This window comes from Ostrinia nubilalis, chromosome 18, assembly GCF_963855985.1.
Source record: "Ostrinia nubilalis chromosome 18, ilOstNubi1.1, whole genome shotgun sequence".
NCBI classification, from domain to species: Eukaryota; Metazoa; Arthropoda; class Insecta; order Lepidoptera; family Crambidae; genus Ostrinia; species Ostrinia nubilalis.
The window spans coordinates 2,759,705-2,831,793 of NC_087105.1; the positions used below are offsets into that span (position 1 = coordinate 2,759,705).

Genomic DNA, 72,089 nt, shown 5'->3' on the forward strand with positions numbered 1-72,089 from the left:
TAAACAACAAATCTAAAAACTCAGTAACTTTAACTAAACCCAGTTAAGAGACAACAAACGCTACGGACTACGGCGTAGCTCGTAGCAACCACCCCCGGAAGTTGGAAACAAACAGAAAGCCTACGGGTTGTTTTGCATAATATTCGCGTTTGTATGCCCATTGCATGCACACCTACTTGTGTGCTCATATTTATTCAGAGAGCGCTCACGATACAGGTCGAAACAGTTTTTTTACGGGGAATTTTTAAAAGATTTGCAAAAAAACTTATCTTAATAAGGTACTAAACTACCTGCTGATAGTTTTTGGTATCCCTTAGTGTACTCAAACTTACACACTTCACACTTGCATTAGATTGCAATAGATTATATCTTTACAGAGTATAGGTAAAGTTAAAATTCAGGATTATTATGAACTTTACAATCGATATTGCCTTAAAAATAATTTGCATTTCGACCATCGTCGATTTATTAACAGAATGTGATTTATTTATTTATTTATTTATTTATTTATTTTTGGGAAACATACAGTTACAATATAATTGTTATGTTAATAATCTGTATTTTTAATGTATTCTATTTATTAAATAATGAGTAAAGTTAAACTTTTAACGAACAATAAATACAAATTAAAAATTATAACAGAGTAACTTTTTAAATTGTCTCGACAACCCAAAAATTTCGCCCTAAAAATGTTTCACTCCTTTTGTACCTACCCAAAAAAACTCTACCAAAATGTTTCTACCGTCAAAAATACTTGCAACACCCGCTCTGCCGCAAAGTGACGCTATGACCAATTTGCGTAAACAAGCGCATATTGCAGCAAACATTGTTGTTAACTTTGTTTACGAACAACAAATAAACTTTGTTATCGTTTGAATCGTCGGTGCGGAACTTGCTGGCTCGGTTGTCGAATATGAAATAAAATAATAAGGTGCAGTAGGATCCTAATTGCTTTAAAATGACCTTTTAAGGTATGCTTTATTATTGTTTTTTAATAACGGGTTTTGTAATTTACACCTTTTTTGGATGTGATTCATATTACGCCATAGTCACGGATCATCTTGTAAATAAAAATAATAACTTTTAAATTAACTAACACTATTCCATCATCTGGACAATCAATTCGACGTTGGATTTTTTTATTATTAAAAGATTCTTCCGAAAATGACTTGTGAGGTGCACAATAAAAATATATTTTCTAACTATATAGCCTTAGTTTAACTTTCCCCCGGGACAAATTTGACCTTCATTGGTTGGGTTTTTGTGGTGGTCAAGCTGTAGATCCTAGCTACACAGGAGTTGCAGTGGTAGGAACGAGAGGTGGGAATAGTCCCGTAACTATAGCCTAAATTAACCTGTATAGGTACTGTGTGCTTACCTTGAGTTTACATTAGGTATGCTCGCTAGTAACTATGTTGAAAATGTTATGAAATGTATGACAGATTGTACAGCGCCGCTATTTTTTCATTTCAGAACTACTTAACATTTTTTTAAAGGGCCAATTTATTTTTAACGGACTCGTTAGCGATGTCATTCACATCACATTTATTGAAAGCTGATGGAAAAGCCACTGATAATGTAAGTGGAGCAATCCTACTACATAACATCTTCATTGTGCTAAAACGAAGTTTGACTGAACATCATTGTTTATGGTACGCATGTATTGATATATGTGGCAGTTTGTACTGTTTTGAATATTACAGTTTAGAAAAATATGTACATTTTTAAATTGTATGTTCAGCTGTATCTCAAAATAGTTATAAAAGACTACTTAAATGCTTAGTAGTAATAGTAATTTCAGCTTCATTACGATGCTAAAAATCAATTAGGTAACTCCATTTTTTAACGTTTAACTTAAAGCGTATGAAAAACTGATTCACCTGTTTCGTGAGTGCAGGTCATAAGATAACAAAAGGGCTTTGACCTCAGCGAGTTTCGATTTTGAAATTATAGATCTTGATCCTTCCAGTATTTAACAGCTTTCTGGAATTTACTTACAGGTTTTTATATTATTTCTTAGAAAAAATAAGTGTGGTGGCCTTAATTTGACGTTTCACGTGTTTGCGTATAATTTTCATAGAACTCGGTAATGGTAAAACCACAAACATTAATGTTTCACTTGAAATTGAATACACAGTTATTATTTGAAACAAGCATTTTAATGTTTCAGTACTGAATCAAATCAAATACCTATATTTTATTTATTCGGTACATAGGCGCTTTCCAGGGCGGTTATACACATCCCAAATATAGCTTGCCCTACAACATGGTCTGGTGCTGAGAAGAAGTGGCTGAAGAAACTCAGTCAATGAATGAAACAAAAAAAATATACACATTGCTATACACATGAACTGACATTAGTTTTCGATCCATATAAGATCCCCAAAAGTAGATTTTATGATCTCCTTACAGAGGTGTTCATAGTTTAAATATTATAGGAAAACGTTTTCGTAGCTTTAGGGTCAGCTACGGATCTGTTACGACGTAGCATCACTAGTTCGTAGTAATCACTAACTTCTAGCTAATTGGATGCTACAATGAATGAAACCTCAGTTTTTGTACGGCAATTGTATCTCTAATTCAAACTTCTGAATATAAATGTACTAGTTTTCCGCCCGCGGCTTCGCCCGCGTGGAATTTTTTCTGTCACAGAAAAACTTTATCGCGCGCGTCCCTGTTTCAAAAACCGGGATAAAATCTATCATAATATGTCCTTTCCCGGGACTCAAACTATCTCTATGCCAAATTTCATCAAAATCGGTTCATTGGTTTAGGCCTGAAAGCAAGACAGACAGACAGACAGACAGAGTTACTTTCGCATGTAAAATATTAGTATACAGTACCTATAAGATTAGTATAGACAATTTCATAAAAGCATAGTTTCAAAGCCATTTTATGTTTGCAAGATTTTTACAATAAGTTTCCCGGGTATGGTTCCCGAAAAAATGAACTTATTTACATGTCTATCTATCTATATAAATAAAAATGAATGGATGTTCGTTAGTCTGATTAAAACTCGAGAACGGCGGGGCCGATTGAGCTGATTTTGGTTTTAAAATGTTTGTCGTAGTCCAGGGTAGGTCTAAACGGTGAGCAAATACGCGCGCGATATTGTTTTTCTGTGACAGACAAAATTCCACGCGGGCGAAGCCGCGGGCGGAAAGCTAGTTTTAAATAAAAAAGTACAGCTTAAATGTTCAGCCTAGGCTATTATCAAGTTAACAAAGAACTATTTTAAAGGATTTATTTAAACTTAACGTAAAATTAGATTGTCAAACCCATCTGACATTTAACTAGCGCAGGTCACACGAACTTTGACTTCAAATTAATAAATCTGTCGCGAATCTGATAGCTCAAATAATTACTACACGAGACAAAGTAACTTAATTTATTTAGACATTTATATTAGATTTTCTGAAACTCGCAGACTCGCAAGTCTGGAACTTCTTAAATCGCATTTTATTGTTAGTGAAATCGTTTTAATAATTTTCACAATTTCAGTTTAAAATTGTTATTTCATAACAGTTTTCATTAAAATGTTTATGTTTTCATAGATATAAAAAGATTTTCTTGAGTGTCAGTTAGAAAACCGTTCGCCGTTCGCCTGTTGTACCGCTATTTTTTGTGTGTGCAATAAAGATTTTAAATAAATAAATAAAATAAATAAAACCTCCTTAAATTTTTAGTTGTAAAACATAAATAAATATGTATAACTCTAGCTCATAATAAATATAACAACCTGTACAACTTGGTTGTTTTTAGTAAGAACAGCTAGGGACTGGAATTCACTGCGTGCCGAATTCGATTTCCCTGAGCAATGTGTCTTTCATTTATCTACTGTGCAGGTATAAGAACTGTATCTCCACTTAGCACCAAGTATAATTGCGGTCAAATACCTGTCTTATGTTATAAAGGTACTAAAAATCTTACCTTAGGTCATTCGTCCGTCTTGACGATGTCAGACGCTTAAGGTAGCCCATGAAGTCTGCCACCATCCTTGTGACCTGAAACACAAAGTAATATTTCAATTTCCAACACAAACATGAAATATAACACACCATAATTCCAACTCTGCCTCCACAAAGGCACTCTTCAAATCTACAATTCAAAAGGCAAATAACTTACTCCTGTACGAGAACAATTTGCGCCCTTTCTCGTATACAGAGAGTATTTGCTCTTAACTTTTCCTTTAGCAGTATGTGTTTAGTCTTGGAAGATAATCGCGTATTTAGATTTGGGATGAATTAGCACTCAATTAGATTCATATTGACTCAACTCTAACACCCTTATTAATAAAAAGTCACACCTAGGATGAACCATGGATTAAAATGACATTTCCATACTAAATGACAATTTAATCCAGAGTTCAACTAGGGTTTAACTTTTATTAGTAAGGAGGTAATAGAAGTAAGGTGACAAACGCCCAACGGTGACAGTGTCAGACTTTTGGTAGTACGAACTCTGTCATTAGCAGGACTATTGTGGACCCATTCCCACCATAAGCGTAATTATTTAGCTTAGCTTGAGAGCTTTAACAATTATTTAAGATTCTTTAAAAAAATATGTAATAGATCTATCTAGAAGAGAACTAAAGTGATGGGTGAGGCACATAGCTTAAAGAACGGATGGCCATTGGGCCAGAAACTTTCTCGATTGGCAACCACGCATCAGAACGTGACGCAGGCAGGCCTCCACTTGGATGACTGACGACTTGGTCAGGAAGTTTCTGAATGCAGACAGAGCAAGTTCGATCGCTTGTCTAGAAATGAATTAGAATAGATTAACAAAATTATTTATAGGTGAAAAAAAAAACAATGTCAAAAAAGTTGACGACATTTTAGCCTGGAAGTAAAAAAATCGTTCAGAAAATTTCCGACTGATTCTGTTTGTCTTACAGTAAATTGTTTATCTATGTGTCTTTAATATTACCTGCGAGTATACAACACTACTTGTTCAATCTTCATCTTGCTATACATTCAATAATTTAGTAAGTAGGTACATAGTTTCTTTAAAATTTTACAATTCTCTTGAGAATTTCAAACAGCAAGCCCGAGGTAAGAAGCTTACGCTCTATTATTTTCGGATTTATACATTTCATTTCAAAAAGCTATTTTGAAGTTCCCTTTACTGAAAATTTTCAATATCGTTAAAGGTGACAAGTATAAATTGACACATTGTAACTTTAAGCCTTTGCTTTTGTGTTGAAAATTTTATATTCCGTCGAAAACATTCACTTCACATTGTTAAAAAAGGCGTTCCGGCGAAGTGAACATTAAAATCATTTTTAGTATATTTTAAATATTGCAACGAATACTGGAAAACAAAAAATCATGGATAAATTCGAACATAAGCATCATCGTTTTGGAATATTTTTCATATTGTATCTTTACTACAGTACCTATATTTATTATTTTAGGTCTAAAAGTACTACATTATTATAATCTAGGTAGACATGCAGTAGCGTGTCAAGCCAAATCCAAGTAACAGAACTGGCGAGCAGCACCATGTGTAATTACACGAACCATTTAGAGCCACTTTTTCTATCTACAATATTAAGAGTACTTTCCCTCCAGGTGGCATTACAAAATTCCACCCTGTATATTGAGACTTGCGAGATACATTTACAACACATACATAAGTGTTCGTTATAAGTAACGTTATTATCTACTTAAGTAGATACCAAAAACACCAATAGTACTAACGCCCGTATTCACAAGCGATGCTTGCTTAAGTGAAGCAGCAAATCGAACGAACAGCGTTGAATAGACCTCTGTGATTGGTTCATGTGTCACTGTGCGTCCACGCGCACTGTGAGACCTCATAGTAATGTTTGTGAATACGGGCGTAAGCTCTTAAGTAAAAGCTACTTAATTATGTCTGTCATACAGTACGGCACTTATTAAAACTGAAGACAAACACTTTGCACTTAAAAACTTGATTTTGGTAAAGGGTGTGCGCAAGGAGCCAAAAAATTTAAAATGGAGGTGATATTTTTGCGAAATCTTCAAGATTTGTATCAAAAATCCATGCCAAAATAATGTTAAAACAATACTAGCTATCTTTTAGTATGTTTCAGCCCGTTACTTAACTTTTGTAAAATTGATCGTAAGATTAAGATAACTAATTTGTATGAATGAGGGTTTTCGCGTATGAAAAATCCACCAGATGCTGCATGATTGGTTATTTTTGACATGACATTGACAGATATGTCAAAATCCACCAATCACGCAGCAGTCAGACCCCACATCCACGTCCCGCCATCTAGCGGATCTTTCATACGTGAAAACCGATTAAAAAGGCATTAAGTCCGCCTTATGTACCTACAATGTTTTATGTGCATTTAAGTTCAAAATAAATAAATAAATAAAACCCTCATTGACTTATTTCAGTTATTCATAAAATTTTCGTATCGTATTTAACTAAGTAAAAGTTTTATTGGTTCTGGAATGTGATGTCCACTAATAAAGGTAGATAGATGACCTTTTTAAAGTTGCAGAAAGCCGCTTTGGTGCAAGTCGCTCCCAAGCGGCCATTTTGTGAATCATTGGAGGAAGTCTAAAAGCGCTGGATGCAGGCCGCCACCAATCGGCCATTGTGAAAATCATTGGGGAGGGCTATGTTCAGCAGTGGACGTCCTATGGCTGAAATTATGATGATGATTGCAGGTAGTGTTTTTGAAAGATTTTTATGACAAACCGAAACTCACGCTCAGTTTTAAGCAGAAGCTGTTTTATTAAAGATCCAAATATTATACTCAGCTATCCTTCACAACCGTGTATCCCAAGTTTCATACATCCTCGTCATCTGTCCCAAAGTATCCAATGGCGCGAATTGACGAAGGCTTTTACTGAAAATTGTGACGGCACCCATCTTGAGGCTTTAACTTCCAAGTTGAAGGGTGGAGAAAGGCTTGGGCACGTTGAAATATAATAGCGATTAACTATAATATGTCAGGAGTGACTGGAAGTATGCAGAGTATGTTACGAGGCAGACTTTATTGCGTTTAAAATTTCAAGACTTATAAATTGTCTTCGTAGATTGAAAATACAAGTTGAACCAAGATGTTGTATTTGGAGCAGTTTGACAATGAGAATTCTATAATAATTATAAGTTTGCCTTTTAAATCACATAAAATAAACTGCCCAAACCACTGCACGTTGGAAGATTATAATGAATGCTATTGACAACGCCACTCTTATAGCAGAGTTTTGGGAGCTTTGTAGTCGATACGACAAGAAAAAGAACTATAATATTTAGTCTAAAAGTAATATTTACTTAATATAACCTAAAATAGTTAAACTTCTGCTCTAGATACCTTCATTTATTCTAGTATAGATTGAGGCTCAGTCATTCAAAATGAGTGAATTTCAATATTTAGACCAATTTTAGTACAAATTCCATACAATGGACTTAAAATTAATCGTAAATAAATACATTTTCGCAGCATGTTCGCCCCCAAACTCTAAAATAACACTTAAAAACTTCTTAAAAGTTACTATAACTTGGAATTTATAAATATTATATTAAACTCTGGTGCAGGTGGTATCTCTGAAACTAAAAGTTTCTAATTTAATTAAATATCGATGGTTGGTTCGAACCACAACATAATTTTAAGAAGAAGACTTATTCGATATATTAGGCGAAAAGCTAGGCATGGTGTAAAACATTAATCAATGGGAGTTTTACAAAAAAAATCTTGAAAAACTCCCATTGATTAATGTTGTAGCTACAGTTCTATCAAAGTCTATAGAGTTGACATTAACAAAATTAGTGCAAAGGTTTTAGGTAATTTTTTACTATGTACCTTCCACCATCACCACATTTTCCATTATCTGGATAACTTACTAATATACAGCTTAGTAAAATGCAGGTCTCCTTTGGATTTCAGACCTTGACATAATAATGCATATTATGGACTTACTGACTCCCCCATTATTTGTGTTTTAACTTTGTTATAAACTATGCATCGCGTTCAGATTAAAAGGCAAGTTATTTTAAAGCGAAAGTTCAACAATTTTAAAGTGTAACGATGTTAGCTTGTCTAGTTATGGACTAATTTTAGTATTAAATATCAAAAACTATATTGAACTACTTATACATGTACCGATTTGTAGTCTTTACGTTATATACAGATTTTATTTTACATTAAAGGTTTCATAAATACGTGAAAGAAAATCAGCTTACGTTTATTCCACATCGATCGGCCCTGCGATGCCCGCATCTAGGTACTTCCCGTGACCTATACTTTAATATCTTCGGAATTTCTACACATTTGCCTTACAGTGTTTTATTCATTAACTTCGGAAAATCTACAAAACCTCCAGTTACAATAAGAAGCCCGGTAAACGAAAGATAGTTGTTCTTCATGTAAAGTACGAAATCCATTTTCAGTTGCATTTCCTTATTCTTCTTTTCGTGTCGACAACAAACCTACACAGTGTCAGCCCAAAACTTCGCCGCAGAGTGGCAATTGGTGAATTTCAGTATCGTATTACCAAGTTATCTGCCAACACACAAAACAAAATTATACGGAAAAATTAAAACTAACAATTTTCTTCGAGTTTAAAAATGAAAAATAATGAAAAACCAACTACTTTGCGGTCTTCGCCGAGCTTAACGAAGTCAAACCAAGAACAAAGACTAATTACGTAGTAAAGCTTTAAAAAGTAGGGCAAGTTAATTCCTATCTCTTTGGGCTCGAAACGTATTATCTAGAATGAAAAAGCAGTTTTTTTTTTGCAAAGAAACCGATAAAGTTTTGTATTTTTACCATAGCGGGGAAAGCTTATGCAACTCATCTGATGGAAAGCGACGATCAGGCCGAAAGCGGAAACGAGCTTTACCTGGAATCCTCAACCACAGAGGAACTGGCTATCTTACCTTTAACTGAAAAAAAAAAACAGTTTTGTTTCGGCAGTTGCACAGTAAGCACGGCTTATCGTTGATGTAACAGACTTAGAAGATGGTGGTAGCTAGCCAGACAGACTTAGAACTAGCAGTCCCACCAACTAAACCGGGTATCAAAACACTGAGACTCAAAAACGGGACTTATTTTCAGCTGTCGACTGAGCTGGTGGATTTTCTTTTCTTTAGAAAATAGACAGTATTTATAAGAAATAAAGAAAGAAAGAAACATTTATTGCCATTGACATCACAAAAGACAAAAGAGGTAAATAAAAAAAGCAAACAAGACAGAGGTGACACATAAAATATAAAATGGAAGAGAAATGGGACCCCACTCAGTATATGCCGTGGCCCCCGGTGAGGAATGCCAGCCATGACGCTGGTTTTCAGTGTGCCCCATGCCGAGTGGGAGTCACGGACACTAACCTATTCGATTACCTGTAATAAATACTTATTAAGTTTTAATTCTGTGAAAGAGTATCCACGAGGCAGTTCCCACCTCGTTAGGCGCGGCAAAGGATGATGGGCACTTTTCTATGGAATCTGGGCGTAAAACCAACAGAAATGTAACTACTATTATTTGTTAGGACTTAATATCAGAAATATATTTTCATAGAAATAACTACCAAAAACTCCCGGGTTTGCTTGGAAATTGACATAATGTGTAATAGTAATAGGTGCTTTATTACGCAAACAAAAAATATTATTAATTAATAGGTATACTTATCTACTTACATTTTAAATACATTAAGTTATTTATCCATTATTATGTCCAACAGTTCAGGAGTGGGGCCAACAAATGGTTTATTTAAACCATGTTCTACATTATAAGCGTAGGACCATATCTAGGTACCATTTAGAGAAATGACATTAACACAGTCATGTTTCAATGGGATTTCTACCAGTTAAGTTGTTGTGTTGTCGCATAATCGATCACGGATCGATTATTAATCGAATTGCCAAAAAACGATTTATCGATTAACAATTCGATTAATCGATTTTATTGATTACCATCATTACTATTATTATTATTATTATAAAACTTTATTGCACAATAAAATAGTACAAAAGGTGGACTTAATGCTATTTAAGCATTCTCAGCCAGTCGACCCCTGGGTTATGCAGAAAGCTGTGTGTGCGAAGGTAGAGGTAGAAGGGTAGAAGTTAAAATTGAAGTTAAATTTTTAATTGATATAATATTTAAGATACATATACCTACATACATACATACATATACATACATATATACAGATACATACAAACATATAATATAAATAAATATAATTAACATATAATACCATATAATATGTGATAAATAAATAAACAATATTACGCAATCATGTGGAAAGGTGTTTACGTACTCTCATTTTAAATGATGTCCTCGTTTCCGACTCTCTGACATCTTGTGGCAACGAGTTCCAAAGGCGAGTAGCCTGCACTGTAAAGGACTTCGAGAAGAAGGCAGAGTGGTGGACAGGTGTCACAAGCCGAAGGTTTCCGGAAGAACGGAGAGTTCGGTCATGCGATTGGTGCAGATATGTAAACTTTTCTTTAAGGTAGGAAGGAGAGGTGGGATTAGAGAGAACGGCGAAAAGAATGCCAAGAAGTCTAGAGTTCTTACGCTGACGAATGGGAAGCCAATTGAGTTGGGATCTATAACTCGAGATATGATCAAATTTCCGGAGGCCGAAAATGAATCTAATGCAACCATTGAGAAGACGATCAAGTTTGTCAGTGAGAGCCTCGGAAAGATCACAATAACATGCATCAGCGTAGTCAATGATGGGTATTATGAGAGTCTGCATAAGAGTGAGCTTGGTCTTGAAAGGAAGAAAGAATTTTAGACGATAGAGATTCCTCAGGCACGTTGTTACCTTACGGCTGACCTCAGCAACGTGGGCGCTCCAACTAAGTGTCGAGTCGATCATAAGGCCGAGATTTTTCACTACAGAGCAGTATGGAATCACTGTCCCCTCATATGCAACTGGTCTCAGATGTGCATGAGGAATCCTCGACAGAAGTCGGGGACTTCCCACAATTATGGCCTGACACTTTGATGGGTTAACAGAAACGCCAAAATCGCGAGACCACTCAGAGATGTAATTCAAACTGTCATTCATCAGGTCAACGGCATCTGCCAATCCACTGACATCAGAGTGCACGTACAACTGCAGATCGTCAGCGTACAGATGATACGAGCAGCGAAGGTTTATTGTGATGAGGTTTATGAAAATAGAAAAAAGCAAAGGAGAAAGAATACCTCCCTGTGGTACGCCAGAGAGCACTTTGTTCCAATCAGAAGTTGAAGTCTCAGTCCTTACACACTGCTGGCGGCCATGGAGGTATGAGTGAAACCATTCTAAAGCTGGGGTAGAAACTTTTAGTTGAGAAAGTACGGCTAAGAGAAGGTCATGATCCACGGTGTTAAAAGCATTGGAGAAATCAATTAAGACTAGAAGAGTAACTTTAGAATTTTCCATACCCTCTCTAATATCTTCTGTAACCTTAAGCAAAGCGGTAGTAGTGCTATGAGACGGACGAAAGCCCGACTGAAATGCATTAAGGAGGTTATTTTGAGAGAAATGTGATGATAACTGTTTTAAGACACACGATTCAGTAATTTTGGAGAGATAAGGTAATATAGAGATGGGTCGGAAGTGATTTGGTGCAGTCGGAGTGGGAACCTTGGGAAGAGGACGGACGATAGCCTTGCGCCATGAATCAGGAAATTGACCCGAGTCCAAGGAGAAATTAACAATGTGCATGATAACTGGCGAAAGTACCTTTGCTAATGGAGAGATCATTTGTCGACTGATCCCATCCACCCCAGTCGCCTTGGACGTAATAGAGGAAATAATTTTTAAGATATCATCCTCGGAAACCGGGGCAAAAGAGAAGGGCTCGATATCATGAGAAGGAAGGGAGTCTATGTACGCTAACGTGCTCGCCTTCTTATGAGAATTGAGCGCAGGGAGATCTGTAAAATGGTGGTTAATATCGTTGAGGTTCAGAGAGATGGGAAGGATGTTAGCTTTTGACCGACCGATTCCCAGTGTTCCCAGAAACTTCCAAACATTTGGGGCTGAAGAGTTCTGAATTTGATGGTGAATGTGTCGTCGTTTAGCATTTCGTATCATCTGGTTACACCGGTTACGCGCAGTCTTATACAGATCCCAGTTGTTCTCACATTTGTTCCTTTTAAACCTTCGGAATGCCTTGTCTCGCCTAGACATAGCACCACGTATGGATTGGCTTATCCAAGGTGCTGGCGGCCGCTTAATGCGGACTGTGTGAATGGGCGCATGTTTGTCGAAAAGCTTAAGGATATTCCCAGTAAACAGCTCGACCTTCAGGTTAATACATGTAGTCAACGTCAGTGGCTCCCAGTCAATTTCCAGAGCGTCTCGCAGCAGGTTTTCATTGTTAATACGCCCGTAACTACGCAATTGAACCGTCTGGGGCTTGCATTTTGGAGGCCGCAATCTGTATGACACATAAAGCAAGTCGTGCCTTGAGAAACCTGGTGCCAGCAGCTGACCGAAACCAGTAACAGACTGAGAGGAAGATATAATAACATGATCAATCCATGTATCACAAGAGTCAATGTTATGATGAGTGGGGTTAAAAGGGAGATGGAGAAGACCAGTAGACTTGAGAAGAGTTAAGAATTTTTGTGCTCTGGGGGAATCTCTAGACAAGTCGGTATTAAAGTCACCCATAATAATATGGTGAGAGTACTCAGTGCCAATGAATTCCAAAGCAGGTTCCAGTTGAGGGAAATAATCGACAGCTGGAGGGCAATAAACGACTCCGAGGACCGCTACCGCTCCACCCAAGCTGACCTCCACGAACAAATACTCAGCTGAAGCTGAATAAGTAGATGGGGAAGAAGAGATTATTTTATAAGGAATATTTGATCTGAGATAAATAGCCACACCACCGCCACCCTTTCCAGTACGATCATTCCGTAAGAGAATGAAACCAGGCAGACTATACGTAGAAGATGGCATGGACGGCTTAAGCCAGGATTCGGAAACAAAAACAGCGTGAATGAGATTAGATGAAAAGCTATCAAGTAAGTCGTTATAATGCCCAGGAATGCTTTGTGCATTTATGTGACAAATGTTAAAGTTATATTTGTTAACCACTAGGCACTTCTCGAGTTGAGCGTTGAGTGTTTCGATATCAGAAAGATCGGAGTCGAAGGAGTTATTGCACGTGTGAAAAGAAAGAGAAGAATTGACCGAGTTAAAGGATTCATTATTTGTAGACATAATTGCTTAGTAATATTATGCAAATAAATATAATATAAATAACTATTAAATATTTTAATATAAAATATATACGACATAAAAAAAAACTAAAACGCGATAATTAATATTATTGACTAAAGCCACACTGCAACACCCACCAGCAGAACTGTTGAGAACATGAATTAATAAAATACCTATAACATGTTTACAAACAAAACAAAGAAAGAAAAAACGAAACGTATAAGAAAGCGAGAAAAGAGTTTAACAAAACAAACAAAAAAAAAATAGTTTGATAGAAACACTGACTGGCTGTATGGCGTAACGCCTTTGCCCCAACGCGAACGTGCAAAATCCACTGCGAAGGAATCGAACAAGTTAGAGAGAAAAAAAAAAAAGAAATCTGACATTGACAATTAGAGTGTCATCGTGAAATTGAGGTTAAACCAGCACTATTATATTCAAAACAATAAAAAAAAGTTATTTCAACGTTACCTTCGTGGATTTCAACTAATTGTAACAAAAATAAGGACGTGACATGGGACACGAATAAGTAAAACTAGCACTACGTCACTTCCTTGCGGCCTGCCTACGAGTTCCAATGATTTTAGTGGAAGAGCTCGAAGTTGATGTCGAGGATGCGGATCTAGCTGCCGGCGCCGACGAACCTTCCTTAGCTGCAGGCACAGGATGCTTAACGTTGGCTGTCGGGTCCAGATCGCCTAGGGATGTAATAAGGCAGCGCTTCCCGTCGGCCAACTTTGCATAAATGTTGCCGTCCAGTGTCCAGACGTTCGTCATGCCGTATCTTCTGCGTGCCTCCAAGAATAGAGTCTGTCGACTGCGCGTGAGGAACTCCGAGATGACAGTGGGAGTACCTTTTAGCGCAGTCTTCTTCTTCCAAACTGCGGATTTTGTAGTGTGATCAGCGAACCGCACCAGAATTGGACGTGGCCTGCCTTCTCTGTTGGATCCTAGTCGATGGCATGCCTTCAATACTGATTTGGTCACATCAGGCATGTTAAAGCGGGACCTCAGTATATCACAAATGACCGCAGGGGCATCCTCCTTCGTGTCCTCGGGGATTCCACCAAATAGAAGATTTTTCCTGCGATGGCGCATCTCCAGAGCATCCGTGGCACGCGAAAGCTCCGCAATCTGTGAGCGCAGGAGCTGCACAATTCCGACAACACTCTCCTTGAAAGCCCTGAACTCGGAATATAGCTGTCCGAGTGTAGTCGGCTCCGATGCCGATTGCTTAAACTGTGCTTCAAACTCACTCATGCGCTTGTGTAAAGATTCTTCCAGTGATGTCTGCAACTGGTGTACATCAGCCAAGGTGGACATGTTGGTGTAGTTGATAAGAAGTGATGAGAGCCGGTGACAGGTGCAGTGTAGTGGTAATCACAGCATATAAAGTGATGCAAACGATAGGGGGTTTAAATTAGTGCCCTTTGAGTTAGATCACACTATATAAAGGTAACTATTCAACTTTTAACTATTTTTAAACAATTGTAATCTGAGAGAGAACTGTTAACCACTTTTACGCCTACCGCCGAAAAAAAAAAAAAGCAAAAAAAAAAAAAAAAAAAAGCTTTCTACTACTATCATTTGATTGTTAATTCAATTCCTTATTTTCAGCAATATAATCGATTATTGCAATCGAATAATCGATTATGATTTATTCGGTATACATACTTACTAAATCGATAGAATCTATAGTAAGATATGATACAATACTCTCAATATGATCGATAAAAGCAATGTAATTGACCTAATACTATTTTTATTACCCTAATGTGATGTGAAATACTATGGAAACTTTGCATATTCAACGACCTCTATCTCCGTATCCCCGCGTATTTCAGGGTTGTTGTCATACTATGAAATGAAGTACTAGTATTAAGCTTTAATTTAGTATACTTTTTGTTTCTGTTGGTTTAACGCCCAATATGCCCATCATCCTTTGAGGGTCGAACGAGAGTGTTCAGTCTACTCTACCCTTAATTTTTTAGAAAAAAATAATACAAAAGTAAAGACTAATTCCGTGTTAAAGCGGTAAAAGAGTATCCACGAGGCAGTTCCCATCTCGTTAGGCACGGCGATATCTTAGCGTCGAGCGAGAGTATTCAGTCCACTCTAGCCTTCATTTTTGGCAGAAAATAAATAATAATACATACATACTATATCTAAGAATAAAGACTAATTCCTTGTTAAAGCGGTAAAAGAGTACCCACGAGGCAGTTCCCACCTCGTTAGGCGCGGCGATATCTTAGCGTCGAGCGAGAGTATTGAGTCCGCAATTAATTTGAGTTTAGTTGCGGTCGCCTCCAGACGCGGTTGGGTGGTGGGTGCCACTTGCGACTGTTTATTTCAACTCCTAGCTCCTTTTGAACTTTGTTTTGTCACCATATCTTAGGGCGGTCTTACCAAGCGAGTTGTAAAAAAAGATGAAAGTAACATTAGCCTCTAGCTGTTGAAATTTATCTTTTTATCATTTTTACGCTATTTTTTTTTGTAACAGCAAGAGTCAGCAAACAACATGACAGTCATGCCAACGAAACCTTTACAATCCGTTTATTAATATTTCTTCATCTTCTTCTTCTTTTCGTTGTTTTCTATTCTATTCTATAAATTCCTTCTATTTCATAAATGTTTTGAGCATTGTTGTGTTTGGCAGTTGTAGCTAATGTAGCCAGTTCGTTTATAGTTCTGAATTCCAGCGAAAACTCTGTTCCACATTTGACCTGATCATATTGACTCTCCATCAAGTAAAATGCAGGCCAATTTCTGCCCCGTTGTGTTAAAAAAAAGTAATTTTCCGTTCGGTAACATTCACTTGGCTCCTGTGCCATGATTTTGCAGGATTAGAAAAAACCATCATCATTTCGTCCACTGCTAAACATAGGCATCCCCCTATGATTTCCACATCACCCGGTTGGTAGCGGCCTGTACCTATCCAGCGCATCCTGATACCTGTATGAGGTTGAGGTCGTCACATTTGAAAAGATACCAAATAATAATAATCCATTAATTTGGTAATTTCACTTGGCTCATAGCGGAGCATATTCCACTCAGAGACACAAATGTGCAGGTCCAATACAAATGGCGAGTCGGCCGCAGCGATCAATTATAAAACGAATTGCTTCGACGTACCTCCTACTCGTACGCAGCCGCTTCGTTTAACGTATTGCGTCATTTTAATCACAACTTTGGGAGAAATGGCATAGCTTTGGACTTAGTTTTAGCTAATAAATCCTTAATCACATTCTACCAATTAATGAGGATAGAAACACAGAAAAGTTATGGTTGTTTTAAAATTTGAGTTAGCTAAGCATTTTTATCTCAAACTAGCGGACCCAACAGACTTCCTTCTGTCAAAAATATTTGGAATGTGTTCATTGCATGGAATAGCAATAAAGTTCAAATAGACTTTACATTTTAGTTATAAAACTTTTGTATGGGAAAAAAGGGCTGTTTTTAGGGTTTTCCCGGAAATTATTCGATTTTTTCTTGCCGTAAAAACCATCCTTGGACTTCAAGGAACATTTTAAAAAAATAATTGGTAAAATAGGCATCCGCTACGAAATGATATTACGAAACTCCACCCGCTAGTGTTTTACATAAAATAAATAAGAGTGTGCTGTGCATCACTTAATACCCGATCGTCAAAGACTAGATATCTTCTCAGAAGCGCTCCTACTTTGCCCAACCGCGAGTCCCCAGGCGCTCCGTAATCAGCTTAAACTTGCGGCAATTAGTAGAGGAATAATTAAATTTAAATAATAATTACACCGCGAGCAGGTGCAGCCGCGGCGCTCTCAGGGATCTTAAACTTGAGAAGTTTGCGGAAAAATGCAGGGAACTGACAGGTGGTGAGTTGAGGGTGGCGAAAATAAAGACAAAAATTTTAATACCCGGAATTTGAACAAAAAATAGCAGTAACAGTAGCAGTCTAATGTTATGAAGACATTAATTTGCACTATTTCTTTAAAAAGAAAAGAAAAGTAAAGTTAGGTACTTCCTAAGAATAACAACTGCGATCGAACTTAGCTTCAATCGAGTAGCTCGAACCGAACTTGACAGAAAACGGTAGCCTAAAATATGAACAAAGTTGCAGTCATCTAGTTATGGCATACTATTAAAAACCATGGATAATGTGCTACCCTAGAGTCTAGACTGTCAAGTATTTGATATTTCAGAAATATTCCAAACATATCAGAAAATTTTAATACAAAAGAAAAAATTAAGACGCTAGAAAAGAAAGAAATTCATTTTGTGTTCAAGTTTCCCAAACTTCGATCCATATCATGATAAAAAGCGTTTAAATTCAAAACTCACTATGCATATCTCCCCTTATATTGCCTATGCCTGCCAAAAACCGTAATGCAATATGGTTCGGGGCATTTATTTTATTTTTATTGCCCCAAATCCTTCTTAAAGCCCCGGCTTGTCGCCTCCCAGTTTGTTCAGGGGTTCAGATATTTTGTTTTCTCTACATTTCGGTGGTGTTGTGGTTGGTACTCAGACGTAAGTAAACGTATATTTTAAAGGCTTTGTTTATCGATTTTTGGGGAACATTGAACGGATTTTCCCATCTTATTGGGTAAAAGTGATATCACCCTTAATTTAGGGATAAAAATTTGTCTGATAATATGGCTGAAATGTTTCGGATTTGGATCGGAAACTTAGAAATATTTCTTATTAGAGACAAGTTGATTGAGGCAAGTAAATAACTAAATGAGGTATTTCTATGTCCTGCTTGAGAATTAAGCCCTGTCCTTTCGAATCGAAGGAAATCATAAAATGTCACTGCTGTGGATAGTTACCATCTACAATCGTTGTGGGTTCAAATATCTGCAGCACTCTGATTGACTTGAACTCAATTCACCATCTACCAGGAAAGTGTGCATCGATTCTTCAAAATGAAGCTGCCGTATTTCGTTAGAAAAAAGCTAAGAAAATTACTTCAGCAGCTCTCCAAAACCCACGCGCGCTACAGACAGTAAACTTTATAACTAGAATATACCGTCGCATGCTCAAGCCCAATATTGTTATTAATTAAGCAAGCACTATCGAGTAATATATTTAGCGTTGTAATAAAATCATTGTAGCAACTGTTCCTCTAACACACCTTTGTTCGTACTTTCCAGACGCTGTCGTTTGAGCCATCGGGCGATGGTGTGTGGGTCAAGTGAATGGGTTAGCTACAGCTTTTCCATCGTTTATTTTCCAATGCAGGAACTATCATCATCATCATCATCATCATCATCATCATCATCATCATCATCATCATCAAAATCATCATCATCAACATCATCATCATCAACATCATCATCATCATCATCAGGCAGACTCAGTAAGTCTTCACTGCATTTTTTTTATGTTACAGGAGGCAAACGAGCAAACGGATCACCTAATGGTAAGTGACGCAGTCTCTGGGGCGTTACAGGTGAATGAACTATAGCCCTTACCATTATTTTTGGGTTTGGGAGGACTGAAGCTCCCACGGTATGTATAATCACCTTTTACTATCACGGGTAGGGTACTTCTTGTACTGCGGGAAAAGAGGGATTGCATCATTTCTATGTTCGTTTGACCACAATCGCACCTGGTGTTAAGTTACATCTCAAAGATGAATATTGAAATCTTTTGCTGTTTTTTCTGAGCGGAGTTTTTCTACCAGTTAAGAATAAGGCTTTTCTCGCTATCTCTTATAGCTCAAAGACGCCAAAACAGCAAAGTTCATCAGTCTCTGCCGGTAACGTTGTTACTGACTCAATCAGCGTCCATTGACGACACGCCGTAAGCCCAATCTGATTACGTCACATTACTCGCGCCTTCCCGTCTGTTGTCGACTCCCAATGACGTCATAGTGACGTCATAAATTACGGAGAGCCTTTTAGGGGAAAGCAATTTTGAAGTTTTAAAGTTGGGTGTTTTCTGGCAAACTAAGCGGAATTTGGAACCACGGTGATCGGATAACTTATGTACGAGGATAATGTACAATATAAAATATCGCGTTTTTTCACCGCAGCATCTTGCAATTGAAACGCATATTACGAGTATAGCAATCCATGTAACTATCAAACCAACATAGCTGAATAGAAAAAACGAGTTAGCAATGTCTGAAAAATAGTGTCATGAGCTGTAACCATTTTTCCATGAGTAGTTGGAATAGATGTTTGATAAATCAGTAGCCGCAGCCTTTGGTGGACCACCAAAAATGAGCAAGCTACGATTGGCATAAGCCCTGTGCTCTGATGTAAGAAGTTTCTAATACTTTGCAGTCTTCGTCTGCTTAGCCAAGTCACTATATTGTGGTACATGATCCTTTATCATTACGTATTCTTGGCCGTGTTTGGCAACAACCACTGTAGCAACATTTGCGAGCAAACTAATTATGTTGCCCCAATATTACACATGCAACAATATCGTTGAAGGGACCCCAGATTTGTCAACAGCTTCCGAGTTCATTACACATCGACCAGGCCTTGTGACCTCTTGTGGGATGGAAACATAGGGGTTAATTTTTGTTGCAGTACCGCACTACCGCTTCAATAAACTTACTTATTGTATTGTACCAGAAAAAGTAAGCACATGAACGGACTTGACTGCCAATAAAAACTCAACCAGACCATATAAGGTCAGCAGGTTTGTCCCGGGAAAAAGTTTACTGTCACTGGACTCACAACGGAATTAATTGTCGACTGAACAACTTCTACATGGTTAGTTAGTTGTGATTGGGCACAATTACGATTTTGAATGTTCCACCATTTTGTTTCTTATTCTGGAATCCTAAGACTGCTTGTGGTTGACGAAGTGTTTTTTGCTCTTCCACGATATTTTCATCTTACATCAAGTCATCTACTTTTTCAGCCACACTATTATTAACATACTCCATTCCCTTGACATCATCCAGATTTATTTTATAATCAAAAATATCAGCGGTATCGCTCACAGTTTCCATCCTTATGTTTTCGCCTAACAACCTCCTACCATCAAACATGGCAAACTTTAACGCGGGTGGGAGGCCAGCGTAAATTGGTTCCTAATACATTTACTATTCAGCCGGTCAATATGAAGAGACGTGCATAATTTAGACACCACTAAATAGGGGATCGTTTAATATTCAAAGGGTAGGGGACAATATTTTGTTTCCTATCAGAAGGGTTGGATAAAGGGAATGCGTGATTCAGATTTTAGGTATGGCATGTGTAATTAAGCGATGGCTTTTAATGGGTGGAATTTCCATGTGTTATGGGAGGATGGTTTAGCAGAGACATATTGACCTCTGAGGCTATGTATATGTAGGTATTGTAAAACGTTGGTTTTGAATTTTTGTTATTTGAACGTGGCTAAATCATCGTTTTGTCTGCATTTTTGTGTCTTTGCGACGTTTTTTTTTAAATTTGTCACGAAAATTTTTTAAATACATAGTTCGGCTCTTAAATTTAAGAAAAAACCCTTATTAAAAAGACATTACTTTAGTTAGAGAATGAAGACTATAATGGAAAGTCAGTCTAAGTTGGGCAGCGACCAACCGTATAGGGATATAGGTAATGTTTATCAGTAATTGTAAACTACCCTCAACATCAAATAAATCGCACCTTCCACGACGCTAACTTTATAGATTTTCTTCTGACATAATCATGGTGCCCCAACAATATTGGTGTTATTTGAAAGCCCAAGAAATAACCTTAAAGAAAAACACATTTTTTTTATAAACAATTAACAGGTACCATAAATGTGACTTGAAAAAAGGCCTCACTTGGGGCTCACCTATGGGACCAAGTAGACCAATTTTTGTGGTTATAAAACCAAATAATTATCTTACGTATCCTTTTTAACAGATGGATAGCAATTAATCCCAATTTAACAGTTTTATAGCCATAAAAGTTGGCTCAAGCGTAACTACCTATTTTTTGAAGAAGTGACTCTGGATCCTTCTATAGACACATTTTTGGGGTAAAACCCTTTCCTTTAATGAAATGAAGTTTAAAACTAGGCTTTCAAATGGTACCAATGTTGGTGGGAAGTGGTAATGCATACGTTTGATAAGTGCTTGTCGCGGGAGGTGCGATTTATTTGATGCCGAGTGTATTATCTAGTTAGACTGTGGTTGGGATACTATTCCCTGATACGAAAATATCTAGACCATACATACAGGTGGTTACAATCTTGCTTGATTATTGTTACGAAATCAAGATTTGAGCGCTATATCAGAATGTGGACTTTAATCCACCAGCTTTAAACATCAATCGGCTTATTACGTTAAATTGGCGGTAGATTTACAGTACCTAATACCCTTCAGTGAGTATTATAAGTATCTCTGTCTACCCGCATTACAGAATTGACAGATATCTCTAACATATCAAATCCCTAACCAGAAGGGTTCCACGTGCCTTTAACAGAGTTACCGCCCCTCATCAGAACTAATGAATGTACGTCATGTCTCGCATACTGATCCAGTGGCTGTATCGAGATATCGGTTTATTTAGGATTTGGTACCTATTTAACAATTTATAGAAATAGATCCTAAGATTTTTAAAAATCTTTATTTGAGGCATGGAAATTATTAAAATAGTAAGACACGGGTCTTAACGCGACGTTTATTAATGTTTATTTTCATTGAAATATTTTTTAAAGCCACAGGGTCATTAGATTTCTGAATGAAAAAGTTCTTACTCTATGTTGATTGAGATTGAATTTTAAACATGTTATTGAAAAATTTATGTGGAAATTATTAATGAAATCTGTTTCGGGGTTTTTTTTTTTCTATAATTTTAATAATATATTTTTTTAAAGTTACTTCTTCAACTTTCCTATAATGGATGTATTTAGCTCCACAATTCGTCTGATTTAGTTTCATCATGTCCTCTACTACTTTAGCTTGCTTATCTACAGGGTTCAGGATGAGCAACATCACTATCATCATCAGTTTATTTAGCTTTTTTATCAGGAGCACGATCCTGCCCAATACACTGAAAGCAACACGCTACATTCCCCACACTGGCTGGATAAGTTTGGATGGTGGGGCTTAAAATATCTACTTTAATTAGAATTGTCCCTTCCTATCTCATATCTACCATTGCCCAGGCCCAGTGTTTCGTGCTGCGGAAAAAATCATAACTTTTTGAGAGAACGTAATGGGGTGTCATGAAGGGTGTAATTTACAAAATTTTCCCCTTCATTGTAAGATGATTTTGCTTGAAAGGGGGCCGATTGCCGTGACTTGCCGAAGGGGATGTGTAGGAGGTAGGAATTGTTGGACGTGGTAGAATAACTTACGGTGGTAAAGAGGATAGAGGAATTTGTGTAATAAATTATTATGTGACAGTATTGATTTCTACTTTTGCTCACTAACTCGAGTTCCAGACTAAAGAAACACTTGGCTTCATTCTCTCATAAGGCCCAGAACAGACGGTGAGACGCAACTGCAACGAAACTGCAACTGCTAGTTACTTTTGAGTTGCATCTAAGGTTAGCTCTGCCCTTCTGGCAAACAGGGTTCTACATGACTCAACGACAGGGACAAAAAATAAAAAATGTCTCATCCATCCTTATTCCTTCCACATTCCTACGCCGGAATATACGCTTAATAATACTGAAGGCTAAACTGATTTATCGTCCTCAAAACGGATAACATTCGCACCTCTAAGGGAGCTCACAGACGAGCGACAGTGTGAGTTCTTTTAGAGAGCTCTCAGACGAGCGACATTATGTCAGCGACTGTCGGCGACAATCTCCGACTCGTGCCTTTTACTGTCATGACGTGTTGACATTGACTATACTATGCGTGACTGCCCGTCTTCGAGAGTCACGATGAGTCGGCCACCGTCGTCTTGGCTATAAAATGCTACTCCAACAAACGTTACTTCGACATTACGTTACTCCGACACTACTAAATATCGACATGACTTTACTTCGATACTACACTACTCAGACAAAGGGGTAATTCCATAAATTAGTATTGGAGTAATGTATTGTCGAAGTAAGGTCGTCTTATTTGAATATTATTATCAACCATCGGCAATTATCGGTGACTGTCGCCGACTTAAGTCGCAAGCAGTCGCCGATATACCTACTGTCGCTCGTCTGTGAGAGCCTCAGGGGTTTTGAGTCAGTCTTTGTGAGCATCCCTGTGTGCACGCGCTTTATTTCACCTCATCGCTGTTGGGAATTGATGGGGAAAATTTCTCCGAGTTAAAATAAAAATGCAGCTGTATCATGTACCGAATTGTACTTTTCATCTTTTACTTTTGACGGCATTTCTTTTGAATTCCCATTGCAAGCTTTTTTCTTGCCTGTCATTCTTATTTTTTATGATATTCAAATTTTACATTTGTCACGTAAGATACTGTAAGAAAATACGAAAAAAAATCGAATTTCGCCAACAATTTTAGTACTTATAACACAAACTAAACTGATCTTTATTGATTTACCACATGGAAACAATAAATACTTGGTCTTTGAATATGACTTGGATTCCATGGAATTCACGAGGATTTCAAAACTCTACGCTTTAGGAATTTTCCTTTTGCAATCGAGCCGTCCCGCCATAATTACAGATTTATCCAATTAAAAATTCTAATTCACTTTCAAAATCAGTCAAAACGTACTAAAGTTCACGTATGTGAAAAACGATTCGAACTTTTTTACAATGTGCTTGTAGATACGACGCAAAGTCTGTTTTTGAAACATACAGATTACCTTTTATGATAACCACAAACGGACCCTACTAGAATGTCATACTGCTGTGACATCCCTCGATGCCTTTCTTTTATTTACCATCACAAAACGAGCAGGGCTGTAATTTTTTGCCATTCCATATTAATTGACTTGCGGGGACTGCAGTTAAACGGTTTTTACGTTAAATCGAATGACACAAAATGGAGGATGGAAATTTTTGGCCCGGACACAACGGGCGATGTACCACTGTGCGGGCTGATTGTTTTAAATGTCAATGTGATTAATGAGATCGGGTGACGTTTTTGTCGAATAAAACTCGCATCTGGTGTCACTGGGAATCCGGATGTAGTGACAGCCCGATTGGCAGTGATCGAATCAGTTTGTTAACGATGCGGTTGGTCTAACTGATGGTTATGGGGAATGAAATGGTGGATGTGGAACCGACGTGTTACAATTGAAAATAGAAAGGCTATTGCAAAAATTTAGGTTTAGTACTTTTTATTTTTTAGTGGCAGTGGGCGGGGCACATAGCCCGTAGAGACGATGGCCGTTGGGGCAGAAAAGTTCTCGAGTGGCGACCAAGGGCTGGAAGACGTAGCGTAGGCAAGCCCCCTACTAGGTGGACCGACGATCTGGTAAAGGTCGCGGGAAGAGCCTGGATGCGGGCAGCGCAGGACCGTGCATTGTGAAAAACCTTGGAGGAGGCCTTTGTCCAGCAGTGGACGTCATTTGGCTGAAACGAGCAAACGAACGAACTTTTTAGATAGCATGCGAGAAATATAAAGTTTTTAGCATATTTTATAACAGTCTTCTGCCTTCACTCTAAGAAGGAAAGCCAACTTATAGAAGATAATATGAATGAACCTTGAAAATCGTTTGTCTTCTTTACTTTTATTCAGAGTGTCATCATAACTATGAATTTCTGCTTTACAGGGCACGTCCGATTATGCTGAATGTCTACGAAGTCTTAATAAGCTAACTTAGTGGTCAGATTACTAACCATACAATAGTAAAGTGAAATTGGATGCGTTGGGTTTATACTCGTGGTTAAGCTAGTTAGAAAGTTGCTGTAATAAAGGATACAAGAGGCGGAAATAGTCCCGTATGCTATGCACTTTAACCAGTTTCAATCAAACTGTATTTCCCTAAATTGTAAACTAAAACCAGTGTACTTTAACGCCTAAATTAAAACCTTTCCCTTTTTCATTTGCACTTCCTTCACACCGTGCTAACGCGCCATCTTTTTCTCAAAGCTGCGCCCATTCCGCGCACTGTGCATTCAGGAGCTTTCAAAGGAAAGTGTCTCGGTCTCAATGTCCCTTTTTAACGATAAAAAGGACTGAATGCATTAAGCTCGGACTAAGGCTGAGCTTTGGTACGTTTTGGTTAGTTCTGGGTTCGTTTGCAAGTTTTAAATAAACGATGCAACTATCCTACCCTATTAGTTTATTCTACAAGAGACTTGCATCTGATTTTAAACTGTTTTCTACTTATTGCTTAAAATATTACTTATCAATGAAGCTGTCAAAAATTCAGTGATTTTTGTAGAGTGTTGAAGTTAGGTACTGATATTCCCGTTAATCTTTCAGCAGCTATTCCCGTTAAAATATTCGTTGGTTCACTACAAAGTCTAGCGGTCGATGGAGATCAAACTACTGGCCCTTGAATGGGCAGCCCAACACCTATATTCTTGAGTAAAGTCGTCAAATAGTTCGTGACACCACAGAATAATAATAAGTACTACGTACAGAAGTTTTACTTCGCAAAGGTATTTAAAAAAATGTATGCTCAATGTCATTAACAATATGGTGTAATTTAGCCTGTCTCAAGAGTCAAGCACCATTTTGTTGACAAACGTCATTGATCGGCACTGCGCCGAAGCTATAGGGCTGACTTCGGTAAAATGATGTGACGTGAGGTGCCAAACTGCGGAAAATGGCGGAGCAAATACATGATTTAGCATGAATTATCATGAATAATATTAACTAATTATTTACCTCTCAGTGTCTTGAGGCAATTTAAAAAAGTACATTCTGTGTTTTTATTATTATTTAGACAGTTAAATACTGCACAGTATTTAGTACACCATTTTCTTTATTTTCTTCCATCATACACAAGAATACGCGTGCGTGAGTCAATGTTCGTCCGTATGTGAGGCCTTGTCGAATAGTATCCTGTAGGTGGGCCATCGTGCGTGTTTTGTTTTCGATGTAAACTCGCGGAGATGAACAGGCCTGGTGACACCCAAAGAAGCCAAAAAGTTCGCAAGGTGGTGTTAGTCACGAACTATTTGATGCTACATCTGTTTATATCAAAATAGGATTTACCAACGTTACGAGTGTTGTACCTGTTCTATGAAAACGTTGACATAAAAGAGGTGGTATTTAAAATAGTGTAACTTAAAAATGGTTCTCTGAAAAAAAGCATCAATCTGAAAAACTTCAAGTTTCTCCCTAAAATAAATGAAATAATGGTCCCTTTCAAAACAGATTCCCCAAATTTGTACACAACCCATCAAAAATTACCCTTACCGTTCAAAATTTACGACTTGGCCAAGTATTTTCAAAACATGACAGAGTTTGATCGTTTCAGTACTGCGTACTTGTTATGAATGCTCATAGTAACTGATCTTCAATCTCTATCGAAAAGTTATAGCATGCTAGGCTAAGATTCATTCGTTTAGATTTCGTGTCGTTTAGATATGAAATCAAGCAAAATGCACAGTTATTTTTACTATTGAAAGAAAAGTCAACAACGTGAGAACGGATGCATTTTCACTTAGAAAAAAAGAATCGATAGCCCGTTTTCTTGTGCATTTGGTAGTTTTAAAAGCTGCATCTTGCAGGTAACATCATTATCGATTCAGCCATTGATCTTTGAGATTAGAATCTTTAGATGCAACTTAGTCTAGTCATATTTTTTATAAGTTTAATCTTATTAATGTTGTAGTAATGGTTTTTTAAGCAAATTGCCTTATTTTTACCTAATACCAGTCATCTGCTAACAAAATGGGCTATTAAGAAAATTCCAGCAAAGTTGTTCAAACTTCACAATAAAATACTTATTGGTATTTAAGACCAAGCGAACTTGATGGCCTCTTCTCCGTAATATGAAAAGCCTATTTCACTGTCATGATTATATTGATGAATTTCGCGGTTGTGCCACTTTTGTTTTGGATCGATTTGACGCAGTGGCTATTGTGCCAAAAGAACGTCTATTTCAGTCGCTATAAAATGCGACTAATAAAAAATTACAAGAGGCAACTAAGAGAGACATATTATGCAAACATCAGACTTCCCCCACCTGTCTGGCCAGCGTAGCGAGTGCAGGCCAAATTCTACATTTAAATCCGATTTAGAGAGAGTCGCGATACTTAAATGACCCGATGATGATGATTTTTATTTAGATTTAATAGTTTTTTTCATTTTTATTACATCTCATCTTCCGCGGAGGTCTTATAGGGGAGAAATATTATGCGAACATCAGTCATCCCAAACCCTTCTGGCCATCATGAGGCATCCATTTACCTCTTGCCGTGGTAAATTAGTGAGAGTCATACTTCTGCAGTTCTGTGTGCCTACCATGAGTTTACGTTAGGTGAGCTCGCTAGCGAATACGTCAAAAAATTCTATGAAGATTTTATTTCTTGAAAGTAGCCGCTAGGGGCGCTGCACAATATGTCATACATTTAAATGTCATTTTTTTACGCAGTCGCTAGCGAACACACCTAACGTAAACTCATGGTAGGCACACTGGAGATTAACGATCTGATAAGGATGATGATGATAAAAAGTTTTCTTTCATTTTTCTTTTTTATAGAAGCGTAAATCTCTGCATCCAGGGTCAGGTATTTGCAGACAGGGTCTAAAGGCCCGGTTTCCACCAAGATGGCATAGCGGAAAAGTGTCGGGCCATCTAATTTTTCTATAGAATTTGACTGTGCGGAGACGAGAAGTGAAAATAATGAAATCTGATTGGTTATTCAACACACTTCTGTGCTCCGCTCTGCTTTGGTTGAAACCAGGTCAAAGGTAGCATGAATAACGTCATAAAGCTACTTTACCCGCAAAATGTCCCAATAATGGCTTACCAAAAAGAAAAATACTCAAAAGCTTTTCACTTCAAGCCTCACCGATTACTTGACAAGCAGGTCTTTTCTTTGATAAGGACCTAATCGTGACAGGCGCTCGATTGCTCTTATTGGCTTCTAAAACGCCTTTGATTTGTGGAACAGGTATGATGAGTGGAAACAGTTTTGTTTCAGGTCTTTAGTTTAAGGTACAGTCTTGTTTTTTAGCTAGCAGGTAAACTTTTAAATGTAGTACAAAATCGGGAAAATAATATTCTTTATAACTTTTTTTAATATGCTTTTTATCATTTCGTCTCTACTGTAAGAGCACGAATTTACCAAAGCCAAATGAAGAGTTAGAAAACACGTTTGGATCAGTTTTTTCGTTCGTACGTTTCAGTCAGATGACGTCCACTGCTGGACAAAGGCCTTCCCCAAGGTTTTCCACAATAAACGGTCCTGCGCTGCCCGCATCCAGGTTCTTCCTGCGACCTTTACCAGATCGTCGGTCCACCTAGTAGGAGGCCTGCTCACAGAGTTTTTTCAATGATATTGGTCGCAAAAATATGTTGCATTTTTATCATGGTTGGGTCTAATTACGATTAAAATTCCATTAGTTCTTTAATATTAAAAATTCTTGGTTAACTTTAGACAAAATTCACCTTATTTTTCTACTTTAATAAACCACGTTTCATTAGGGCGAGGTTCCACCACAAGTGGCCTAATAACATCATTACTAAAATCTGCGGGCTCGTATTCTGTGAGTACGTACAAACATCACATCAAGTGTTACAAACTTGCATCTTATCTACTTGTAATAAGCGCTATAATGCTACAAAAATCTGCGAACTCGTATCCCGTGAGTGCGTTCATAAAACTCTTCTTTATTATACCCGTGCGTTGCTTGTATTCAATTTACATTTCTCAAGGGAGAGTTGGCAATTTTGACTGCTGTTAAAAAGCCACAGACTAAAAACCTACGGATGATTGAGGACCTCTTTTTTTGAAGTCGGGTAAAGAAAGTCATAATTTAAATGCTCGGAACAGATCGATTGGACAAATTAAATAATTATGACTTATGGACTTAAAAGGTAAAAAAACCAAGAAAATTTAAATGAAAAAAATATGTCAATAAAGTACATAATTATGAATGCCTAATTTTGAAAGTATTGAGTGAGTGATTTAGATCAAGTCAACTTATGAGGTAGGTTATATAAAAACAAACGTGTAAATAAGTTCGAAATTTTATCTAATGGCTGTCTGTCGTAAAAAGAAAAAATATTAAGAAGCTGTGAAATGTTGGAAGAAACAAGAATGTGTCTTTAAACCATTTTTTGTTTAAAGGTTTCTCTGACAGAGCTTTTGCATGTCTCGTTATTTTTTCCAGTTATAACATGTTTAGATTTTTTTTAAATACTGCAATTTTTATTTTAATAACCACTACACTATGTGCCCTCATCGTGCGGGTTTTAAAATGTTTAATAAGAGTAACTCCGCGGTTAAGAGTTCACGCGTCGTTTCCTCTCATTGCCTTATAAATATGAAATACCTTTAATAACAAGGAAAGGTTACTGAAGCAGAATTACAGGGTTTTAGTTTCGTCTTAGTTTATAGTTTGAACGGTTTGATTTCGTATACACAACGAACACACAAAAATATTCACATTATTTCAATGTAAAAATCTTAATTGATGATTACGAATCTCTTCGTAACTAAACGTCATTTTTTAAAAATGTTAATAAATAGGGCAAGCTAAATAAAACCCTTTAAAATATAAAGAGATACATATTTATTCAGTAGGTATCATCAGAACAAGAGACAGAGTTTAATTGAAATGACTTATAATGCTTTTTTAATTAAATTGTGATGTAAAAGGATACATCAAATTGTTTGCAAATTATTGGAAAAATCTGTTCAGCATAATTTTGTCTTTGACAGTAAAGTCAGAAAGGTTTCCAAAAACACAAAATATCTCAATATTAACCTCTTATGCAATGTAACTAAGTAATTTAACCAATAACCAGACCATCGGAACTGTAGACCTCTGGGAAATCTAACCTTGCTATCTTCAGCAAATTTAATAACATGAAAATACTGAAAAGCTGAAATTCTCTTGCTTTTTCATGTAAGGCACCTGTAGGAGAAGTTTTAGGTTTTATTAAGCTGCAAGTCGGTTATACTGAAGTGAACATTTTAGAATCTAGGGTTTATTTTGTTGGTTTCAATTTTGAAATAAAACACGATATGATAAAACAAGAAAGTGTTTTTAAAGAACCTATTGACTAACTTAAGAAATAAAACTAATAAAATTGATTCAAAGCATTAGTGGTTGATGTGCTATCTTACCTTAATGACAGCGGAAATAAACACAAAAGAACCTATTTATGTACTCGTAATTTGTACTAGGCGCGTTATCAAAGAAGAAACATAGCTGATGTAAGGTCACCTGTACTGTGCCTGTACATTGACACTTATTAAACTCGCAATTACCCACACAACTTAATGACATTTTTAACTTTTTCACTCAGTGGGATAATATCTCCCACCACATTTTTAACCTAATTCCTTTGTTTTAAGATCAAAAACAAAAGGTTAATCATATGTCTGCGGATTGCCGAAGGGCTTCTCAATGACAAGAAGAAGTGTGCAATTTCATTGACAGCTTAACGATCTTGTTACAGGATACGGTATTGTTGAAATAACATAATTTAAATGAGCCGTTACTTCAAATTGACGTAAGTATCAGGTCAGAGACGGTGGTTAATAGGTTAACAGAAGAGTTGGTGGGAAAAAATATTAAGATACTTAAGATACTAGTTTTTCCTGCGGCTTCGCCCGCATGAAATTTTGGCTGTCACAGAAAAACTTTGTCACGCGCGTCCCTGTTTCGAAAACCGGGTTAAAAACTATTCTATGTCCTTACCCGGGACTCAAACTATCTCTATGCCTTTCATCAAAATCGGTTCGGTGGCTTAGACGTGAAAGTGTGACAGGCAGACAGAGTTACTTTCGCATTTATAATATTAGTAGGAATATTTGGAAATCAATCGCTTATTTTATTTTTTCCTGCAAAAAATTGTTTAAAGTTATTATGACATCTTGTAATACCTACGAGTAACTTACTACATCGCCTGATGACTTTTAAAAGTTATTTTGAAAGGTTTTAAGAAGTAGTATAAATTAATAAGGTATTTTGTTTTATATGGTCCTATCAAACCGTATACCAAAATTCATAAAAATTGACTCAGTGGTTACGATGTGAAAACTTTACTGGCCACTCCAGCATTTTATAATATCATGAATATGGTAGTGAAAGAAGATACATACTTAGTAAAATTATAAATTACCTATTATAGTTTGCAAAATAAAAATATATTCGACGGCAAAGATCAATTTCGATAACATAGGATACTTATGTGAATCTTGCCCACATACTTCATAGCAAAGATATCTACACATAGTAATTATTTCACATCTGTTTCGAGTATGCATTAAAGGTTAACTCCGGCACTTTTTATAAGTAAACAGTGTAGGATAGTCAGCCTCAAAAAAGTGGTCATAAAAATTAGCATTGATTGAGTTAGACCGCGAGTGACCATGATTGGTGACATGATTGGTGTAACCCGATCGAAACGAGTCGTAAAAAAGTATATTTAATTAAGTATGATAGTGCAGCACTGGATTTCAAAACTTAGCAATGATGCTTATAGGGTAAGGTTGCGATAGTTGGACCGGCTCTTTTAATTATTTTATTGTCGCTTCTCATAATTATTTTATCAGCAAATGACTATTTAAAGTTAAGTGGTTCAATACTGGAAACTTTACCCTAATATTTTGAAAGCTCGTTTCTTTAACAAGCATAGTATTCGATGAATAGTAAATTAAATCACAGTAAATTATACATTAATTATAAATCACAAGGCTCTATCTTTATTTATCTATCTTTGATGCTTTTATTTAGAATGTAGCTTTCAAATTAAGATTAGTCAAAACCACAGAATAAATACGAGTGTTTAAATTCCTTATTACTCCTTACTGCTTTCTTGCTTGAATAAAAAGTTTTTTTTTATGAACTTCAGAAAAATATGTTAATGAGGATTTGAGAAATCGGTGTTTTTCTAGTTGACTGTACATCTCTCCATCTCAAATTGCTTCGCGGAGTTGTTTTGGTTCAAAAAAGAGAATCACGCGCACAATAATTTGCGTATGGTAACGTTGGAAAAATAAATGACAGTGATTTGATTTTATATTTCTATGAGCTATGTAATTTAGTAATAATTATAATCCCCACAGACCACAAACTTTTTGTAATAAGTAAGAACACTATAAACTAAAGTACACACATTACACCGATTTGGTATCGGCGAATTCCTAAAACAATACAAATTAAAAGTCGATCAAACTATCGGTCGATAAAATTATGTAGTCTGTGGGAACTATGACATTATTTATTTTAATATTTATTGCCCTATGTATAAAAATAATTTGAAGTTGCTTACCCGTTTAAGGGTTTAAAGTAAGGTTATCTTTCAGCAGGTCTATTTTCTTACCGAGACTTGAGGTTTGATCTTCGTTCTGAACCAAAGCCTCAAAGTCTAGTGTTCTAAGAAAATGGCATCCATTCCAACCCGTTCTTAAAACCAACCTTAATACAATGCTTGCTACTACTGTTTTTTTTTACAGACATTCCCGACTTTCTTTTCGTACTTACTACCTTGATCAAGTCTTACAGTCTCAGAGGTTAAACCGTCCTCTAAAAATGTCTCGATTTATACTGGAATCCTCCGTACTGTGTAATTTATAAGCTAGTACCGGTATTAGGGCATTTCCAAGCTCTAAAAATTCCTTCCCAATAAATCTAGATTTTCTTAGACTACTGGCCAACCCCTTGGGATATTTCACGTTTAATAGCCGGTGCAGGCGACTGGGAATCTTGAGTGGGTAACAGCGCTGGTGTTGCTAGAATTAGTTTCTAACTTGGCTGAAAAAGTTTGCTTTGATATTTCGACTTTAAAATAGTTCCTGGTATGGTGGTAATTCCTGTAATGGTTCCCTGGTGGTACGAGTTAGTTTGTCCATAATTATCTTGTATAATTATGATGTACGTAATTTCCGAAACGCGTACAAGATTTTTCTTTCTTCTCACTATTATTGCTTTAATTAATTTTCTAGATAGGTAGGTACCGCAGACAAACAGGTTTATATCACTGAATCATTTCCATGTAATTTAATATACAGATATGTAGTTTGAGACTCAGACAAAATATGAGTTAATTTAAAAACTGTTTTAGGAAACTGACGTGAGCAAAAGCTAGTGAGAATTTTATTGCTTAATTCTTTGGATTTTGAAGTCCATTTTAAAGTAAATATCTAGCGAATCACAAAAAAAAAATTCTACAAGCTTTCTCTGCTGTCGGTACATCCCACCCAGCCGAGCAGAATGCAAAAAGCGGTGCGAGCGAGAGGCATTATCTCAAATGAAGACATTATCCGGCGCGCGCGCATCCTACGTGCGCCTTTGATTTGTGCAAGCAGCCTGGGAAACTGGCGGTGATTGGGAACCAGTAAAGATTAGGGTTTAGTTTTATCTGGAAAGTTAAAATGGTATTGTCTGATTGGTATACAAGCATAGTTATCAATGCTTCTGTATATTCCTACTTTATAGTAGGAGCACAGAACAGCCAAACCTAATTTAGGTAAATATTATAATCATAGTTAACACCAAAGTTTGATATTATGTTTATTATTGTGTCTATGGACTGTCTCTATATTTAAACCTTAATTGTGTGCTTGGCGTGAAAACCTCATAAACAAACCACGTTTATTTCACGTTTTAATTTATAGTAGACTAGCGGCCGCGACTTCGTACGCCTGGATCCCGTTTTACCCCCTTAGGGGTTAAATTTTGCATAATCCTGTCTTAGTGAGCACCAACGTTCTAAAAGGAACCCCGATGCAAAATTTGAAACTCCTAGCACTTGTAGTTTCTGAGATTTCGTGATGATTGAGTCAGTCAATCAGTGACCTTTCGCTCTTTCATTGGGTAAAGATGACCTATCATGGAGATTTGTTTCTCTTATTCGGCACATAAAATATCTTTTATTTTCAGAGATGCATTATAAAATTAAAAACTTCAAAAACAAAAGACAAACCACAGATAACGGATATGAAAGTGGAGAGTCCCAAAAGCGGCAAATAACTTCTGGCCTTTACGACAAACGTCGGCAAGTGTGCACTATAAATGTGCTATAAACTACAAGCGACTGCACTGGGGCTTACAGCACATTTATCTAAACACTGGGGCTTATGTAGCCGTAATAAGAGCTGGTTTTCAATAAAAATGCATAGTCTGAATTGCTGACGACTGTATTTTTGTACAGACCAGCACTTCAAGCTAAACACTGAGGCTTATGAAGCCGTAATATGAGCTAGTTTGACAAAAGTATGGTGTGATGTTGTTGTACTTGCTGCAGTTTATATCGTCTTGCATTATGGACTGACAGACGAACTTTCAGATGGTGCATTGATGGTTAAGAGGAAATGGATGAATCCATAAATTGCACAAAGTTTAAGATTAAATTCACATCTTAACAAACAATAATGTTTTTTTGGGATTTCAACATTGACCCCTAGTAAAAGTTGTTGTATTTTGAGCTCTAGAATCAACACTGAAAAGAAAATGAGGAACTTATAAGAGAATAAACTATTCGTTGCAAAACTATTATCATCAAAGAGGTAAAATAGAGCATAAAACAACTGAGTAATTAAAATATTAACATTTACGCCATTCATCATCATCATCATTTAAGCCATAAGACGTCCACTAAATTCGTCCATAGACCTCCCCCAATGATTTCCATAATGAACGATTGGTGGCCGCATACAGCGCCTTCCTTTACGCCAATAATAAGGAATGTTTCATTTCATTCAAGCCGCGGGCATTAGCTAGTGTAGCTCGTATACAAAAATTCATAACATTCTTTACAGCTGGTAAGAGCTTAAAAAAATAACAATTTTCATGTTTCACAGTGGAGTAAACACCATTACTCGTCCACAAACAATTTTAAAACAAACACTGGAACGATTCATACAAACAAAGCGATCGTAAATAAAGTATTAACCCCACATAATAACGGCGCAAAAAGTCCATTGAGTGTGCAATTTTTTATTCGCACGGAAACCACAATTGGAAAATGTATAGAAGATTCTCCCCTTTGACCGTCAGAACTCTGGCTTGACTGGATAAGTATTTCATATCCATAAAACAATAACATTCAATATTAGCTCACACAATTTTTTGAACTAACTGTATTATAAGGTAACTAGTAGTAAAAGTACACAAAGGACGTGTTAAAACGTTTTTTAATTGAAAAAAAAAATACGGCAGCGCAGGGTTAACTGACCGATATCATCTGAGATTAAGTACATACCTAAATAGAAATAGGTCTTAATAACTGGGCTATATTGTTCGGGAAACACATCCCTAGCAAGTTTGCAAGAAAAAAGATATAAGTTCAATGCATTGTGCGAGCAGAAAAAATGTAGAGCGAAAGTAACAAAGCCGTGGTTGAGGATTCTGAGTGTAGCTTGCTTCCATCTGTGATACCTGATCATAACTTTCATCATCATAATCTCAGTCATAGGACGCCTACTGTTGAACATAGGCCTCCCATAATGCTTTCCATGTTGCCCGGTTGGTAGCGGCCTTTCCAACTTGTGGGTTGACAATCCACGCTGCGTTCCGGTACGCGCCCTTCATTCCAGAACCTTGCTGCCCCATCGGCCGTCATAACTTTTTTTATATATGACAAATATTTATTAATTGCGACCTTTCTGCATCGAGTTCAATTGTACCGAAACTATGGAGTCGCAAAAAATTCACAATGAACGATTAAGTCGCGGCCTCGTTAACAGGAACAAAGTATCTGATAGACGCGGAGTGGAAATTGATGGAAGAGATACTTAAATATTTATACCAAAAATGTCATTTTTAATAAAGAGACAACCAAATACCAACCAAACGAAAACCAGCATTGTGTTCTTTGTCACGATAAGCTACCATAAGCGTCTCAATGTTGACATAGCTCAATCGGACCAACCAACAGTTTAGTGTGCGTTCCAAAACGTCCGTGCTTTTTGCAATTTCTTTCTAGGACTGCAGGTTGACTCTAGCTTGCTATGTCCTGGTTAATTTTACACGCGTTCACATAATTTTAACACTGAGTAATTTTACTAAATTACATGAGACATAATGCGTCTTTCCTGATGTCCTGTAACACAGGTATTTTTATACCTAACTCAGGCATCAGTCTCACACAAACTTGTGACTGAAACTTAATGTAATGTACATGTACTCTGTATTATAAGTTTGTGATGGGAAAAATAAACTATTTTTTTATTTTTTTCCGGTTAATCTCTCGGGGCTCTATAAAAACAAAATTCCTGTTATGTGTTACCATAGGGGTCACTTAAAAATTAGGGATTGATGGTGAAAACGAGCATCACTCTCTTAGCTTTTGAACACGCACCAAAAAAGCACTCAGTTCTATTATTAGTTTGTACGTAAAGTAAAGGGGTAACAAATAGTCACAGATAACTTTATAGCATCTGATCTAGAACTAATAGATCTTCGGTTACTAATAGTTAACTCTAATGACGGCGCGTACGCCTCGTAAGTATACTTCCAAGCAATAATGACTATATTAAGAACGTCTTTATGACGGCGTGCGAATAAGTGCCCCTTTATAGCTGAAGGTCATTAAAACAAGATAATTACTTTTATCAGACTTATGATGAATACTATGAGGATGAGATATTGAGAACTAAATACACTCAACATCAAATAAACCGCACCTTCCGCGACGCGAACTTTAAAGATTTTCTTCTGACACAATCATGGTACCCCAACAATATTGGTGTTATTTTAAAGCCCAATAAATATCCTTAAAGAAAAATACATTTCATTTCTAAATAAATGATTAACATGTACCATAAATGTGACTTGAAAATAGACCTCACTTTGGGCTCACCTCTGGGATCAATTAGACCAATTTTTATGGTTATAAAACCAAATAAAGATCTCACGTGTCCTCTTTAACAGATGGATAGCGATTAATTTCAACTTAAAAGTTTTATAGTCATAAAAAATGGCTATAGCGTAACTACCTATTTTTTGAAGAAGTGACTCTGGATCCTTGTAAAGACACATTTTTGGGGTAAAAACCTTTCCTTTAATGAAATGAAGTTTAAAACTAGGCTTTCAAATGGTACCAATGTTGGTGGGAAGTGGGGATGCATACGTTTGATAAGTGCTTGTCGCGGGAGGTGCGATTTATTTGATGCCGAGTGTATTTTTGTTACTGAAGTTTTGAGTGTTGAGTACCTACACAACTTTATTTTTAAAGTTACCAGTGTAGAGTGAAATCCAAATTATTGTGGCAAAAATACAACTAACTACTAGATAAAAGTTTAAGAGACAGATAAATAATTAGCACTTATTGTAAATTAAACATGAAACGAAAATAAAGAGATTAGACTTTGCTTGTGTGTAGTGTAACAGTGCTTAATGGACCGATGGCCTCAAGAAAGTTAGAAGGAAGAAAAGCTTGTTATAAACAAATCAGGGACTTTTGAGCTTGATATCTGATTATTACATTGCAAACTAGAGGTGACTATTTCTAAGAACTGCAAAAGCAATTTAGTATTTCTTAGATGACCGTTTCAAGCTCGTAAATTAACTGGATAAATCCCGACAGCATCTGATTTTGATAACATAATCAAGCTTTCCAAATAGGGTTGCCAGGTGTCCGGCTTTAGGCGGACATGCTTGGCTTTTTACGGACTTTTTTCGGCCTGTCCGGCTATTGTTAGACTTTTTATGTGGCTGCCACGCTAGTCGAAAGTGGAGCCACCGAATAATATCGAGCACACATGCGCGTATCAGGATGTTCGGTCACTGATTCGAAGATAGATAGTTGATAGTACTCGTTCGTTCGTTTCAGCCGAAAGACGTGATAGTGCTCACTCTTGAGCTATGATACTAATTTTAGAGTAAAATGTCCGGCCAAATTAAGCACCGAGTTCGGCTTTTGTTTTTTCGACCTGGCAACCCTACTTCCATACTTGTGGCGATAAATCTTTAAAAACGCCGAAGGTATAATAACTAAAAACTAATAACACCTCTCACATCCCAACGGATTTGAAATACCTAGTCGTTATCCTCTAAAAATAGATAATTACTTCATCAGGCTTTATCCTTATAATATTCACTAGTTTTTGCACGTGGCTTCGCTTGCATTATTATTATCGTGACATTGAAAAATGATTCATTGTCCAAATTTCTGTTACACAATAATTTTTGTGACGAAAAGGCCAAGTTGCATAATATTGATTAAGTTTGTAAAATTGGGGCTTATAGACTTAGGGCTCTACATGAAATGAGATCTAATATATTTTTGATATTGCGAGCCTATAGTCAGGTGTTGGTAATATTTTACATGAAATATATTTGGTGGGAGACCAAAGTGACAATAAGAAATTTGATAAAAGTTGTATTAACTTAAATAGAACGTCTAGGGCCTTCAATAAAAGTAAAAAGAACACAAAAATGTTTTAAAGCATTCTAAAACACTTTTCCAAAAGCGCTATCTATGATTCAATCGCATTCAAACCAGAGTATAGACTCTAAATCCGCTCAATTTCATTATATTACTTTGTTTTGAGCACGTATACTATTATGTGGTCTGCTATCTCTTTGTTCTAAAATGAACTGTATTACAAGGGAACAAGGACCCTCATTATTCTGTCGTGCTAAAATCCGCAGGCGTTTGGTTCAGCGTATACTTTGCAGTGATTATGCTTACACACATAGCATAGAAATAACAGCCATCTCACTTTTACATTAAGTTTGTCACCTGTCATCCGCTTTGCAATGGAGGGAAGTCGAACCTTAATTTTGAACTCCTCCTATGTTCTTCTGATTAATAAAATTTCGTTGCGGGTCCAATGACAGTTTAACTTTCCCTCGGGACAAAAGTTGACCTTCATTGGTGGCTACACAGGAGTTGCAGTGGTGGGAACGAGAGGTGGGAATAGTCCCGTTTTACATTAGGTACTCACTTGGATAGCGAAGTGAAGCGCGAAGCGAATGGATACGGGTAACACAGAATCCTGCGTTCGTTGCGTCCAGGATGACCGATCGGTCATAGTCCACCAGTTGATGTCATTTGGCTGAAACTGAAAGGAACTGACTTAAGATGACATTATTAAGTTTCACATCGTATAGAGACACCGCAGTACCACAGCTTTGGTGTGTATTTTGAGTTTTAAATCAAAGGGTAGAGGTAAATTTTCGAAAATCCTTTTAGACCATATCACTAAGATTTAATTAACTATTTGCGTGCCTGAGCTATGTGTTGATTGATTAGTCAGAAACTGATCTCTGGAAGTCTTTACAGAAGATAAGAAAATCCAAGGTAAAATTTACTACTATGAAGTCTACTTTCAGAGAACAGGCAAAGTCTATTCTGTTTGTATTAAGTAATCTGGCAATAAATATTTTTTAATATCATTATTTTACATGTGTCCTGGCCGTTCTCCCTTATCTTCCGTCGCATATGCACGTCTTATTTACTTAAGTGGGGGCCTTTTCCTTAAGGAAATTACTTTAATCTGAACTCGTCGTGAGACTGCGTTGACGCGATAACTGGCACTTAACTTGATATGCGTGCGTTTGTGTGTTGTGTTGTGTTTTATGTATTATTGTAATGGAATAGGGACTATTTTGGGTGAATGGGACAAACAAACTTGTTAATAGGGATTTGGATGATGAGCGGGTAATATGACTATTAATTGGTGTTATGTTCACAAACGATGCTTACTTAAGTAAAGCAGCAAATCGAACGCACAGCGTTGAATAGAGCTCTGTGATTGGTTCGTGTGTCACCCTGCCCTGTGCGTCCACGCGCACTGTGAGACCTCATAGTAATGTTTATGAATACGGGCGTATAAATCTATCGTGAAAACTCAACAAACTAGAATCTGCTTAGTAATATTAACCATCAAATTATTCGTGATAATGAACTTAATGTAGAGTACATTATAAAACATTAAAAAATACTCCTTTAATATTTATTTACTGATGGAGAAATCAGCAATTTTTCACTTCCACAATAAATTGATCATAAACATGGGACTCAATCTTCTCCAATACGAGTATATCATGGACAATGAAACTTTTGTATGTTTTTCAACTCGATTATGTGCGGTGAAATAAAAAGCTGATAACGTTAAAATATAGCCGAATGTTGCCGTACTGGTATTTAATTTAACAATGGTGTACAATACCCGTTAATCCGACTGTGACGGAGGTGATAGGAACCCTGTACCATGAGAAGGAAACGCGGGAGAGCGATATGAATGATATATTGACTTATCTTGGTACGGGGTATGAAAAATGATACTAAACTGTTAATGTGTAGACGCTTGGAATTATTAATTTAATTCAATTATATTCTAAAAAGCATTAAAATCTGATTTGATATTATTTTGACTGATAAGATTCGTATCGAATATTGTGTGATTTTAAAAGAGTCCCATGTAATATTATGACACATCGCGTCGTAGTTATTGAAAAAATATACACCAATAATAAAACTAAACACATTTTTTGTGAGGGGATCATCATCATCATCATTATTTCAGCCATAGGACGTCCACTGCTGAACATAGGCCTCCCCTAATGCTTTCTATGTTGATCGATTGGTACCGGCCTGTATCCAGCGCTTCCCTGCTACCTTTACGATGTCGTCGGTCCACCTTGTAGGTGGACGTCCCACGCTGCGTTTTCCGGTACGCGGCCTCCATTCATGTGAGGGGATAGTTTGTTGATATATATTTACATTTAAGTTATACATTCATGTGTACACAATAAAGTTTGTCGAACGCAGTGATGCGTGAACGGGCATTACAAACATTGCATGAAAACTATGGCAACAGTTTGTGTAGTCGATATTTGTATCAAATACTAAACAAAACAGTACGTACGGGACACTACAAAGTGATAGACTAAGCTGTTCTGTTGCTGATCCTTTACTAAAAATGGATCAATTACGATATACAGTAACCGCTTAGTGACGTCACAAAGTCATGCATACAGTGTTATAAATTATGTTACAGTACGTGAAAGTTAAGTTTAAGAACTTTCAAATAAAAACATTGTGTAAAGTGTGAGTTAAAAAGATAAAAGTGTAGCAAACCAAAAGCCACCAAAATGTCAAACAAAACCTACAACGATTTGATGACCGAGACATCAGAGCTTCTAGGAGAAGCTACGCAAGCAGACGAGGCAGTCTTCGAAGGAGGAGCAGCGGAAAGGGTAGCGCTGCAGCCGCTGCTTTCCGAACTTCGCATCAGATACACAGTGCTATTGGGAAAATTAGACGCTGTGTATGACCAGCTCTTGCAACCGCAAAAGCGCTTGATTGTCAGGCGACTGCTGGAAGCGTGCTTGGGGAGGCTGATTGAAATAAAACACGATCTGGTTGAGATTCAGATGTCAGACTTTACGTATGATGATGATGAGGTAAGCAATCATTTTAGAAGGGGATCCTTTAAAAAGAGAATAAAGTAAAACTTAGTATTCTTGCTCCCAGAGAGCAAACGTCGGACACTTTCTTGAACAAACCTACTATAATTTTATACAAATGAGTGTAACTGGCGGTTTCAATAGGCTGTAACTAATGGTTACAATGTACATTCGGCAGTATACATACTCGTACATAATTATACTTCTATTGCAATTAGCATTCATTGCGACATTTGTAACTACATACGTTGCTATGGCTATCGTCTCTACGATTGCAATCTGTGGCCGACTTATTTTCAGACCCTCAACAAGCTCCAAGTGACCCCATTCGAAGCTGAACCATGCATCCCGCAATACTTCATCAGGGAGAGGGAAGAAGAATACCAAAGCCGAAGGCAGTTCATCATTGATACCCTGAAGAAGCTGGGCCACGAGCCTCCTAGACCAGAACCCCTGGTGCTGACTGAACAGCAAGCTGTGCTGATCATACAAAGTCATGAAAGAGCTCGACAAGGAAGATTAAGGTAAGTAATTATTTCAAGTTAAATCAATAACTGTTACCACAGAATAAGTAATGACTGTTTTTTCTTTCACGACAACAACAAATGTCTAGTCGCCGACTAGTCGGGAAAACCGACTATTCGGCATCATTTGTAGTCGGCCGACTAGTGACGACTATTCGGCAAAATTTGCCGATTATAATCGGCGCATTACAAAATTAAATATGTGAATGAAATAAAACTCATAATCACCGAGCTGATTGGTAGACCAAGGGCGTTTGACTAAACCACTTTTGACTGCAAAAAATCAGTAAAAAGTGGTTTCACAAGATTTAAAATTTTGACAATCAGTCTAAATTCATACAAAGTTAAGATTAGTTAAAACTACCAGGAAATCATCAAAAATGTGTAAAGTTTATGTAATTTGTCCATAGAAAATATGCATGGGATTGCATACCTATCTTGCGGGGAAGTGGTAGATTATGTGGGGCTCCTCTCATCGGAAGGATGAGGAATACCCACATAAATAATAGCCCCTGAGCTCCGTCGATCGCCTTAGTGTGAAGAACAATGGATACCGGACAAAGCCATCAACTATCACAGTCCGTCCCGGCAATTGCCCACCTGTATGGCGAGTCCTGCCTATCCGACGGTGGTGGTAGTCCGTGCTATTCAGGCGGGGGTACCTCCACGCCCCCAGTTCGCTGACCACCACCGTGGAGGGTGGAGAGGAATCAGTGGGCCTTGGATGCGTGCCGCGATAAGCGCAGTTTTGCCCATACATTTTGACGTCGATAAGTAAGAATAATATCACGGCGCGCATCCTAACCTAGCAAGAGACGATCATTATTGTCACCTCATCTGACCCCTCCGCCGTCGAAAATTATGACATCTACCTTAGGTACTGTTAGGTGATTGTAATGTTGCTTTTTATTTTTTCCCATATTAAAGAAATCTCATTTCTCAAGAAATTATATTTTATCTCTTTAGAAATTTAGATATTCTTATTTCTTTGAGAAATCTAGATATTATTCTTCGGACAAGTAGGTTATTACAATGATCGGCATTGCCGATTAGTCGGCCGACTAGTCAGCAATTTGAAAACCGAATAGTCGGCTAGTCGGTTAGTCGGCAAAGACCATAGTCGGCCCATCACTACTAATTTCCCATTTTTGAACTACCTATACAAATTCGTCATGTATAGTATTGTAAAAAAAAATTAGTAAATCAACTGTCACATAGTGAACCACTTGCTCTTTCATGTTAAAAGGATAGATTTCATCTATTGTAACTGTATCACCAAAACCATTCAAAACGATTTACCTACCACGATGCAAATAAAGCACCCTCATATTATTATAAATCACACATAATATTGTTATTACAACAAAATGAGTAAACATGGCTTATTTTAGAGGACAATTTATGAAAGAAATCCGTCTCCTGAAAGAAAAAGGACGAGATCAGAAAGGGGAAATGTCAGCATCTGCAGCAACAGCCATTCAAAGAGTGTGGCGTGGATTCCTAGCGAGGAGGGAGACCAAGAAACGAAAGAAAGAAGAACAACTCCTGATTGGAATGGAGTTGCCTCCTTATTATGAGTCGCAGAAAGTTAAAAAAGCTGAAGAGGTAAACTTTAGCCCACTGGCTATCCGAGATAAAGTTACTTAAATGACGCTTTAATTCTGGAATTGCTTCACGGAGCAAAGTAATTTCATACATAAAACTCGCTGTGGCGTAGTGGTTTCCTAATCAAAACTATCACATACGTTATTTTGTCTGTTAATACACACCAAATAGTGTTTAATGTAGTTTTTGGGGTATTATCCTAGACTACGTACTTAATTATTATTGAGAACTGAGCCTATGTAATTTAAATTACCATTAATTCTATGTGATTTTTACAAAGGTTAAAGAATATCGTCGTAAACTTCAAAAAGAACGGGCAGAAGAATATACCAAAGCTTTAGATACGATAGAAGATTCACTTCGAGCTCAGCACGCAGCCAGACTCAATGAACAGATTGGAGATGAGCTGAGAAGATGGATTTCTGAATACTATGAGAGGACCGACAGACTACCTGAGATACCATCTGAGGAAAGTGGGGGGAGCCGAGCTATGTATAGCAGACAAGGTATCTACTAACACATAAAAATAAAACTGACTTAAAAGAAAAAGAAGATATAGAAAGAAATTTCAATCTTTATTTACTAAGACACTCATAAACAATGTTAGATATTTCCGTAGTCGGTGCTAGACTGCCAAGTACCAAGGATGAGTCTACATTTGATTCGAATTGGAATAGAATGGATCCCAATTTTTAAGGAGTTTAAAAATGTTTTATAAAATTACAGGTACAGGTATGGAGAGTGAACTGAGCAAATCCTCTCCTGTTTCTTCTGGAGGATCTAAAAGGAGTAAAGATAGCAAAGACAAGAAGAGCAGTAAAAATGGCGACGCTAAACCTCAAAAAGATGAAGGAGAAGACTTGATTACTTATAAATGCACGCCCTCGTCTTTTTTACAAGACATTGTTAATGCTAATGAAGAGTAAGTTAAACATTACCTGTTAGAAGTTAAAAGAATTACCAGCCAAAATACAAGTAAAATTTAAAATACATTTCTATTCTAGGTTTGAAGATATTTGGAAATTCAAAGAAGATGTAGACAACACCCACGAAAGATATTATAAAGACATGATTGAACGAGAAAAAATGGTTAAAATAGAACAAGAAATACGAAATGTTGTTGATGAAATGATGAGAAATGAACTGGAATTGTTGCAAGCTGCTTATGATAAGGATAAGGCCATCAAAGGGAAGAAATCTAAGAAGCCTCAAAAAAAGGTAATAAAAATAATATATTGTGAACACACAAAACCTATGTTAGTACTTTCTTTATACAACGAGGGCATACATTTGTTTCATGTAGATCACCATGTTTAGAATTATGAATTATATTTTCTCAATGGACTCTTTGACGTAATTTGATGTGATTTGTTAAGGTTCGGAGAGGAGGCAAAAAAAACAAGAAGAAGAAGGAAAAAGATCTCACACCTGATAGAACAACTGAATCCCTTTTCGAAGAACTTGTGTCAAATGGCATCATCAAACCGTACCCGATGGTAAAAATCGATGATTATATCGGAGAAAAGTCTTACCTAGGTGATGAGATGCGAAAGAAATGCGAAGACCCGACTCCGTGTTTGGGTGATATCAGGCAACTTATCAAAGAATATTGCATTTTGCCACTCGGTTCAGAACATGTCAGGACAAATGCACCTTTGATTAGATCAGTCCTTATTTCAGGTAACAGAAACATTTTCTAATTTTGGTCTATTTGTGACAAGCATGATAATATTTTAAGCAATAATATTACATTTCCTACTGTTCTAGGTCCATCAGGTAGTGGCAAAAAGATGCTAGTCCACGCAATTTGCAGTGAAGCTGGAGCAATGCTCTTCGACCTGACACCAGCAAACATAGTCGGCAAATACCCTGGCAAGACCGGCTTGATCATGCTGATCCATTTAGTGATGAAAGTATCACGTCTTCTCCAGCCATCTGTTATTTGGATGGATGAGGCTGATAAGCCATTTGTTAAGAAGATACCGAAGACTGATAAGACTGATCCGAAAAGACTGAAGAAGGATTTGGTGAAGATAATAAAAGGTACAGTTTTACAGTAGATAGATACATGACCCTAGTAGTTTATTAAGAACTTATCTATTCGATAAATTATAACCTTGGTTTAGGTTTTGATGAAATTGTCCCTGATCTTGCAAAACTATTTTTAATGCATAAACTCTCATGACTCTATGTTAAACAAGGTATTTACCCAGAAGACCGCGTCCTCTTCGTGGGGACGTCCAAGACCCCATGGGACGCCGAGCAGAAGCTCCTCTTCCAATGCTACAACAAGGTGATCCAGATACCCAGAGCTGACTACGGCAGCATATCCTTGATGTGGAGGATGCGACTCCATAAAGCTGGTGCCTTGTCTCCGAGACTCGATCTGAGCTGTTTGTCGAGGGTGTCTGATTCATATACTCTTGGTGAGTGAAATATGAATTTAATACATTTTCTAAGCCACTATACAGTGTGAGTCACGTTAAAGTGTACATATTAAAATAGATAAAACTAGACCTATTTTTATCGACAAAAAAGAGGTCAAAAAATTTTTGAGATTTTTTTTTAATTTTTTATCGAATATTTTTTCTTCCAATTACTTATTGTAAAGAAAACGTAATAACTTTAAAACTAAGCGGTATATCCTGATAAAATAAAAACAATAATAATGCTAAATAACTGACGATACTAAAAAAATACATAAAATACACAAAAAAGGCCAAAAAATAATCAAAAATTATACTTTTTGAAAAAAATCTGCTAAAAAATTCGTGTTTTTTTGGTTATTTGATAAATTTTTCCAAAAAATGCCCCTATAACCGGTGATTTTTATTACTTTGTATTATTTTCTATCGTATTACCTTCGTAAAACCAAAAATCGCATGTCTCTATCTCTATCACAACGTTTGCAATGATTGTTTGAACTAAGCCTCTCCGGGCGCGCCATTCAACGCTTCGTTGACAACGAAACTGAAAATGGCTCTAGATTTGTAATTTTGATAAAGACAAGTTAGATTTCAAATAAAAACAAAAGATTTCGAAGTAAAATAAGCATTTTAGTTAAAATTAAAATTGTCTCTACCTGTAGCGGAGAATAATGTTGTGGCAGGCCTTTGTTCAAACGATCATAGCAAATGTTGTGATAGGGATAGAGACATGCGATTTTTGGTTTTACAAAGATAATACGATAGAGAATAATACAAAGTAATAAAAACCACCTATTATAGGGGCATTTTTTTGAGAAATTTATCAAATCACCAAAAAAATACGAATTTTTAAGAAGATTTTTTTCAAAAAGTCTCATTTTTTATTATTTGTTGGCATTTTCTGGGTATTTTATGAATTTTTTCAGTATTGCCTGTTATTTAACATTATTACTGTTTTTATTTTATCAGGATATACCTCATACTTTAAAAGTTATTACGTTTTCTTTACAATAAGTAATTGGAAGAAAAAAAAATCGATAACAAATTAAAAAAAAATCTCAAAAAAATTTTGACCTCTTTTTTGTCGATAAAAATAGGTCTAGTTTTATCTATTTTCATATGTACACTTTAACGTGACTCACACTGTATAAAGCCAACACACTTTTACAACACACACTTATACACACACCACACACATACACACACCACACACATACACACATCACACACATACATACAGCGCGCCTAAAGTTGTATGTTTATGGAATATTTTTACGGAAGTGGGCGTTAGTAGTCACACCACAGTTTCTCTGAAACTATTGCAGCTATTATCGTACACGCTTTTTCATGTAAAAATTTTCTTGTTTCTAATAAATAAATTTTGAATTTTGAAAAATAAATTTTGAATTTGAATTTTGATAGCCGAAAGGTGAAGGTGTCAGATTAGCTGACTCGACATACGAGGAACGCGGGTTCGAACACCGTTGCTGCTCGCTCGACTATTGTGGTGAGCCCACTCGTAACACAAGCATGCTTATTTTCACTTAGTACGAAAAGGGCTAACGGGACTAATATTTTCAGACTTCGTGGTACACCTGCTTCTCTAACTCGTTCGCAATTGACTGATTGGGTTGTTGATACTTACATCTTAGTTCAGCACAACCTATCTAGCAATACAAAGAAGTCTTTTAAACGGTGTCTCTTCACATAGGAACATTACAAGCAGCTTTGAATGCAGTGCTGACCACGAAAAGAAGACTGCAACTGCGCGTACGCGCATTGACTGCCCAAGAGATCGCCGTTCAACTAAGTGCTATGGAACCAGTATACGCTGAACAGGTAAGTACTTAATACATTCAAATTAAGTCTTTTGGAAAATAAGTTTAGGGGAGAGTTTGGGAAAAACTTTAATTGTGAGTTTGGACACTACACTTTAGTTCAAACTGGCTGAAAACAGAGCAATAGTTCACTACTTATTTTGTTCTTTCGTTCACTCAAATGACGTCCACTGCTAGACAAAGACCTCCCAAAGATTTTCACAATAACCGGCCCTGCGCTGCACCTGGATACGGATCCAGGTGCTTCACCATATCGTCGGGCCACCTAGTGGGAGCCCTGGCCACACTCTGCACTAGTTATTTACTAAAAGAAAGCTCCAAAACCATTTTTATGGAAAATGCTCGTATATTTTAGGATGCCGCAGCAGAAACATGGTGGTACAAGACACCAATGGAGAAGAAGCGACAGAAGATATTGCAGAAAATACAAGAAATGGCGTTGGAAGCTGAAGAAAATGCCGCCAAGTAGATTGACGCATTGTTTTTTAATTATTTTGATACAATATATTAGTTAGATGAATTTGTTAGTTAAAATAAATAATATTCTTAAGTATAATGTGCCAAAAAGGCATTCAATATACATAGTAATTAAAATATTTAGAGATTGTAATTTGCAGAAATGACGATGAATTTATTGAATTTTGTTCTTTCATTGCTGGTTCGTAAGACAGAATTAACTTTAAGTTGTAGGTATTTTTAAAATACTCGTAGGTTAGAATCGTGAATATTTTTGAGAATTTATATCAATAAAGAATTTTCCACTAACGTGTGTGTAATTCCCAAATTTATTACAGTTTTGATTTAAAAACTGCAACATTTTTTTATACTTTTTAAAGCAAGAGCAATATTTTATTTACTCGACCTGAAAATGAAAATCCGTTTTCTATTACAAAATTTATAACACCGATAAAATGAAGTGTTAAAAATCCTTCCCCTGAAACTCAAGTAGGTACTTAGCGAACTGAATCTCAAAGCGGACTCAAGGCGCGACTTGCACCTGTCTGTTCTCACGAATATTGTAAGGGTGCGATCACATTTGCAGGCGTGAGCGATCGCGATTTTAAAGGTTCTTCCCTTACTCCCTCCGTTGGGATCCGTCCGCTTTGCAATGGAGGGAAGTCGAACCTTAATTTCGAACTCCTCCTATGTTCTTCTGATTAATTTCGTTGCGGGTCCAATGACAGTTTAACTTTCCCCCGGGACAAACTTGACCTTCATTGGTTGGGTTTTTGTGGCGGTCAAGCTGTAGATCCTGGCTACACAGGAGTTGCAGTGGTGGGAACGAGAGGTGGGAATAGTCCCGTTACTCCCTCCGTTGCCATTGGTTGGATAATGGCTGAATGCCCGATTCAGCGGTTATCCAAAGAGCTTTCACTGGGAACAGAGATACAACTGCTCCAAGGAAGTAAAACATGCGCAAAAAATGGAGACAGATTGTGAGATTTATCAAAACTAGACTAAACTAGACCAAAATCCAAAGGGCACCAAAGATACTCTAATAAAGCTTGACAACTGGAGTAAGACTTCTTGGAGTTTTTATTTTTCATGTTTGTTTGACGTTATTTATCTCTACGGTTATCTAAGGCTAAACTACAAAGCAGAGCTACAAATACATTTTCATTTAATTCTATTGCGCATAGAAAAACGATTTAGAGCCCGCTTTCGCTTATGAATCTAATCGAATCTTAAGCTAGGGGAAAATTAAAGCCAATATCCGATTGAAAAATCGTGTTTGAAGAATTTGACATCGGTTCGTGAAAGGGTTGGTACCCTTCAAGATTGGGGTATTACAGAGTTTCGAATGTACCTAAGTACTTAGACGGTAAGAAGATTGTAGGGAATTTGCTGAGAAACTGTTTTAATACAGTTTAAAACTTTCATAGTGATAAGACTAAGTATGAAAACTTTGAAAATTATCTCAGGATTTCTGTGCATCTTATTTGGATGATAAGTATTAAAATGTGCTTGAGTATTTATTAACTTATAAATAAATATTCGAGATAAATAGAGCCCGACAAACTTGGTTGGAAAGTCGTGGTATTGCTGCGTTTATAAAAACTCGTTTACAGAAATATTTTTTAATTCATAGCTAGTTTATTCCAAATAATTTGAAGAGAAATCAATAATTTTAATACGATTGAATATTATTATAGCAAATCCCTACAAAACTACACAGCTGGTTATAAATAAAACAGAGAAAAAGGGTAAACTTAGAAATGTAACTAATATGTGCCAAAAACCTCACTAAAACACTATCACTATCACCATTTTCATTTGATAACTCAAAAAGCCCAAATAAAACCAACAGTCCACAGTCGGCTCTGTAACTGAAACACGATGTTTAAAAGCCAATGTTTTAGTTCCATTAGCTGAGTACAATTCCTTTGCGTCGCTACCAATAAAGGAGTTCGAAAGAAAAACCTGCCGCATGAACAGAAAAACAAATCACTTTGGAAGTAGTTAGGCGAGGACAGCCAGTTCAATTTGATTTGATAAATAGTTTAGTCAGATGCCAAAGTATGAAGCTTTGAGATTGGAAGAATTTGGGCCCATGAGGTTGAGAACAACAACGCAACAGGGCTTGGGTTAATGAACAAGCATTGATAATAATTATTAATTATTTTGTTACATTGGTTTGGGTGTTTTTTGTAAAAAATGAAAGAAAATGTCTACTCTATGTATGACGAATGTAAAAAAATACTTTTTAAACCTTATTATGCTTTGTTTAGGCGACTCGCGACGTCGTATAAATGTTTAGTCCAGGATATATTATTTTGTAATTCAGAAGAAAACATCAATTTATTTCGTCTTGTCTTAGGCTGAGTTTTTAGAATAGAACTTAGAATTTTGACCATAACTATAACGATAATCGGTGCTTTTATTATGGAGTTTGACAGACTCTTGACGTTTGCTAAAGTTACAGGAACGTATTTACTAACCGGTACGTACTGTTCTATTTGAGCTACACGTTGGATAAAAACGGCTAACACTGTTTTTCACCCTCACAAAGGGCCTTTGCAAACGCTTAAATATACTAACAAAGTAAGAAAAACTGGAAATCTGCGTTAGTGAGCTGCTGAGTGTAACCTTTGTGAGAAAACTGAGTTTTATACTTGCACCCTTTTGCCGACAGCACTTTGTGCTCGTTCGTTTGATCGGGTCGCGTATTCAGTTTTTATGGAATATTTTGTATGGACATGCTGTTATGGAGTCTGTAATGCCTTCGCCGATGGAATAGAAATACTTTTTTGAGTGATTTGTAAAAACTAAACGCATGTTTGACATAGCTGAAAACGGTCCAATCAACTTTGACCGAAACAACGATAACCGGTGTTTTTTGTATGGAGTTTGACAGATTTTTGACGTTTGATTAAAGTAAGATGGTGAAACCCAGCCTTAAAGTGCAATGAAACTACTAAGGCTAAGTTGCACCACCTTATTTTAACTGTAACAATAACATTAACCGGTGGTATGGAGTTAGACAGATTTTAGTCAGCCTTAGTATAAAATAGTTGACACTGTTGCCAATTACAGTGGAATAAGCAAGGAAGGTCTTTGTTCGTAAACACGCTTTATGTTGTTCCGATTACCTAATACTTTCAATGTATGCAGGAGCAGGTACTTAATATGTTAGTGCTAATAGATTACAATAATTTTGCAAAAAAAACTGGTTAATCTCTCAAACAGAGGTCGAACTGACCATGCAACATAGCATAGGTTTCTTGATATATCTCTATGTATATCCATACTAATATTATAAATGCGAAAGTAACTCTGTCTGTCTGTCTTGCTTTCACGCCTAAACCACTGAACCGATTTTGATGAAATTTGGCATAGAGCTAGTTTGAGTCCCGGAATAGGACATAGGATAGTTTTTATCCCAGTTTTTGAAACAGGGACGCGCGCGATAAAGATTTTCCGTGACAGACAAAATTCCACGCGGGCGAAGCCGAGGGCGGAAAGCTACCTAGTTCTCTATATTCCAGTTATCGGTCTATGTTATTGGGCTTCATTTGTTTAAAATACTTCCAATTCCTATCTGAAAAGTAGGCTATATAACAACTACCTAACAAGCTACAATGTTAACTATGACATGTTGTTAATGTTGTACCTACGCTATACAGGGTGTTAGGTAAATGGGTATATGAGCCGATACTAGCCCATGTTAACATGGGCATATAAATGGTATGGTGAAGTCAGAAATTTGATATTGTAATTTTATTTGTTTAATTTTCATATAAAATACATTTTATAAAATCCGATTTGTATGAAAATTAAAATAATTAAAATGAAGATATCCATTTTCTGATTTCACCATACCATTTATATGACCATGTTAACATGGGCTAGTGTCGGCTGATATACCCATATACCTAACACCCTGTATAAAATCGTAAACATCCCAACACATCGCCATTATCAAATTAACGCTAACTAATCAAACATGAAACACTGCAATTGTTCACAAAATGCGTCGGCATGAATATCCGACGTCAATTCGCCAATTGGAATATAACGAAGTGGCTGCACTCCTGCTAATGACGTGTGATTAGATATCAAAGAAATCTAAAGCTTAAATCAATCAACTATTAGAGAATAAGTGAGAATTTTAACCAGCTCTTGGCATTGTCTCGACATTTTTCATATCTATGTCTATTGTATCTGGTCGGCACAAATACACTCAACATCAAATAAACCGCAACTTCCGCGACGCGAACTTTAAAGATTTTCTTCTGACACAATCATGGTGCTCCAAAAATATTGGTGTTATTTGAAAGCCCAATAAATAAACTTAAAGAAAAACACATTTAATTTTTTAATAAACGATTAACACTTACCATAAAATATGTGACTTGAAAAAAGACCTCACTTGGGGCTCACCTCTGGGACCAACTAGACCAATTTGTATGGTTATAAAACCAAATAATGATCTCACGTGTCTTCTTTAATAGATGGATAGCGATTAATCCCAATTTACCAGTTTTATAGTCATAAAAGTTGGCTCAAGCGTAACTACCTATTTTTTTAAGAAGTGACTCTGGATCCTTCTAAAGACACATTTTTAGGGTAAAAACCTTTCCCTTAATGAAATGAAGTTTAGAACTAGGCTTTTAAATGGTGCCAATATTGGTGGAAAGTGGGGATGCATTTGTTTGAAAGTGCTTGTCGCGGGAGGTGCGATTTATTTGATGTCGAGTGTACGTATAATAAAGTTGGCATGTACAGTCACGGAATGAAAAGGGTTCGTCAGTTTTCAAATTGATTCCTTCAACGAATCGCGAGCACTTATTACCTTTTGAAACTATGTTACAGAATAATCTCGAGTTAGAGAAAATAATCTTTAACTGTTCGTTAGTAAAGTTCAAAATGAAGAATGTTCACTAATTTTGTTTTTTAGCTTTCTGTATTCTCTGTTAAAAATAAAAAATACACGTGAAAGAATTATTTCGATACGTCAATTAGTTTCCAAGATATTGAATTTTAAAAGTGCGGGCGGCGGCCGACCCGCCATTTTATGCGCGTGACGTCATATTACAACGACTGGCTCATATTTGTATGGGTGGAATCTTGCAAACTGAATTAAGACCCACTTCCAGGCAACCGATTAAGCTGAAATTTCGCAAACACATGTGATTTGGATGACCATGCAATATTATGATGACATGGAGCTGATCTGATGATGGAGCTGGAAGGTGGCCATAGGAACTCTATAATAAAACGACTTAAATCCATCGAGTTTGGGCTCGTTCGTTTTGTATTGATGAGTACTTCAATTCTATACAGTAATCAAGGTCTGATGATGGAGCTGGAAGGTAATTCGCAATAAAATGACATAATCGCATCAAGTTTGGGTTTGGTTAAATTTTAATTTCTGTGATGGGTCTGGATGTTAATATGTATAATAAGTATGTATTTACAAAAAAAAATGTATTTAAGTACGCTTATATCCGTTGTCTAGTGAGCGGACACTGTGAATGTACGTCACGCGGGGGCACGTGACCGTCGGCGGGACTCGATATTTAAGCGAACTTTGAATGCCTATAAAATCATAACTACTTGGTATTTTTGAATGAAACAAAAACCAATGTATTTGTATATGTAAAAGCTTAACTGTAACATAGGTTTCAAGTGATTTTGCATACCTAGTAACATTCTCAATTATTCAGATCAAAGTTGTTTGACGATTTATCTTGTCAAGAAGATTATTATGATTGATAAACTAAAACCTTTTTGTTGGTTCAACCTGCCATTATTATTTCTATTAAATAAAAAAAACTATTGTCAATTGGTCAATGTCATCATTACATTGCACTGATGGATGGGATAGAAAAATAAACAAGCAAAACCTTATTCGTTAGCAAACGTCATATTATGTATTTAAATGTTAGCAGCACTGTTTCTTGCACTGTTATGTTGGCAGGTTTGACTCTTACAGTACCTAGTGCAAGCGAAAACCGACACTAAGGTGACGAACCTTTTCATTCTGCGACTGTACATGCCAATTTTATTGACATAGGTAACCTAGTGGTATTAAGGTAATGTTGTAAAATAATATTATTATTGCAACTCCTGGATTCAGAAACCTTACTGAAAGCTATTCCTGTATTTATAGGTACTTAAAGCTGCATTAATTTTGCAGTTCCTGTCTACAACACAGGAATAAATTAAACTACTTACCATTAACAGTATTAAACGTATTAGCCATTTATTATTGTTAAAACCGTTTACAGTCTAGAACAAACGTTTGTTTATTTAACACAAGCTTCACCACTCACTAGGGTCTAATTGCCCATCATTACCGCGACTGAGCCCAGTTTTAGAGCCTAGCCTAGTGTTCGTATAAACAACGCAGGTTAAACTGTCGGTGAGCACATAGAATATTCATGCGAGTAAATACGGGGCACGGGCTTCTGCTAATTTGGTTTTCGACCGTCTTGCTCGACTGGTTCGAAGCCGAATGCCTTAACGGGAAGACGGATATGATTTGCTTTGCATTTGGGATTTGGGATTGTGGGGAGTGAATATGATCTTGAGTCAGGTTTCAGATGAGATACTGGGATTTTGCTTTTCTTTCTGTCTCTTATGTTATTACTGGGGACTAAGCTCGATTCAAAATCAAGTATACGTTCAAAACTACAGTCTGCCAAACATTAATTAGACCAATGCTTTAGTTTCAATTGAAGTTTCAACTTCGTTTCATTCATAATTCCTTCATAATCTTCAAGATTTCGATAGATTTAATAACTTTTCTCCTTTAACCCATATATGCCCAGAGGCACAAAAACGACCAAATGGTATCTACAAGTTCTCTTGCGATGCCTATAAAAGAAACTGTGAATATGCTAAATTATACAGGGTGTTAGGTAAATGGGTATATGAGCCGACACTAGCCAATGTTAACATGGTCATATAAATGGTATGGTGAAGTTAGAAATTTGATTTCATCATTTAAATTTTTATAATTTTCATACAAAAAAAATTTTATAAAATCCGATTTGTATGAAAATTAAAATAATTAAAATGAAGATATCAATTTTCTGACTTCCCCATACCATTTATATGACCATGTTAACATGGGTTAGTGTCGGCTCATATACCCATTTACCTAACACCCTGTATAATAATCTGAGATTTAAATAGTTTTGGAGGCATCTTGTTTATTATGACCATTTTTAGTCTAAGAAGTGAACTGCAATAATGGAGATTTTACCCTTTTCTCCCAAGTCATAGGATAAGGGTACTGGTACAAAAGAGTCGTCCATTTTTAAATGTCACGAGAGGGTCGATGTTTTTTTAATTAAGCGTCACCTCTCACTAAGAGTAGGCGCACACCGTTGATTTTTAGTTGGCCGATAGTTGTGCCCGATTTCAAATTGTATGAAGAATCGGCCAAATCGAATCGGCGTAGTGTGCGCACTCCCATACATGCCCATACTGATCAACAGCCCGACTAAACTATCGGCCGACGAAAAATCAACGGTGTGCGCCTACTCTAAGTCAAACAATTAACTGTAATATTCAAATTACCGCAATTTCGGAAGCAATTAATTTAAACGTCGGTGTCAATCACGGCGTTTTAACCCTTTGCCTGACGGTGGAACGACACCATCTTATTTTGAACTTTATGGAGTTGCATTAAGGCTCACAATCAATGAAGACTATGTGTCTATAAACCAGTTAAGGGGTTAATTCCAACCTCATTATACCGAATTTGTCTTTGAATTGTTTTTAATTAGTTTGCAGATGGGCGAAATTAAAAATCGTTTCGGGTCGAAGGTAGGCTTAATATTTTAAGAGTCCGTGGCCTTTTCAATATAAATCTGTCAATCAAAACCTGAGAAGGGTCTTGGGAGATGGGTTTTGTTAATTCAGCCATTCCAGATAATGTTACGGTCATTTTGGAATCATTAGACCTAAGAATAACGCAAGATTTACTAAACTCTATAAATTCAGTTCCAAAGTTTCAACCACACCAACGAGTGCAGATCGCCATTGCCGGCGCAAACAAAGGCCAATGACAGGTCGCGCGACCCTTGACAGTTCACGCGACCTGTCATTTCCCTATGATCGCGCCAATCTGCACGCGTTGGTGTGGTTGAAGCTTTAAACAATAGTACAGTGGCCCCCTTGTTTTTCTTTTGTTTTAACCAAAAGACATCCACTGCTGGACAAAGGCCTTCCCCAAGGAATTCCACAGTCCTGCGCTACCCGCATCCAAGTATTTGCTGCGACCTTCACCAAATCGTCTTCCACCGAGTTGCTTGTGCCCAGTTTTCACCATCAATCCCTAATTTTTAAGTGACCCATATGAAAACAAAATAATATTATGTGTTACCATAGGGGTCACCTAAAAATTAGGGAAAGATGGTGAAAACGGGCATTAGTCTACGTCTTCCAGTCAGTGGTCACTACTCAAGAAATTTTCCACCCAAGACTCTATTTTGGTATGCCCAATTTATTAAGGGACAATATTATTTGATCCTCTAAAAACTAATTGATCTTTTTTGTATGTGCGCTTTTAAAAATAAATGATGTATTTTATTATATTTTATCTTTATATTAATTATTGGGTCTATATTAGTTGATCTACGGATAAATTATGAATGATCTTCATTTAAGGTAACATAATATTTATGTTTAACATACTCTTTTAATATTTGGTAAACAAAAATAATATTTTGATCCTCTTTTTTAGTTATTGATCTTTAATTTTGTTAATTTGATGATTTTTATATCAAGTTTGCCTTTTAATATTGATCACCTAATAAATACATTTCGATCTATGTATAACTTAACTTTAAAATATATTTGATCTAACTAAAAATATTATTGGTTAATATTTTTAATTAAAAAATATCTTTTAATTTACGCGGTACTTTGTAGTTGAGTGACAATCGTCCGTCATTGGTTACTGAGTTGGCCAAGGGCTTAGCGCCAATAAGCAAGCAGAATGGTACATTGCCATGTTTGTTTAAATTACAAGCTTTGCTTAGTTTGGGACTAGAGGCGCTATGTAAAATAATTTCTTACTTCTGTCATCCCTGAACCCGACATCATAATTTTTACCTCTTTTTTTTTTTTCTCTCGACCGTGATCAGTGTCCATAAAGTCATCTGTCAACGGGTCGATTAGACACGATAAAAGCACTAAACGATATTTGTTTACTTTTAGTGCGACATCGGGTCGTAAGGACCTGATAAGTTTTTTTTTCCAAATATTTACTGTGTTTGACGAAACAATTGCAAAACAATATGTATCTTTCGTACCTACTACTAATAATTAACTTTTAAAAAAAATAAAACCGACTTCAAATGCGTGAACACAAAAAAAAACTAAAAATTAAAAATATTGCGTATAAAAAAGTTCATCCCCAATTTTCCACCCTTGGGGGTTGTTTTTTCTATTATTAAATTTAAATGGGACCACCCTTGAGGTATTACCTATACGCCGAAAAAAGATTTGTTCAAATCGGTTCATAATTGGCGGAGTTATCGCGTAACAAACATAGAAAAAAAAAAAAAAAAAACATACGGGTTGAATTGAGAACCTCCTCCTTTTTTGAAGTCGGTTGAAAAGACCGAATATATCCATCCCGCACCAACGCATCCAGCACCTAAGGTCAATTCGACCCGATAACGCAGTGTGAACGTGTTAAGTATGCTTTTTTAATAAAAAATAAATCTTTGAACATCAAGTGCCTTTAAATAGTTTCCATCCTTTGACTACAACTTAATAAAAATAAGTACCATAACATAATTATTTTGAAGATTATTTGATATAGACAAAAAATAATTTATACAAATCGAATTATTTAAAAAAGTATCACAATATTGAATATTTGGTGCTCATTTATTTTATTTTTGAGGACCAACAAGTAACGATCAGATATAATTTTTACATCTCAATAATTTTTTGCGTAGTTCAAAAGAGATTAAAATATCGATCGATTTAATTTATTTTATGTCTCAAAGAAAGAGGATCAATCATTAAAATAGATGACCATTTAGATTTTTTTTTTGCCGTTTTTGCTAATTTAAAAAGATCATTTAAATACATGCCATTTATTAACTAACGTCTCACGGTTGCAAGTAATATATAAAACTAGGTTTTGAGGATTAGAGTTATACGTAGCTTAAATCTAAGCAAAAAACCAAGGATACTCGCTTGTGAAACGAACACGCTAGGCGTGACATTTCGCCGTGATCTTAAAAAAATGTGGCGGCATTGAATGTGTTAAAGCGTAACTTTACTAACCACCGCATGGCAATAAAAATGGCCTAACTAAAAGCTATATCCACACTACAGAGCTGGTACAATAATTCGTTGTTACACTAATCCGTGAACCGTAGGTACAGTCAGCATCAAATAGTTCGTGACACCCAAAGTAGCCAGAAAGTTCGCAACACGTCTTTGTTACAATGGAATAAGGTTGTATTGACAAGTTTTCGGCGACTTTAGGTGTCTAGTATTTGACGCTGACTGTACCTACTACATTCATCCTATGTGTCCTACGTCATAAGCCAGCAGGTGGCAGTAAAGTAATAATTTTACGAGATCCGAGCTAAGTTAGTGAGTACTCGCGTACTCGGTGAGTTGAGTGTCTACTGTGATGTGTAGTGATGTAGACCAGTTGGGATGAATGCCTATGATTTGTCGATGTAGTTAGGCGGATAAGTTTTAGGAGATGATCTGATTTAAACTTACGACTTAAAAAATGGTTAATGATCAGTTTATTTTATTATGGGTGGATTCGACCGAACTAGAGTAAATATTAATCTCAGAATAAATCTTCAGTTTTGACATATTTCCCATACTGAAACTGTCCATGTGTCAGTTATACCAGGAGTTATTCTCGGATAAAAGTTTGGTTGAATCGGGCCTAAGAGTATTAATTAAGCTTTAAAAACCAGCTAAGTTAAGTGCTGCAACTGCACTCACTTTTAAAATAACAGTTAGTTTTTATTGAATAAAATAAAGAATTATTAATTTATTGATATCTGCGTGTTGTCGGTTTCATCCAATTCAGTAAAGCAACAAACATGACAATGACAAAAGATGGAAACATCCATTCATGGTGATCGTTCTGCAGCTCAAAATCATAACTACTGCTAGCCTAATAGATCTTATTTTGGCTACTTCTTGACCAACCACAATCACTAAACTTTTACACTCCAACAATAACAACACTATTCAACTCAGTCACAACAGCCCACATTTCTTGTATAGTCCACCTGTAAGTATTCAATCGATACGTCTCAAGATCCGACTTACGTTGCGAGGACGGACTTATCCCGGCGACTGTCCCGGGCTTAGCTCCGTCCGGCAATCAGGACACGTCCTTCGTCTGGGACATAGCCTGTGGTGCAAGGCAGTAGCTTTAATAAAGACAGCCGATCATAAAAGGCTAAAAACTGTGGCATTTTATTAGTTGTAATAGGTAGAGCTCCACATAACCTGTCGCCATGACCACAGCGGCGGTTATGCAGTTTTATGCATTTTTCCACGTAAAAAAAGATGTGGGTCGGAAGACGTAGTGAGGACAGGTCTCCCACGGGAAGTCTCTGGATGCAGGCAGCGCAAGATCTTTGTCGAAATCCTTGGGAAAGGCCTTGGCCCAGCATTGAACGAAAGGTGCAAGTTTACCATTAAGCAATCGTTTCTTTGAAGTTACAAAATTAGTATCAGATATTCTTATTACAGTAGCTTATTTATTTAAATAGACTTTATTTCAAAACCTTTAACTTTTTTCTTGCACCAAACATATTTTCACGACAGTCGATAATACTTCTAGACGACTTATCGATACGCGCGCACATCACTAGGTGGCGATATTTTAAACAGATTAGGCACTTACATATCGGCTTTCGATCCGTTCTGTTGGTTTTGCGTCTTGTAATCCTGCTAAGTGCTGCAATTTGATTTAATAATATCGAGGATAGATGGCGTTGTACGCAGTTACATCGTGGTAGTGTTTTTTAATTGGAAAATGCTTTAATTTTTTTGTGCAAACAAAACATAATATTAGAAGACCTTTACGTTTAGGATGGTTTATTTATAATAAAAATATTTTAAATTATCATAAACATGAAAATAGTTAATACTTTGGCAGCCTATCACGTTCCCGTGTCGTTACGTGTCAGCGCTACCTGCCTATCCTAATATACCTTGCTGAAAAAGTGTTAAATTAAATGATACTTAAAAGTTTTTTTTTATTCAGTCAAAACCCTGCAAGGCGAGTAAAATTTCCAATTCTATTCAGTTACAGCTCAGAGGGCCTAGTGCGAATTTACATCAAACGCGCTCAATAGTGAGCGCGTCAAAAAATGACATTGAATGTATGATGGATTGTACAGCGCCCCTAGCGGAAACGTTCAAGAACTAAAATGTTCATACAGTTTTTTAACGCGCTCACGTGAGCGCGTTTGATGTAAACTCACACTCATCCCTTAGCCCCAGTTTTTTGATTCATAGTTAAAATAACAAATTGTTAAATTTTGCTACTAATGGTTAAATATTAACAAAATGTAAACTAATAGTTAAAAAATGTACTAAAAGTCAAGCTAACCATTGTTCGAAAAACATTTTTTTCTGATATTTAACCACTTGTCATTTGACATCTGTCAAATTTGACCATTGGTTATTTTAACTACGAATCAAAAAACCGGGCCTTAGTGCCCTTTGCAAGGTACTACTATCAGCTGGGGCTGTATGAGAGTGATAAAATAGGTAATATATTATATGTTTACATCAAGTAAATACGGAGTAATGTAAACAACAAGTCAACTTCGACACCTTCTAATTTCCCACAGGTACCTATGCGGTTTCATTCACTCACTTGTTTGTGCGACAAACACAGGGTTGTCAACGTGTAAATCTTTTACATAAAAAAAGAAAAAATAAATTAAGTTTTATTCATTAGTTTTGGATGTAGTTTGGCAAATATTGCGTTCGTTAGGGTAATTTTACTTCAGTTTTCATAATTTCTGTAATGAATTTCTTTCAACTGGTCTCTGAAATCACAGGTCTTAAGGGAAGTGTCCAGAAAGCTAGCTATATTACCGTGGCGACTAAATAGATTAAAATTATCTTTTTCCCTCTTTATAACTTTTTTCTTGTTTTTATATTATGAACATTGCACTCTATCCAAAAAGAGATCATAGCTATTAAGCAATTAAGGGAGAGGCATTTATTACTTACATGAGTTTATTAACAGATTTAAGACAACGAAAGCCATTTCATACATAAAAATAGTACCTCTAGGAATAGCACTTCACTTCTACTCTTTGCCACTAAGCGTTATCTACTGAGGTAACGCGCTTCTTCATATTTTTATGTATGAAATAAGCCGTTATTGCCACTAAAGAATAAACCAACACTTGACAACCCTGCGGATGATAAACGACAATGACGTCCCGGCTCAGGAGTGGCGTTTTTCCATAACCTCCCATACGAAATGACTCGCGGATAGCTTTATAGGATTCGGGGTGTTTGCGTTAAATTGACTAACTAGCCTGGATGATTTATGTGATAAGCTGTGTTTTGGAAATACGCCGCTCTAATGAAAGTATACTTTGGTGGGTGAACGAACTTAGGGTGAGGTGTGTGGGATGCATTGTACGTTATTGTGATACTTTTTATTACGTGGGCCTTATAGACTAAGAGCTGGTGAACGCCAGACCTACGTCATTTTATAAAAGCTGAAAGTTTGTCAGCGTATGCTCCCAATATAGGATAGAATGTTGGTGAATCATGAAGTTTGGGTCATCGTGGCTTTGGCAGCTATCCTAAAAAACTGTCTGACAATTATATCGAAAACGAATCTGATTGTAGGACCTTTATTTGTGTTGGTAAGTTTGGCACATTACATAAGTGCAATACTAACATCTTATGCAGCTGTATTGAGTACTAGCTTTTGCCCGCGGCTTCACCCGCGTGAAATTTAGTTTGTCACAGATCGTCATAAATTATAGCCTATATGGTATTCCAGGTTATAAACAAAAATACTGTAAAGTTTCACCAAAAGCCGTTCAGTAGTTTTTCCGTGAAAGAGTAACAAACATGTTAACATCCAGACATCCATACAAACTTTCGCATTTATAATATTAGTTACACTATTTTGCTATAAAAATGTGCAACCTGATATACTGGGCATATTACTAGAGATATATTCTAAGCATAACTTCCAAAACATACACATTCCATCTCGTATGTACCTTTACATTCTCCTCGGTGCGTACACAAATATATTTCAAGAAATCATAGAAGAAATCTACCAAAAACATCCGAGCGAGCATTCCTAACATCTGCGCTTTGATTTATATTCTATGTTTTGTGCTTCTTAGTAATAAATCAGCCAAGTCTTGCCCGTCGTCTGTCGTAAATAAACGAATACTTTAGATTCGCATAGATTCCGCGTCGCGAATGCTTGGTTTTGTTTTGCGAAACGCAAACGGTATTGGAGCTGTTAAACCAAAAGATGCTTATGCCCGTTTTCTCCATCAATTCCTTATTTTTAAGTGAAACATAACAGGAATTTTGTTTTTTTATTAACTTAAGTGAATAATTAAGGATTGATGATGAAAACGGTCATAAGTCCTTTTCTCTTTTAACTAGGGTAAACATCCAGTCAATAACACTTATGGGGATGTCGTAGAGTTACTGGACAGATCTTTATTGAATTAAAAATAGCATTTCTATTACAACAACTAAGATGATTGCGACTGATGTAGTAGATAAAAAGATGATAAATTGCATTTTGCATTTGGAGTAACATTTATTAAGGACGTTTAAGGCCCAGAACAGACGGTGAAACGCAACTGCAACGAAACTGCAACTGCTAGTTACTTTTGAGTTGCATCTAAGTTTCTGCCATAGCGTCCGTTGAGAGACCACATAAATGACGCGACCAGTTTGAAACTTTCAGTTTCAGTTACATTCATCAGAATCATCACAAAGTTGCAGTTTCGTTGCAGTTCCGTTTCACTGTCTGTTCTGGGCGTAAGGGGTGTTTTGTCCAATAACTGAAAACTTACCCTAGTATTATGAACACTTAATATCGACAAGGGAGATTAGATTACATAAATATCTTTTTTATCAACGACGAGGAAGCTCTTGGCCTGCATCTCACCTGATGGAAAGTGATAATCAGGCCGAATGTGGAAGCGAGTTTTACCCGGAATCCTCAGCTACAGAAGAACTGGCTTTCATACGTCCAACTGCCGGAACACAACAATGCTGTTAACCTGTATCCTATAAAGGCATAGAGATAGTTTGAGTCCCGGAAAAGGACATTGGATAGTTTTTATCCCGGTGTTTATAACAGGGACGCGCGCGAAGTTTTTCTGTGACAGACAAAATTTCACGCGGACGAAGCCGCAGGCTAAAACTTAGTCGGTTTATAAAAGTAAAGTATATGTTACAAGTAATTTTTCACAATCTGTTATTATGGACAAAAAACTACAACTGACGTCTCAACTTAGTAATAAAACAAACAATTTAAACCCAAATTTCATCTGTCCTAATTGAAAAGGCTTAGGAGTTGATCTTCATATTACAACTGAAATTAGTCTAAAGGATCTCGACTCAAAGTGAGGCAATTTCTCAACGCGTAACAGATGAGGCGATTTGTGAGAAGAAAAATAGTAATGAGGCATAAGATTGCTAGAAAAATAAAGCACGCATTTATAAAGCAATCACTGTTTTAGGACGAACTTGAGATAAATCTTTTAAAGCGATGTCACTTTTGCATCGTGTTCACTTGAGTTGAGCCTTTATTTCACGCACTTAATGTGATGACATTCTCTTCCAATAAATTTTTGGAAATCCGTGGGGAAAGTCTTTGTCCAGCAGTGGAAGGCCAATAGTCCAGTCATTTAAGCTTAAATTAGGTAAGAATCTCGGAATTAGAGATAGGGGAGACCGGGGATGGTTGCATATAGGGGTAGGTAGACTAACCGCCAAAAACTCGCCAACGGTTTGAGTATTGCGTCATCCCAGCGCAGCCGCGCATCACTTTCCGCCCCCCGCTCATTCGTCGGTAGCGCCGCGTCGCCGGCACACGCCGTTTTCGAGTAGTGACCCGTGATTTGTTTTCATATCATGTAAGTAATATTTTCTTGTTGCATATTTTTTGATTTGGTACCTACACATTTTATGTTAACCGTTTGCCTATTAGTCAGAGTGTTTTATGAGTCCATATTGATATTATTTCTTGTGTTATTTCTTTATTAGGTGGCAGTGTGTAGGTTATCCATGCCATCGAAACTTAAAATGTCGTTTGGGGTTGGTAGACTAATTTCTTTCGGGGCTGGTTGAACCAACCAACCCCAATAACATTTTGAGTTTAAAATATCTTTCAAATTATCTATTTATTCGATTCTTAATACATACATTTTTTTTATTGCTACAGCACGATGAGGATCTACATAAAAACGAACGACTGAACGATGAAGAAATAAGACCCTTTCCTAAAGCGGCGCCACGTTTAGATAATAGAAGAAATACTTGGAAACGTAAAAGTACTATACTATACAGAGTGTCACAGAATGGGTGAATCAAACTTCTAGGGGAAGTAGCTCTACTAATGTACTATCCCAAAAAAAAAATGAAAAAAAAAATTTTGAGTTCGGATTTTTTTTATAGTAAAGTGCTCTCAACTCGAAATCTAGTCATTATTTTCGAAAGTTTGTTTACAGATAAACGAAGCGATCATGTACAATTAATATTAGTAAGAAAAAAGTACAAATAAACTCCAAACGCAGCAATTATAGCCAAATACTTAGGCAAAGCTGATTTATTTTCAATTTAAAAAAAAAATTTTTGTGTCCTTATGCGCTTTATTTTTTTTTTCATATTATTTAGCGATAGTACATTAGTAGAGCTACCTCCCCTATCAGTTTGATTCACCCATCTGGGACACCCTGTATACAAAGATTGATATGTGATTTAAAATGAGACTGAAGAAGATTTTAGTTTAAAAAGTTTAAATACTAAGAGTTGATAGTTTTTTTAAAGACTTATTAAAGATGTCTGTACCTAATTATAATTGTTTTTGAATAAAGAATTCAATTAAATTGAAAATAGTGTTTTATTACTTGACTCTTCTCATAATTTCTTGCTTATTGATACGTAGGTCTACTTACCCCGGGCATATAGTCAATCTACCCCGGAACAGGGGTAGATTGACTAAGAGTTGATGTTCTATAAAATGCATTTAAATATGATGATGATATTTAATAATGAACTATGTTTTGTTGTTTTTTATTAGTTTAATAGTTCTTCTATCCATTAATGCGATTTATTTGTCTGTATGGATGAAAACACAAAAAATATGTATGATTTAGTAAAAAATTAGTCAACTATCCCCGGTCTCCCCTACCCAGCTGTAAGTCTGTAAATACTTGTATATTGACACCCTAAAAGTTGTCTCAAAACCTACATATGGTAGGGTGTAAGCAACTATTAAATTTTAAGGTCAAAGGTCACAAAAATCGGTTTTTTGCGCTTTTTTTGGAAATATCTCATTTCCTATGGGTTTTTTGCTATTTGTATTTATTATCAATATTGTAGAATACTAAATTCTCTACAAATTTTGTTTAAAAATTTTTTTTATACGGTGAACCGTTTTCGAGATAGAGGGCGGAGAGCGCGCGGTCACTGCATCACTTCAGGTCAACTTAAGCGGTTTAGGTTTTTCATACAAAAGGATTTTCCCGCTAATTCCCGTGGGAATTTCGGTAATTACTTGTTGTAAATAAGCTTTAAGTTTACTAAGGTACCTACATGCCAAATTTCAAGCGTCTAACTTCCGTTAAGCGTTTAGATTTTTCATACAAAAGGATTTTCCCGCTAATTCCTGTTCCCGTGGGAATTCCTAAGTAAACTATAACCTGCCCAGGTGTATGAAGAATAATTGTACCAAGTTTCGTTAAAATCCGTCGAGTAGTTTTTGTTTCTATAAGGAACATACAGACGGACAGACAGACAGACAAAAATTTTACTGATTGCATTTTTGGCATCAGTATCGATCACTAATCACCCCCTGATAGTTATTTTGAAAATATATTTCATGTATAGAATTCTGTCCGTCTGTATGTTCCTTATAGAAACAAAAACTACTCGACGGATTTTAACGAAACTTGGTACAATTATTCTTCATACACCTGGGCAGGTTATAGTATACTTAGGAATTCCCACGGGAACAGGAATTAGCGGGAAAATCCTTTTGTATGAAAAATCTAAACGCTTAACGGAAGTTAGACGCTTGAAATTTGGCATGTAGGTACCTTAGTAAACTCAAAGCTTAGTTACAACAAGGAATTCCCGAAATTCCCACAGGAATTAGCGGGAAAATCCTTTTGTATGAAAAATCTAAACCGCTTAAGTAGACCTGAAGTGATGCAGTGACCGCGCGCTCTCCGCCCTCTATCTCGAAAACGGTTCACCGTATAAAAAAAGTTTTTAAACAAAATTTGTAGAGAATTTAGTATTCTACAATATTGATAATAAATACAAATAGCAAAAAACCCACAGGAAATGAGATATTTCTAAAAAAAGCGCAAAAAACCGATTTTTGTGACCGTTGACCTTGAAATTTAATAGTTGCTTACACCCTACCATATGTAGGTTTTGAGACAACTTTTAGGATGTCAATATACACGTATTTACAGACTTACAGCTGGGTATCTCGAATTCCGAGGTGAACTTACTATAATGACTGGACTACAAGCAGATAATATTAGAGTAGGTAATAGGTCATATTGGTTTTAAGTTTTAACGTAGAGAGATGGCAATGGCCCTAATTAATGCAAGACAGTAAGTAATTCTATTCGGATCTCAGTTAAGTTTCGAAAATGAAATCGCTATGAATCTGTTAAAATTAATATACTTTTAGAAAACGAAAGTAGTGTGTTAAAAAGGGCCAATATGAACGCTCAAATTTTTCAACGAGAAAAATGTTTAAAGCTGTTAGTTGATTAAGATTGTCTTATAAATACGAACTTATGATTACTATTTAGGTTCAAAGTAGAGGTGATCTCGATCAGAATCATTTCAAATGCGAATTTATATTCGGCTAAGGTGAATGCTAAGGCGTTTGCTAAATATGAATTCCTTCATGCTTTAAATAAATAAATAAAATACATTTAGTTCTACAATTTAGTAACTAGTTTACATCGAAATAAGAAACCCTCAAAACGGTTTGCAACTTGTTAAATTACTTCCCTACCCCCATTGTTCCTTATTTTGTAAGGGACAGACGTGCGAGTGGTCATTAACAATAAATAGGTACAAAAGGCCCTCTCAAGAATTCTCATTACGTGGTTACTCTTGGGACTGGGGTTGGGTCTCTGGGACCCCGGCGGCTGAAGGGTTAAGTGCACAATGAAAAAGTCGAATTCAGATGGTAATAACGCGAGCATTCCGGTTAATGTCAAGATTTCCCTGAGGTGGGGTGTTTGGAGGAAATTATGTTATAAAAATCGTTTGCTGTTGTAGGGACTGGGTCTTTGATAGAAATGTTATAAAAGTTCTGTCAACATTTAAGTTAACTGAGACTTTATGTCCACTGTTTCCATTCATGAATCAAATTACGTATTATTTAGGTTTAAATCGATAAAATTCAGAATTTAATCTACATCTTTACTAATTTAAACAAGAGCTTCCTCATTATGGATAAAAAAATGCATAAAAAATATGTGGTCTATGTATTCCGCTAAGCAGTCGAATGTAAAGCTAACCAACTAGAAAATAAAAACACTAAAAGAATAGTGCCAAGGTCAGGACAAGTGCTGCCCAACTTCCATACATAGATTGGCACTATCATTTGCTTTTTAAATAACATAGTACCTACTTATATCTAACAGCATTTGTGGGTGTCAAATTCGAGTTAAATAATTGCACATCTAATTTCAAACTTTGTCCAAACACCCGCCAACAAATTGATCCAACAGAGGTGGCTATTAAGCCTTGTTACACCCTCAGACTATTCACGTCCTAAACAATATTAATAGACAGGACAAAGCAGTAAAACGTCCAAACTCGAGACAGGGATCAAGTTTGTGAACAAGTTATCAATGTAACGGTTGGCCTAAGGCGGATCTCACACTAGAGAACATGCAAATAATTTTGAGCGCTAGTAGTTGGTAAATACCATCCATACTAATGTTGTAAATGTCAAAGTGTCTGTCTGTTAATAATCTCTACCTACAGTCTCTACACGTTTAAACCGCTGAAACTTTTAGATGAAACTTGGTAGTTTTTATTCTGGTTTTTGAAACGGACGCACGCAACAAAGTTTTTCTGTGCCAGATCGACATTTACGCGAGTGAAGCCAAGGGAAAAGCTAGTCAGGTCATATGAAGTTCTGTACCGAAAATACACTTTTACAAAGGTTTTGGACGACAACACAACTAGCTAAACATCACTAAATCTTACGTAAAAATTGTGCTAAAGATAAAAATGCAACGTTTGATGTGATAATATCAAATGAGCACGTAATGTATGTAATATTCTTTGTGCGAGCCTGTTACAGCTTTAGGTGGTTGTTTGAGTCTAACACTAGAGTTGCTAGTTGCTACAGCAATCCACACCATGGAAAAAGAAGATAAAAGGTAGGTATATCCAATTCTATTATGGTTTCTATAATAGTAAACACGCCAAGGAGTGTTTGTGTTAACCCTTACAAAGGTTACAATGTAATTGTATCCCGATTCGTTGTAACCATGTCCCTTTTCATTAGCCAGTTCGGTTTACTGGCTGATATGAATAAAACATACACAGGGTTAAGACCAATTATTAACGAGCAAGTTTGCAAGTGGGGTCTGGGAGGACCGGGGTCCCACAGACCCCGACTCAATTTATGGTTGTTAATGAAATCTTGGTTACTGATGGAAGATTTCGTTTGTATGATAGAAGAAAGACAGTGATTTTATGAGCTAATTAGGCTTAATTATAAATTAATTAATTGACGACGTTACAATAGCTTAATGGCCTAGGTATCCTCGATCAAGAGGTAGGAAATCGCTTTTGAGAGCAGGACTTTATTGGTACTATGATTAAGCTTATCTTTTCTCTACATAAATAATGTCCACAGCTGGACAAATGGCCCAAGGATTTCTACAAGGAACGGCCTGCGTTGTCTATATCTAGGTGATGAAGGCATTAAATGACATTGCTATAGTAAATTGATATTTTACTGTACCAGTAAAGTAAAACCTTTTAATCCTTTTAATGACAAGGCTAATTTTCACCACCTTACTTTAACCGTAACTATAACTGTAACCAGTGTTTTTGTATGGAATTTGACAGACTTTTGACGTTTGTCATAGTCAATCCAAGTAAGATAGTGAAACCCAGCCTTAATCCTGTCAATACCAAAATCAGGACCAAACAACTTAGTTTTCCAAAGAAATTTACACTGAGGCCCGTATTTATAAACATTACTATGAGGTCTCACAGTGCGCGTGGACGCACAGGGTGACACGAACCAATCACAGAGCTCTTTTCAACGCCGTGCATTCGATTTGCTGCTTCACTTAAGCAAGCATCGTTTGTGAATACGGGCGTAAGTTAGTCAGTATCCTAAAGTTTTACAGACATACACACCATTTGCGACCACAGTGTAATCTATTATGAGGCGGGTCGTTACATTCCCTCTAATATGGTCGAGTGAAGCGATGGCTGGTTCACTCGTCATGTCTGTGAACAGGCGCTGCTTTCGGGGACTGGTCAATCCAAGTTATTCAAATTTATGTATGCGAGTCATTTCTACTAGTATCTTAATATGTAAGTCTAGATATTAGCACGTCACTACCTTGTTTAATATACCACGCAATCTTGTATACCCATTCTTATAAGATACACCATACAAGAATGCATGGTAAATTCAGTGAACTGCTCCTGAATCGAATGTACCTACTACTACTATTTCTATTTATTTATATTAACCGGCAGACAGTGGTGACTGAGTTTGTTGCGGCGCTTCTTCTCAGCACTTGCCAAATGTTGGTCTCGAAGCGCTGGTAGGGTAAAAAGATTATGAGACATGTAGAGGCTCCTTAAGAGCAAAATGACGATTTGTAAGAACTATTTATTAGTCCAAACAAATAAAGAAATTTTGACTTTGACTTTTGACTTTATTACAAGTTTCTTGTTGGATTCTGGCCTAATTTAATCTGTCATTTGTTACTCAGCCCTAGCATGCTAGAACTTTGTTGTGAAGTTGTATTTTTGGGCAAATGTTTTGTTTTGATTTGAATTTCACTGATTACTACTTACTTATTTCTTGAGTGCGACGATGAATAGCAACTGTGGTCGGCGCGAGCGCTGGCCGTCGGGCGGGCGCTGCGCGCGCGGTTCTCGATCTTATTATAACTAGCAGAGATCGGACGACCGCGTGCGCTGCGCGCGCTTCGTTATGCGGGTGCTTGCGCGGGCGGTTGTTCCTATTGACGAGCTCATTTACATATTTTGCCTACGAACGCTCGTTCGTTCGTGCCTCCTTTACTATTTTGTTCGGTCGCTTTTTGTGATTACCCCCACAAAATTTATCTGTTGGTTTTATTCCATTGTATTACAATAATTAAAAACATGCTAACAAATGTAATGCTTAACTAAAGCTTACATAGGCAAATATTTATTGTTATAAATAAATTCTTAATACAGTTTACGATTCGTAAATATAGATAAAATGTATATTTCATAAGTTTTTAACAAGCGAATTAGCTTAAAAACAGTTAAATGTTAATTTTTATAACAGCCTAGGATTAAAAATGTACACTAGAACTGTTTTAATGTAACATTATTTTACGAAATAAAGATATTTTGAAATTGAATTGAAATTGAATTGATTACTACTTACTACTTTACTAATTATTTTCTTTATAACACGGTCTCGTTTTATTTAATCATATTATTGTTAGGTTACTCCATTATATGGGTGTTTCTCTGCTATTTGGAAATTCGTCCATGCAAGACTGTCCTGAAGTAATTTTATCAAATGAAGAGAAATTGTGTTAATAAAATTCAGGGCAATAGTAAATTAAATACATATTATATTAAAAAAGGCCACACATTTTCCCCTTGGTTTTTAAGTTATTAGCGATTTTTCGCAAAACTGCGACAGGGGAAATAAACCTTTTTATTATTATTATGTATAAAAAGTACTGGCTGTTTGCTCTCCCCAGCTGTACCATTGCTAGGGTTGCCACAACGTGTACGCGGCGCAATTTGTCAGCGGGACGAGGACAAGCGGCAAATTTAATTTTCTTAATCGGCTAAATTTGTTTTGGCCATTCGAGTGGAGTTCGTCTCGGCGATTAAATCAGTTTGGACGGGATTATAAATTTTGCTGTCTGTAAATTGTTTTGATGCTTCAGGGCATTTTGTAAGGAAGGTTAAGAAAGGATTAATTGGTCGATGATATCATTTGCGAGATGAATATGAATATTATGCCGCTTAATGACTGATATATAGTTAGTTGTGACTTCGGTTTGTCACAGAAAGTATTGCGACACGATTATTATCTAGTCGTCGTCGAAATGACGGGAAGGTAAACTTTTTTACCCTTTTAAAAGTTGTGTTTTATTTTTATCCACAACGAGGAGCTCTTGGCCTGTATCTCACCTGATGGTAAGTGACGATCAGGCCGAAGGTGGAAGCGAGCTTCACCCGGAATCCTCAATCACGGAGGAACTAT

General features: G+C 36.5%; 1 protein-coding gene across 1 annotated transcript; it reads left to right on the forward strand.

Moving 5' to 3' along the window:
• Nucleotides 1-41,185: 41,185 nt before the first annotated feature.
• Nucleotides 41,186-48,386, forward strand: LOC135080805 (dynein regulatory complex protein 11). Its single transcript, XM_063975528.1, has 11 exons — nucleotides 41,186-41,497; nucleotides 41,801-42,024; nucleotides 43,416-43,629; nucleotides 43,910-44,135; nucleotides 44,362-44,551; nucleotides 44,634-44,847; nucleotides 45,006-45,309; nucleotides 45,397-45,672; nucleotides 45,831-46,055; nucleotides 47,767-47,894; nucleotides 48,249-48,386. Exons 1-11 carry the CDS (start codon nucleotides 41,186-41,188, stop codon nucleotides 48,360-48,362), a joined length of 2,427 nt encoding a protein of 808 aa, XP_063831598.1. The 3' UTR covers nucleotides 48,363-48,386.
• The last annotated feature ends 23,703 nt before the right edge of the window (nucleotides 48,387-72,089 follow it).

What these genes read in the sequence shown, in the direction of transcription:
- LOC135080805 (XM_063975528.1), top strand. Translation starts at nt 41,186, where the DNA reads ATGTCAAACAAAACCTACAACGATTTGATGACCGAGACATCAGAGCTT. An exon ending in TAGATCAGTCCTTATTTCAG is followed by an intron (nt 45,310 to 45,396) that starts GTAACAGAAACA and finishes CTACTGTTCTAG; the next exon opens with GTCCATCAGGTAGTGGCAAA. An exon ending in AACCAGTATACGCTGAACAG is followed by an intron (nt 47,895 to 48,248) that starts GTAAGTACTTAA and finishes CGTATATTTTAG; the next exon opens with GATGCCGCAGCAGAAACATG.